The sequence below is a fragment of the Gobius niger genome (genome assembly GCF_951799975.1).
Source record: "Gobius niger genome assembly, chromosome: 3".
In the NCBI taxonomy this organism is placed as follows: Eukaryota; Metazoa; Chordata; class Actinopteri; order Gobiiformes; family Gobiidae; genus Gobius; species Gobius niger.
Window position 1 is genome coordinate 97,501 of NC_136854.1, and position 72,089 is coordinate 169,589.

At 43.8% G+C, this 72,089-nt stretch overlaps 1 pseudogene across 1 annotated transcript; it reads left to right on the forward strand.

The window, feature by feature from the left end:
• Positions 1-4,471: 4,471 nt before the first annotated feature.
• Positions 4,472-35,322, forward strand: LOC306960540 (annotated as a pseudogene). The gene is made up of 16 exons (XR_013794318.1): positions 4,472-4,573; positions 5,797-5,895; positions 6,509-6,592; positions 6,665-6,728; positions 6,831-7,011; positions 7,079-9,093; positions 9,164-9,337; positions 10,189-10,235; positions 25,620-25,725; positions 27,932-28,015; positions 28,091-28,154; positions 28,257-28,443; positions 28,511-30,287; positions 30,352-30,519; positions 30,590-30,755; positions 35,086-35,322. The product of XR_013794318.1 is annotated as an uncharacterized misc_RNA (transcript).
• The last annotated feature ends 36,767 nt before the right edge of the window (positions 35,323-72,089 follow it).

The following is a 72,089-nucleotide window of genomic DNA, read 5'->3' on the forward strand; positions in this document are numbered from 1 at the left end:
GGGTGTTTTTATTGACATCTTAAATCCGAGTTAATATGTCAGGAAACTGAGTTAAAATTGTCACTGTGGTCCCACCCATCCTTAATTTGAACCCTTTTTTACCCCTGAAAAAGTGGTGTGACACGATGGTCCATTCAGTTTATCTTTAGCTGGATGCCCAAACGATTGCTCCTTTACCATGATCGGTTCGTGTTTCGCCCTGCGACGGCGGCAATTAGTCATTGGCCTAAAAATGGCTATTCCTCACGGTCCTTCCCGGGTCTGTGGGTGAGTTTGATGCACTTCAGAGACCTCTTCGGGGGGGAGGTCTCTGGGGCTGGAGTTGTGTGCTCAAAGCTTGACCCTGGAGTCACTGAGGGCGATGCCTATTCACTCAGAGACTACAGGGTCAAAGGCAGTGCACCCCGTGTCGTTGGAACCATCATGTGCTGAATGTACGAAAACCATATTTTTTGTAATTGACAAATCGGAACAGTCATTTCTCCATTCTGTGGGTGCAAAATGTCAATTTTTAAATTAGGGAAATTCCCTTGGTCAAAAATCTGACACACCAGTTACCAATATATGGAGATGTCAGTGCACCTTGGAGTCAATGATGCTAAAACTTGTTTATTGACATCGATTAATGTAAATATCAAGTTTATAATCAAAACAGATCATAAACAAATTGATGAACTCCCTGGGCATTGCTTTGACCTAAAACAACGCTATATTTAAGGTTGTCTAGTCCATACACGTGCAGTATGAGAGCCTTCCATATCTAGTGGTCCACCCATCGTCTAGTGGTCATGGCTGGGGGCTTTGGTACGGGAGGTCCTGAGTTCAAGTCCCACAATAAAATCATTCTCAACACTGGCCCAAAGAAAAGTTATTACATTACATTGGTCGTTTAAATCCAACATTCTGAAGGTACACACTGAAAGCTTTAAACAGAGCAAATATTTACCCATGAATCTGTCCATGGTACTTCATTTAGTGACCATTTCTGTGTAGAATATGAGGAATATATTTGTTTTGCCATCGACAAATGTCACACTTAGAAAATATCCCTCTCCGGGAGTTTGTTTGTTTGTTTGTTTGTAAACTTTTTTGTCCTCGTAGGGAAATTAGTAAAGAAAACACTGTGCTGTCATATGGTACGTAGATTTTTGACACTGTTGACCCCAATTAACCCGATCGACTACAGTTGACCTCAGTTAACCTCTTTTGACCATCAACTGTAATTGACCTAAGTCTTCCTATTTCGACCTCAATTTCCCTCATATTACCTTTTTCGACCTCAGTCAACCTCAATCGACCGTAATCTCAGTTGTCCTCTGACCTCGTTTGACTTCTATTTGCCTCAGTTGACCTCATTTGAGTTCAGTTGACCTCAGTTGACTTCATTTGACCTCAATCTACCGAAATTCACATCATTTTCATTTAGTGACACGATCAGACTTAGAGTCAAGAGTCCCAGGGTCAGAGTCCCATGGTCAGAGTCCCATGGTCAGAGTCCCAGGGTCAGAGTCCCAGGGTCACTGACACCAAGGACACTTACTGACACTGTTGCACCTAAATAATTGACTTAGATTCAAGCTGTCAAAAATGTACCAAGGTGTTGGAGTCCCATGTTGAGAGTTCCCGGGTCAGAGTATCAGGGTCACTGAAACTGAGGACACTTGCTGACACTGTTGCACTTAAAAAATGTACTAAAATTAAAGTTAAAAAATAAATAAAACAGGTGTCAAGAGTACCAGGGTCAGAGTACCAGGGTCACTGACACTTAGGACACTTACTGACACTGTCACACTTAGACAATTTAATCAGATTTAAGAGTTCCAGGGTCAGAGCATCAGGGTCACTGGCAGGAAGGACACTGTTACACTTAGAAAATTAAGATTTCCGCTGTCAAAAATATACCCAGGCATTGGAGTCCCATGGTCAGAGTACCAGGGTCAGATTATCAGGGTCACTGACACTGAGGAAACTTATTGACACCGTCACACTTGGAAAATTTGATAAGATTTAAGTTGTCAACAATATACCCAGGTGTTGGAGTCCCAGGGTCAGAGTACCAGGGTCACTGACACTGTCACACTTAGAAAATTTACTCAGATTTATTTTGTCAAAAAAAAAAACACCCCCACAAGAGTTCCAGGGTCAGAGTATCAGGAACACTGACACTGAGGACACTTACTGACACTGTTGCACTTAAAAAATGTACTAAAATTTAAGTTGTCAGAGTATTGTCAGAGTATCAGGGTCAGAGTATCAGGGTCACTGACACTTAGGACACTGTTACACATAGAAAATTAACTAAGATTTCCATCCATCCATCCATCCATTTTCTTCCACTTGTCCGTTGCCGGGTCGTGGGGGCAGCTGTTGGAGCTGCCCAAATCACATTGCACCAGCCCCAACTAAGATTTCAGCTGTCAAAAATATACCCAGGCGTTGGAGTCCCATGGTCAGACTACCAGGGTCACTGACACCAAGGACACTTACTGACACAGTTGCACTTAAAAAAATGACTTAGATTCAAGCTGTCAAAAATTAACCAAGGTGTTAGAGTCCCATGTTGAGTTCCAGGGTCAGAGTAGCAGGGTCACTGAAACTGAGGACACTTACTGACACTGTTGCACTGAAAAATGTACTAAAATTAAACTTGTAAAAAAAACAGGTGTCAAGTGTACTAGGGTCAATGACATTAAGGACACTTACTGACACTGCCATACTTAGACAATTTGATCAGATTTACGAGTCCCATGGTCAGAGTATCATGGTCACTGGCAGGAAGGACGCTGTTACACTTAGAAAATTAACTAAGATTTCAGCTGTCAAAAATATACCCAGGCATTGGAGTCCCATGGTCAGATTAACAGGGTCACTGACACTGAGGACACTAAGTGGCACTGTTACACATAGAAACTGTAGTAAGTTTTAAGCGGTCAAAAAACACCCAGGTGCCAAGAGTCCCAGGGTCAGAGTATCAATGTCAGAGTATCAGGGTCAGAATTTCAGGGTCAGAGTATCAGGGTCAGAGTATCAGGGTCACTGACACTTAGGACACTGTTACACTTAGAAAATTAACTAAGATTTCAGCTGTCAAAAATATACCCAGGCATTGGAGTCCCATGGTCAGAGTAACAGGTTCACTCACACTGAGGACACTTAGTGGCACAGTGACACTTTGACAATTTGATGAGATTTAAGAGTCCCATGGTCAGAGTATCAGTGTCACTGGCAGAAAGGACACTGTTACACTTAGAAAATTGACTAAGATTTCAGCTGTCAAAAATATACCAAGGTGTCGGAGTTCCATGTTGAGAGTTCCAGGGTCAGAGTCCAAGGGTCAGAGTACCAGTTTCAGAGTGCCAGGGTCAGAGTACCAGGGTCACTGACACTAAGGACACTAATTGACACTGTCACACAGACAATTTGATAAGATTTAAGAGTCCCATGGTCAGAGTATCAGGGTCACTGGCAGAAAGGACACTGTTACACTTAGAAAATTGACTAAGATTTCAGCTGTCAAAAATATACCAAGGTGTCGGAGTTCCATGTTGAGAGTTCCAGGGTCAGAGTCCAAGGGTCAGAGTACCAGTTTCAGAGTGCCAGGGTCAGAGTCCCAGGGTCAGAGTATCAGGGTCAGAGTGTCAGGGTCAGAGTGTCAGGGTCAGAGTATCAGGGTCAGAGTGTCAGGGTCAGAGTGTCAGGGTCAGAGTCCCAGGGTCAGAGTATCAGGGTCAGAGTGTCAGGGTCAGAGTTTCAGGGTCAGAGTACCAGGGTCAGAGTCCCAGGGTCACTGACACTAAGGACACTTTTAAATGAAAAACAACTTGGAAGATCGAGACTGAAGGAGTTTGTCTGTTTCCTCATGTTGTCTGTGGATCGACCAATCACAGAGTTTGCCTTCTCCAGCTCTTTCACGTGAGGTCACATTTCTGTCTCCGTCCCTTCAGCTCCTGCCAGCTCACTGATTGTACACCAGGACGACCATAAACCAGGCTTTAGTGTCTTTTGTTTGGAGCCGAGTGGAAACAGCACAGGTTTAGTGTCTCAAAGGTCGAGGGTCAAACTCAGTCAGCTGTGTCTGATTTTCTTCAGTAACTGTAGCAGTAAAGTCAAATACAAACAACACAAACTGTGCTTCAACTTCTATTCAAAATGTTGGGACTCGAACTCACAACGCTGATGATAGAGTAATATTGTGCATTATCCATGTAAACGTAGCCAGTGTTGATGGTGTTAGTTTTGGATGGACTTTGTGCCGATGAGCAGAACCTCGGTGTTTTCACAGTTGAGCTTGAGGACGTTGAGGGAGAACCAGGATTTGATTTTTTCTTCATTGATTTGTCTTTAGTCATTATTATGTTGTTCATAACATGTATCAATAGATGGTTTGGAGTATGGGCGTAAACTCTTATTATTCCCAGTTAGATTCGTCGTAGATACAACAAAGTGTGATGTTTATTTGTCTCTTAGATCTTTCTGAAGCTTCAGTCGTCTCAGCTGGACACATAATGGAGGAGACAGAGCAGAGAGAGGACGGAGCCCCTCACTCTAAAACCACTGACCCCAAAACTCAGAGGTGAGATCCACCACTGTCCAACACGTCACAGACTGACATCGTCTTACAACAATCGTAAAGTCCATTCATCCACCAGGAAACAGAAAAAACTTTCACCAAGTCCAGAGTCTCGTGTCTATGATCCATCATCACCTAAGGACTTCTGTGATGCTCTATATGGACAAAGTATTCAGACACCTCCACTCACATTCCACATCCCGTTCTTCATTCATAGGGTTTAATATGACGCTGGTCCACCCTGTGTAGCTAAAGCATCTTCAACTCTTCCCACCGTGATGTTGGACGAGAAGTCTCTGCTCTAATAAGGTCAGGACTCTGTGCAGGACAATCTAGTCCATCCATGTCTTTATGGACCTGGCTTTCTGCAGTGGGGAACAATCACGTTCAAACAGGAGGGACCATCCCCGAACTGTTCCACAAAGTTAGGAACATGGAACCGTCCAAAATCTCTGAAGTAGCGTTCCTTTAACTGGAACAACGAGGCCACCTGCTGAAGAACAACCCCACACCATAATCCCCTCCTCCAAACTCTACACTTAGCACAATGCAGTCAGTTCTCCTGGCAGTCTCCAAACCCAGATGGTCCATCAGAGCCAGGTGGAGAAGTGTGATTGGTCAGAGAACATCTCTGCTCTAGAGTCCACCACTGAGACAGAAGCTTTGCACTTGGTGATGAAAGGCTCTGATGCAGCTGCTCGGCCTGAAACCCCATGAAGCTCTACACACTGTTCTGAAGCTTCAGGAAGGTTGGAGGTCTGCTGCAAGTGAACGTTCATGTTGTTCCCAGTCGATTCCTCTTTGTTCTAATATCACAGACTTTGTAATATTTAGGAAGTTTCACGCCTGGTGTTGTTTCACAGGAGGCTTCAGTAGCACACTGGACTTCACTGAGCTCCTGACCTGGTTTTTCACAGATGTTTGTAGAAACAGTCTGCAATATCTGGGTTTGATCTTCTACAGCTGTGGTCATGACACTGATAAGAACCTGATTTACATGATGTGGAAGGGCGTCTCAGTACTTTGGCCAATATACTGTATGTTATACACAACCTGACCTCCAGATCCTCTCGTCCCACCTCTGCAGAGACGAACACTGGAACAGGTTTAATGATGACATCCCTCAGTGTGGACCTCAGTGGTCTTCACAGAGACAGAGCAGAATGATGTTTATCTGAGACCAGGACAGTTCCATGTGTTTCACTCAAGTGTAATCTGTGTCTCAGGATCCTCCAGAAACATCGTCCGTCTGAACCTGGTCCCAGCTTTGTCTCCCTCAGAAGCTTCTGGGCTATGGGAGAACCAATGGGGTTCAAGACAAAGATGTGAGTTTCAAGAACTGTTTTTTATGGAGTATAACTAAGTTCAAAAGCACTTTTTGATGGGAATTAAAGGAACTATACCTGATTTGTATCTACTAGTGGAATGATATTAGTTGTGTCCTCCTTTAGCAGATTGTAAACTCAGATATTATGAAAAACACTGTGTATCTAGTTAACACTGTATCAATGTCATGGATGTTCATGGCTGGTTTTGTGCATTTCTGTGACTTTGATCCTGAAAAGTGAAATCGGTGAAATGAGCCGAAAAACACGTCTCAGTGAAGAAATGAGATGCTACAGATATAATAGTAGAGTTACAAGTTCATAAATATAGTTTTTACCCAAAAAATCAGGTATAGTGCCTTTAATGTACAACTAGATTTCGAGTGAAACATTGCAAGCCGATATATTGGCCCGATATCATGGTGATGAAAGAGCTCAGTCAGAGTAAAATTCAAAGAAGGAGCAGCTTTTATTGTAACTCATGAACATATTCAGGATTTTGGGTAAACTGTAGGTTTTCATATGATTTTAGTGAATATAAATGTATGTGCAAGTTAATTCGAAATGATTATGTGATTTCAATGTGATTAAATTTGACCATAATCCATCACAGCCCAGAGTCTGACCCTGGTCCCGTCTGTGAGTCGCTCTGCAGTAACTGGTCGAAGCATCATCCCTTTAACTTTTCCTCAGAGCCGTGAGTTTCCCTGATGTTGTGGATGATAAAGTCATGGACAGATGTGAGTTCTCTGTTGTGTCTCTGTCACAGAGTAGAGCAGGCTCCAGAGCTCAGAGCTCAGCAACATCACACTCAGCTGGACTCCATATTTAAGGTGTGTCCTTCACTGAAGTTTGGAGATGTTCAGATGAATGGACTTGTTTCACACGGATCTGACACTGACTGCATTGGTGTTGTTTCTAATGTGTCTGTGCAGCTTCTGGAGGAGGACATCTTCACTTTTGTCCAGAAGGAGCTGAAGAAGCTCCACAAGGTTCTGAGCACAGATTACCCAGAATGCTTAGAGCCTGATGAGGATGGAGAGGCTTTTCTGAAGATCACTGTGAACTTCCTGAGGAGGAGGCAGCAGAAGGAGCTGGCTGAGCGTCTGTGGAGCAGTAGGTCCATTTCACTCAGTCATTTGATCTTCTCTGAGACTCAGGCTCTGTCTGTGTCTTCATTCAGGGAGATGTTCTGGAGTTCTTCAGCATAAACTGAAGCGTGACCTGCAGCAGAAGTATCAGTGTGTGTTTGAGGGCGTGGCTAAAGCAGGAAGCCCCGCCCTCCTGCAGCAGATCTACACAGAGCTCTACATCACAGAGGGAGGGGCCTCAGAGGTCAACCAGGAACATGAGGTCAGACACATGGAAACAGCCTCCAGGAAAGCAGGCGGAGCAGAGACAGCCATCACATGTGAAGACATGTTTAAAGGCCCCGCGGACACAGAGGCGCCCGTCAGAACAGTGCTGACAAAGGGAGTGGCTGGCATCGGGAAAACACTGCTCACTCAGAAGTTCAGTCTGGACTGGGCTGAAGGCAAAGCCCACCAGGACGTCCAGCTGCTGTTCCCCTTCACTTTCAGAGCACTCAATGTGCTGAAGGACAGGAGCTTCAGCCTGGTGCAGCTGCTCCATCACTTCTTTAGAGCAACAGAAGAAGTGAGCAGCTTTGAAGATCTGCAGCTGCTCTTCATCTTTGACGGTCTGGACGAGTGCAGACTTCCTCTGGACTTCACCCAAACCAAGGCCCTGACGGAGCCCACAGAGAGCGCCTCAGTGGAGGAGCTGCTGGTGAACCTCATCAGGGGGAGCCTGCTTCCCTCCGCTCGCCTCTGGATAACCACACGCCCCGCGGCGGCCAATCAGATCCCTGCTGAGTGCGTCTCCATGGTGACAGAGGTGCGAGGGTTCAGCGACCCACAGAAGGAGCTGTACTTCAGGAAAAGGTTCAGAGACGAGGCCCACACAATCATCTCCCACATCAAGACGTCCCGAAGCCTCCACATCATGTGCTTCATGCCAGTCTTCTGCTGGATCCTCTCCACAGTCCTGGAGCATGTGCTGAAGACCAGAGAGAGAGCAGAGCTGCCCAAGACCCTGACTCAGATGTACATCCACTTCCTGGTGGTTCAGGCCAAAGTCAAGAACATCAAGTATGAAGGAGGATCTGAGACAGACCCACACTGGAGTCCAGAGACCAGGAAGATGGTGCAGTCTCTGGGAAAACTGGCCTTTGAGCAGCTGCAGAAAGGAAACCTGATCTTCTACGAGAGTAACCTGAGCGAGTGTGGGCTGGACGCTGCAGCCGCCTCAGTGTACTCCGGAGTCTTCACACAGGTCTTTAGAGAGGAGCCAGGCCTGTACCAGGACAAGGTCTACTGCTTCATCCATCTGAGTGTGCAGGAGTTTCTGGCTGCTCTTCACGTCCATCAGACCTTCGTCCACACTGGAGTCAACCTGCTCTCCCCAAAAACACAGAAGTCCACTCTGCTCAGAGTCAAACCTAAACTGAAACATCTGCACCAGACGGCTGTGGACCAGGCCTTACAGAGTCCAAACGGACAGCTGGACTTGTTCCTGCGCTTCCTCCTGGGTCTTTCACTGCCAACCAATCAGAGCCTTCTCCAAGGTCTGCTGACACAGACAGGAAGTAGCTCCCAGACCAATCAGAAAACAGCTGAGTACATCAAGCAGAAGCTGAGTGAGGAAGTGTCTGCAGAGAGAAGCATCAACCTGCTCCACTGTCTGAATGAACTGAATGATGGTTCTCTGGTGGAGCAGGTCCAACAGTACCTGAGCTCAGGACGTCTGTCTGAAGGTGGACTGTCTCCTGCTCAGTGGTCAGCTCTGGCCTTCATCTTACTGTCATCAGAAGAAGCTCTGGAGCAGTTTGAGCTGAAGAAATACTGTGCTTCAGAGGAGGCTCTGCTGAGGCTGCTGCCAGTGGTCAAAGCCTCCAACAAAGCTCTGTGAGTGAGGTCTATGTAAGTATGAACCTTCTAAACTTCTCCTAAAACAGTGTCTTCTCTCCAGATTGAGCAGCTGTAACCTGTCAGAGAGCAGCTGTGAAGCTCTGTCCTCAGTCCTCAGCTCCTCTAGTCTGACAGTCCTGGACCTCAGCAACAACGACCTGAAGGACTCAGGGCTGAAGATGTTGTCTGTTGGACTGAAGAGTCCTCACTGTAAACTGGAGCAGCTCAGGTCAGAGGGTTTACTCTTCATCTCTGTGAGTTTGTCATTTCTCTGACTCTGTTTAACCCTGTGTGTTCAGACTGTCAGGGTGTCTGATCTCAGAGGAAGGCTGTGCTGCTCTGGCCTCAGCTCTGAGGTCCAACCCCTCCCATCTGACAGACCTGGACCTCAGCTTCAACCATCCAGGAGACACAGGAGTAAAGCTCCTGACTGCTCTACAGGAGGAGCCCCACTGCTCACTCTCCACTCTCAGGTGAGGACAGTCGTTACACTGTCGTTACACAGTCGTTACACAGTGGTCACACAGTTACTAAACATTTCTTACACAGTTATTACACAGTTATTACACAGTTATTACAGTCGACACAAACAAAGTGTGGATCAGACGATGATTCATTATAATTAGGACGTTATTTTTCTCGTTTTCACATTTTCATGTAATTGTGTTTTATTTGAGTCCATTCAGATTCATTGTGCATCAGTGACAACATTAGCTCATGTTTTGGTGTCGATCTTTAAATAAAACGGAGACGTAACATTCGATCCTCACGTATGTGACAGTTAGCAAGTCGGCTCGTCCAGGAGACTCTTCAGAGTCTGTTAGCATTAGCCTCAAACATCGCACATTCTGATCAATCAGAATGTTCATGTTAAACATTCTGATCAGATGTTTAACTGTCCACATTTAGGTTTCTGTCAACGCCTCTTTAGAAAACATTAATGAATGTCCAGAGCATTAAAGGTTTGACTTCAGATACAAATGAGTGAATAAAAGTGTCGTCTGAGCTAAATGCTAACTCAGATTCAGTTTCTTCTTTTTGTGGCTCAGATTCACATCCAGTGGCCTCGAAAAATCATCTAATTATATGTTAATGATAAAGAAACCACATAAAGGATATCAATGCCATGAAAAGGACAAACTGTACCTCACCATACTTTAGTTTTGTGCTGGGCTTCACTGTTTATTCTTACAGATGTAACGCTCAATTTAAAACAGGTCCCTGATTCCAGGGCGACACAATGACCCTGTAACTGTGAGGCTGTTTAGTTGTTCCTGTGTGACATCATCTGCATGCCCTGTTTAACTGAAGTGTGTTTCCTCAGACTGGATCCTGCTGGACTTGAGTGGTTAAAACCAGGAGTCAAGAAGTGTGAGTATAACGTTCACACAAAGCATTCTGGGTAATGGAGTCTTCATATAAACACTGTCTGCAGTGAGACCCGTTTCATCCCCAGAGAAGTGTCTCCTGCTCAACATGTTTTTACTGAGTTTCTGTTGAAACAACTTTGTCATGTTTTCATTTTCTCACAACGATCAGCAACTGGTTCATTTAAAATTGTATCGTCATGAACAGGTTATTGAGGACAAATGCTTTTCTTTTTTACATTATTTTATTAAGGGGGCTCTGCAATCGTTATACGGGAACTTCAAAAACAGCTTCATATTTTAAAGAATTTGTAACCCCCCAAAACAAAAGTCACATTTTATTTTTGTTTACTGAAAAGATTTGTGAAAAAGCCGAGTCCACACTGGTCAGTCTGCACCCACATGTTTGTTCCTCAGAGTTCACAGGTCGGGAGCATGGCCGTATCTACCATTGAGGTCCATTTTAGCTTCTTTTTTAGCACATTGATAATCCTTTGTAAACACGCGCTTATACAGACGTAAGAGCCTCTAATTCAGATGTGGATGAGCTGGTTCTGGACCTACATGTGTCCACTCTAAAACCCAACCTCATGGAACCTTTGGACCCGAGTGTAAACTGGGCGGAGGCGCGGCTGAGGCGGTGTCCACCCTCACTACAACAGCAGCGCCTTTAGCATGAACCGCACTAAAGTTTCTTTACTCTCTGCCATAAAGAGGGAGGAGCCTGTGCGTGGTCAGACTGACGTGACTTGGAGTTTTCCTCTCAGTCTGATCCGAGGAGTGAGAGGAAGTAGAAGCGTCTGTGGCCTCATCGTTCTCCTCCTCTGCCGCTGAACCCCTGGCTTTGTGTCTGTCTCATGCAGAGACTGTAATGTCCTGCTTAGAAATGATCTTGGCTTTAATGAGAGCTGAAACCAGTGGTTTGACAGTGAGGGCGCCGCAGAGGGGGCGGGGCCAGAGCACAGAGTCCAAACCAGAGTCTGATGTTCAGAATGAGCCGGTCACTGGGACAAAGCAAAACCCTCAGCTTTACCCGTTCACACAAACAGCCTCCAAACGTGTAGGAACCACTGGCCCAGGCTCTTTCTGTGACACAGTCTCTCTGGTCCTAACGTTTCCTCCTCACTGAAGCAGAGGAAGAGATGAAGAGGTTCAAGCAAAGCCAGTTAGTCTTCGGGGTCACAGGGGAAGGAGCTGCAGACGCCTCAGGTTCAGCAACAAAGAGACAGAGACTCATGAAGAAGACGGGAGAGAGAAAGTGCAGCATCCACGGCGTCACTGAAGCTTCTCTCAAAGTCTGACACACTGGGTTTATACATGAACCCGTCTAGTCTCACTCAGTCCAGGTCCAGTCCTTATAGTCCTGGTTTAGTCCTGTAGTCTCTCTCAGTCCAGTCCTTATAGTCCTGGTTTAGTCCTGTAGTCTCACTCAGTCCAGTCCTTATAGTCCTGGTTTAGTGCTGTAGTCTCTCTCAGTCCAGTCCTTATAGTCCTGGTTTAGTCCTGTAGTCTCTCTCAGTCCAGTCCTTATAGTCCTGGTTTAGTCCTGTAGTCTCTCTCAGTCCAGTCCTTATAGTCCTGGTTTAGTCCTGTAGTCTCTCTCAGTCCAGTCCTTATAGTCCTGGTTTAGTCCTGTAGTCTCTCTCAGTCCAGTCCTTATAGTCCTGGTTTAGTCCTGTAGTCTCTCTCAGTCCAGTCCTTATAGTCCTGGTTTAGTCTGTGAACCTGTTCAAGTCTTTAAATATTCTTAAATCAGTAATTTACAGGAACTAAACTAAAGTTACACCTTCATGAGTCTGAGACGTGTTTTGTTCCTGATAAAGCACTTTCTAAGAGTTTAAATGTAAATGTTCATTATGTTTCTTTATCTGCGACAGCGCGACACAAACAAGAATTCAAGTTTTAATATGAAAGAAAATGTTTGTTAAATGTGACTTCAGAACATTCCAGGTTATGTGTGGCTACGTCACAAGAGAAACTAAACTGAAACATAAATAAATGAGCTCAGCTTCACTCAGACGATCCTGTGAAGCCTTTGGAACAGAAGCATTTTTACAGAAACAATAATTAAAGCTCCTGTTTTATTCTATTGTCGGGGTGAAATGTTACAAACTGTGGCTTAAAAATGTGCAGTTTCTTCACTTTTATTTTTAGTGAAACAATAATTAAATCGATCATGTATTTATTGATATATTTATATTTGAATCTTTGATTCCATTTCAAATCAATATAAATGTCATTCTCCTCTAAAGAGTGAACAGGGACTAACTGCTGCTGTGTTTTCTCTCCGCCAGATTTCACTGAACTCTCTCTGGATCCAAACACAGCTCAGATAAAACTCAAATTGTCTGACAACAACAAGAAGGCCACATGTGTGAGAGAAGTTCAGCCGTATCCAGGTCATCAGGACAGATTTGAGTACTGGCCTCAGCTTCTGTGTGACTCTGGTCTGACTGGGCGCTGTTACTGGGAGGTCCAGTGGAGAGGATGGGTTTCTATATCAGTGTCTTACAGAGGAATCAGGAGGAAAGGAGGAGGTTTTGACAGTGGGTTTGGATACAATGATCAGTCCTGGAGTCTGTACTGCTCTGAAGATGGTTTCTCTGTTTGGCATGAAAACAATCAAACCCCCCTCCCTCAGCGCGGCTCCTCCTCTGGGACAGTAGGGGTGTATGTGGACTGTGCTGCTGGCTCTCTGTCCTTCTACACAGTCTCCTCTGAGGAACTGATCCACCTCCACACCTTCAACACCACCTTCACTCACACCCTGATCCCTGGGTTTAGGCTCTGGACTTACGGCTCCTCAGTGTCTCTGTCAGACTGAGGATCAGAGTCTCAATTATACAGATGAGTTTCAGTCACATGACCTTTTCCTGAGGACGTTTTGTTAAACTCATCAATAGGTTTAGCAGAATAAGTGAGACTTTGATTTTCCAGTTTGTTGAACAAAGTTGAACTGAAGACTCTGCCTCCAAGCGCATTTTAAAATAACTAAACCGTATGAAGGGAAACTCTCGGTCACGTGTTTGTCTTTTTCTGAATCCTTTTGTTCCAGAATCCTGAGTTCAACATCTTTCATTAAAACCACTCAATAAATGAATGAATAACATTGATTTAAATAAGTGATGAATGTAAAGTGGATTTATCATTAGCACTGATTATTTGCACATGTTAAAGTGCATGTTTAAAGCAGATGGAGACATTTTAAAGCAAACAATCAAACCTTGAAATGTTTACAGTATGTACAGCATGCCCACTGTCACACCCTCCCTGACCACCAGGGGGCGCCGTGGTTCTTCATGCATCACACCAGAGCTCTGACTGCACGAGTAGAAAGACGCAGAAAGACTGACTGACAATGTGGGGAAACAATTACAAATCCAATACTCATCCTGTTTTCCTACTCCAAAAAAAGTCAATAAGAATCATCACTAAAGCAGATTTCTATCACCAACTAACCCTGTCTTTGTAGAGCTAAACCTACTGAAAACCCATGCTCTTGTTGATCTAAATACATTAGTAATAGTTTACAAAGCACATAATAATCTTCTCACGTCCAGGAGCTTTTTGAACACAGGAAAAGTCAGAATAACAGTATAATAAAAGTGGATGTATTTCTGTGAGAGGTGTTAATCTGTGGAACGACCTGGAAGATCAGTTAAAACTGTCACAAACAGCCAAAGCTTTCAAAAAGTTGTTTAAATCTACTAAAATTCAAGAATATATAAGCTTAGGATGAATAAAGGAAGAAAAGAAAGTGAAAAGACTTCAATAGATCCATAACGGGTGAATATAGATGGAAATCACATGATTTAGTTTCAAATAAATGAACATAAAACAAAATGTATATTTACATTTATGTTGGAATATTGAAATGTCTGTTATTAACTCTAGATACATGTTTATTTCTCTTCTGTTTGACACTTGATATTGTTCATTATAAATGTGTATAAGTCTGTAAACTGAGTTCGGCACAATAAGTTTTCACTTCAGCCTAAACCCTTTCGGTCGTGTTGTTCACAAAGAACTGGAAATGTTTGTTTAATGTTTAAAGGAATGAAGTGACCGAATAAACTACTACTACTACTACTACTACTACTACTACTACTACTACTACTACTACTACTACTACAGCTACTACTGCTACCACTGCTACTACTGCTACTACTACTACTACTGCTGCTGCTACTACTATTACTACTACTAACACTACTACTACTACTCTAAACGGTTCCATCATTATGTTCATGATGTGTCAAAGTCAAAGCCAAACATTTATTTTCATTCAACATTATTCATCACCAAAATCAAGTCCAACCTTTAAACCGGGCCATGTACTTTTGTGTTCATTGTATTTTACATTTTAAAAACCATATGCAAAATAAAAATGGCGTTTTACATCTTGTGTCCTGTTGCAAAATAAACCAATACTGACTCTTATGTTTTTTCATTTGTCTATATCAGACATTCACTTGATAATACACACGGCCAACAAAGGAAATACAACAACCTTTATTGATTAGGATGAATCCTTTTCTGAGTCGAACACCCGGAAGTGAAAGTGTCTTGATGAGGAGAATGACGCTAATTAAACTTTAGTGGATCTGAGACTCTTAGAGAAAAGATCAATTGTAAACATTATTGATCAGTGATCAGCATCTGGCTTTCGCTCTGCTCACGTTTACAAACACTTTGTGCGCTCTGGCCACGTGACACACGATGATTCCAGGAGAACATCTGTACGTGTGCGCTCCTGCCAGATGTGCTCAGTGCGTTCTGTGGACACATCGCGGCTCAGACTCGGTGTGCGAGGACTAAACCAGACTGGCAGAAACAGGTGTGTAAAGATGGCCACGGTACAAGTGCCTGTGCCGACCTATTGCTCTACAAAGCCAGCAGGGGGGGCTGGAGTGTTCGCTCTGTATATACAGAGCCTCTCCAAAGTATTCACACACCCTGAACTTCTGCACATTTGTCATGTTTACCATAAACATAAAGATTTTATTTAGATTTTTTTAATGAACGTTCACACACAAGTAACAGACGCTGTGAAGGGAAAGCAAAATGAAACATGATTCTGTTATTTTTTCAGGAAAGTGAAAAGTGAGGCGTGCATAAGTATCATACAGATGAATGAATACTTTGTGAACCCCCTTTTGTCTTCTGGGGTCTGACTCTACAAGATTAGCACATGTAGAGACTGACATTTTAGCCCATTTCTCTTTACAAAACAACTCCAGCTCTGTCACATTAGAAGGAGAGCGTTTGTGAACAGCAGTTTTCACATTAATCCACAGATTTTCAATAGGATTTAGGTCAGGACTGTGACTGGGCCATTCTAACACATTAATATATTTGTATTGAACCATTCCATTGAAGATTTATCTTTGTGTTTAGGGTCATTGTCCTGCTGAAGGTGAATCTCCACCTCAGCCTCAGTTCTCTTGTGACTCCAGCAGGTTTTCCTCCAAAATGTCCCTGTATTTGGCTCTATCCATCCTCACAACTATTCTTACAATCTCCCCAGTCCCCGCTGAAGAAAAGCAGCCCCACAGCATGATGCTCCCCCCCATATCTGACACTGGGGATGGTGCACTTAGAACCATGAGCAGTGTTAGGTTTGCTTCATACATAACGTTTTGTCTCATCTGACCAAAGCTCCTTCTTCCACATGGAGCTGTGTCCTCCATATGACTTCTACAAACTTCAGACGGGATTTCTTATGGCCTCCTTTCAATAATGGCTTTCTTCTTCCACTCGTCCATGAAGGCCAGATTTGTGTAGATACGACTTATAGTTGTCCCATGTACAGATTCCCTTCTTGGCTGTCTGAGCTCCTTTAAACAGTGAGTTTTGTAGAATTATATGCTTCACATTATACACAAAATTACACACAAAGCTTCAAAAGACAAACCTTGTAGGTCTTCTTGAGGTTCTCCCACTTTTTAGCTGCTCTGTCAGGGCTGATCTGGCGGCTAAGCCCCATTTCCTTTACTATCACCATGAAGCAACAATACATAAAAATTAATGTAATACTAGTAGACGTTTTAACATACTGTAACTAATCTTTCATAATGGTCGTCCTACCATCCAGCCGCTGCAGCAGAACGGGCGGGCCGGAGGTGCTCACTGGATCTCCATCGTTTGTAGGACCGACCGGGTGCTATTCAGAAGAAGCAAATCAATGTGGAAAATAAAGTTTCAGAGGCACATCTATTTTTTTTACTGGTTGCCTGTGTATTAATATGCACCGTACCATTAAAAAAACGTATACATGCAATGAAATTATTGGGCGTGGTCATGACCAGGCCGCAACTGAGAGTCCATTTTCAGCAAATTTCAAAGCGTCTGCGTGAAGAGAACCCCGGCTTTGGGTCCGTTTGCCCGAATAAATCTGAGTTCTCGGCCCACGCCTAACTCGGATTACACTTACTACAATCTCAGGCTAGAAGTCCCTGCCGAGCTTCTTATTGTTTCTGGGGTTACCTTATTTAACGTCTTGGTGGTCGAATGGGGGACTCCCAGAACTGTAGTAAGGATTAGTAGTCTAACCTAAGACTCCTGGTACATTCACTAACCCACACTCAAGAATCCCACTCCCAGTAAAGAATAAGAACTTATATTGTCAACCACAACAGTAGGCATCACACGGGATCAGCTCCGTAGGCAAACCTTTAATTGAATCAGGCTCCAATCGTGTGCTCTGGAACTCTTTTCAGGTTGAGCCACCTCGCCCCAATCCGATAAACAAATCAGGAGAGTGATGGCCCCGAGATCAGGTATACCTGTGAGTCGTCAGCCAAGTAGAACTTGTTGAGACCGAATTGCAAGCGGACGGGTCAGCTGTATTTATCCAATTTCTGCCGCCAGTCAGGCTACGTCAGAAGCGAGGGACTTTCCAAACCACAACCACGTCCCTTATTCTGAGAATGCTGAACGCCCAAAGGTTTCCTGTAATTGTTTTTGTCTCTTAACCTCGAGCTGCGGGGCAGACTTTGTTTAGATTGTCCAATCATCACATAGAGGGCCATTTCTCCCCAGTAACACAAGTTATTTTTACACACACATCATGTACATCGCTTACAAAATGCTGATCTGAAAACCTGATCAGAAAAACAAGAGCAATTATAACCAACATAATCATTTTTATAGCACTGATTTCTTTGTTTTTATTATTTTTATAGCATCCTGGTCCTGCAAGGAACCTTGGCTAGGTATATTTATTTTTATTATTTTTTATATCAGAGTTTTTTCCATTTTACCATCATTTATAAACATTATTCCATATACCTGACATTTCATATTTGGGAACCTCAGTATTACTGCACCTTTGTGATACCAAGGTTCCATTCTATATACATTTTTACAAGCAGGATTCATCACTTGTTGGGAAATACATTTTCTAGAAACACCTTTAGAATTTAGGCCATAAGTCAAAATCAACCACTTAATAAGAGACTGTCACTTCTCTTCGATCTTTCCAAGCAAGCAAGCAAGCATCATTACAATAAAGCAAGTTAACCTGTAATAAACATTGAATGAGGATTGAAGCACTCTGGTAACCTTAGTAAACTTGGTACGCTTTTAACAGTAATCCATATGTTATATCTTGTATTGGTAAAAAGAAACAAATTCATATTCAACTCCATTAATCATATAAAAAGCCTTCACAACAAATACTCAAAGTCATGTTAAAATAAAGAAATCTTTCCTATTATAAATCTTCTTCTTATTATAAAAAGTCAATACAAAATAAAAACACTTTTCTTTTTCTTTTTGCAAAATGCTCATTTTTATAATCGCCCTTTTCATTTGGAACTTTTGTTGGAGCAAGCGAGGTTAGGGAACTAAACTACTAATTTTTTATACTCCTGGGTTTTCTGTGAGACCCTGTCGGCATCTCCTCCCCTTTTTTGTTTTGGCTGTCCATCCCTAACGGGAATTTAGCCTAATAGTCTGCCGAAGCAGCCTGAAACAGCAGCCCAGGAATTCTCTCGCATAGAGCACCCCCTCCGCTCAGCTTCTGCCCTTCAAACCACAGGCATGATTACTACATCATTAAATCCCGCTTGCGGACAGACTCTGGGCAGAGAGAGGGTGCAGCCAGAGGCCCTGGTATAAACTCCTCCACGCCAATCCTTCTACAGCGTCATATCTTTCACAGACTTTGATTGGAACGGACCCAATCTGGTACACGTGCACATTCCTAACATGGACCTAGTGGTGTGCACATGCAACCACTATCACCAAAAAATGCCTTTAAAATAGGCTTGTAAGTGGCCCGCCCATTCTCCGTGAAAATAGCCAGAGTTCTTTGCCTGGCAGCATGTTGGACTCAGTCAGAGTTTCTCCTGAAATTCGTAAATTTTCCAAATGTCCCCCTTTATTCACAAAAGCCACAGTTTTAGACTCGTAAGGACTTATACTAACCCTCTGTCACCGAAACATGTTTTAATTTGGACGTTTTTGCCAATTCAGCTTTTTCTGGACTGTACAATCACAGGAAGTTCAGTTAGGCACTTTCCTGTCCGACTCTCTGTATATTCCTCGTGCTATATGGGTATCACCAAAATATTGCTTCATGCATCGAGGGTACTTTGGGGCTTGAGCACCCTCTCAACCAATCTTTGGGCGGCCAGGGGAATTTACCCTAATTACAAAATGATTCAATATATTATTGCCCAACTGTAATTCTGTTTTCTGCAAATACACCAGTGCAGTCATTGATAAGATTAATGAGATGTGTCTCTCACAGCCTGTACAGCTCCGTTGGTAGAGTGCTGGGTTCTCATCCAAAAGATGACTGGATTGATTCCAACATTGACTTTTTTTTTTGGACTCGGCACTTATTGGGAAGAACATGAATCACCGCCTATGGTGGGGGGGACCAAATGTCTGGGAATTTAGAGAATCCTCGCTCTCATCAGGCCCATGTTTGTCTGGACTTTCAGCTCTCAGTGACAGCGTGGTCATCTCAGGTGAAAGCAGTTGCTAGTCCAAACACAGCCTTGACACCTTTGTAATGCTTTTTCGTTTTAGATGGGCCGCTGCACACTTCATCCGAGCCTGAAACACATGACCGTAGGGCATTTCATAAGATATTTGTTAGTTCGGCTGTCACATATCCTATACCTGTGTAGTATCATAGATAGAGCGTTGTTTTTTTTTTTTTTTTTTTTTTCCGTTTAACTTGGCGCCTACTCGGAAGAACATGCATCGGCAAACTATGGTCCCACCCTCATGAAAAACAGGGAACAAACGCTTTCACAATATGCAGAACTAAAGAGAAAGAAATGGGGAGATAGTAGGGAAACAATTGAACACTGGGGAATATATCGAAAACGAAAAAATGTATGAGGGCGACATTACCTGAAATGACCTCTCTCCTCCTGTGGCGTGCTGAGAAAGACATTTCTCCAAGGTAATTTAGAGAGCAGTAGCCCACATCAGGCCCACATTATTATGGAGTTACAGCTCAGGGAAAGTGCGCTGGTCTTTGGTGGAGGAGGTTGCCAGTTCAAATATGGCTTTGACCCTTTTATAATGCTTTCACTTTTCTTGCCAGCGCAAGAGAGAGGCCAGGTTGGGTGTGAGGCAGAGGCGAGGCTGGGCTAAATTAAACATGGACTAAAGCAAAACCAACAGATCATGAACTAAAGTTAGAAACAAATAAAGCAAATGTTTGTTAAGAAACCAAAATAAATATAGCATCTGTTGTAAAGGGCCGCCGTCCATGGTACTTGTTCACATTACCTGATAATATACACCAGATGTTTACATACACTATATGAAAAGACACATTTGTAGGCCGCCTTGTGTGCCTATGCCTTTTCCGCTCTGCCAATACGTTTAATCTGGACTGAGATCAGGACTTTGTGATGATCAAAACATGGACTTTGTTTTCCTGAAGCCGCTTTGTAACAGTTTGGCTTAGGGTCATTGTTCATTTTCAGACCCATCTGCCCCAAGCTTTAACTTCCTGCTCTGGAGATGTTGCTCCAATATTTCCACATAGAGTTCTTTCTTCATGATGTCGTCTATTTAGTGAAGTGCACCAGCCCCTCCCAAAGCAGAACAGCCCCACAGCATGACACAGCATTGATCTTCACATTTCAGACACAGCACGTTCATCTCTGGGACACAGAACCCGCCTTCTTTCTGACCGGTGTGATGATTGGACATTTATATCACTGTTTTAACCAATGAACCTGAACCTTCAAGAGTCTGGAAATCACACCCAAGGAGGAACCAGACCTGAGCTTCAGAGGTCATGACATCATCATCTGGGCTTTGAACTGTTTAAAGGTGTAGGAATCTCAATCTAATATTCTAATGCACCTAAAAAAGTTAAATATGTGTTTTTGCTTTAAATAAAAGAATATTATGAAGGTGTTGTAGGTAAAGAGATCTGATCTATTACTCATTGACTTTTCTCCTTTTATTGATGCAGCGTCACCTGAGGCGGAGCTGCTCTTTGCTCCTGGTCCGACAGGTTCAACACGTCTTTACAGATCCACGAACGGGACGGACCTAGAGGAGAGAGGAGCCCCACAGCTCCAGGCAAAGAGAGATGTCCACTTAATTATTCGGTAATCCCTTATGATTACTGTACTGGAGTCACTTTAAGAGGAATCATCAACTCTCCACATTCCACCGTGAGTACAGAGAAAACCTTTTATTCAGGTAGAATGTGTCACAGACAGTTACTTAGTGCTCAAGTGGTTTCTATATTTTAGACAAAGCCGCTTTAAATGTTTGCTTCTAGCTGTGGTTTATGTTTCCCATGACTTTGTTGATTTGAGATGCTTCACTGTGACCTCGTGCTGAGTCTCCAGTCTCTGCCGTTCCAACTGTCACCTCAGATAAACTTGAATAAAACCATAAACGTGTTTGTTATAAAGATATTGGACGGTGATCCTCCAGAGTGGATGAAGGGTCATTATTTATACACTACAGTTTAATGTTTGATACATTTACAACATAGAAGCAAAACAGCAGCAGCAGAAACAGGCCTGGACGACTGAGAGCCCATAGTTTAACACTGAGATGGAGCAGGTCAGAATGTGTCTTTGAACTTTTCTGAGCTGCTTTTGTTACTGGGCCGAGTTTTGAACTACATTTCCCATAAGCCCCGGGACAGATGACGCGGCCCCTTTCCCAGCGCTGTAGCCATGTTAATGCTGACAGGTAGGAGAAGGCTTCATTACAAAGGTATGAATGTTATCAATTTTATGGACAGGGAGGTGGTTTTGTGACAGTCTAAATCTGAGGACAGTTTCCAAGTGTGACAGTGTCAGTGACCCTGGTACTCTGACCCTGGTACTGTGACCCTGTTACTCTGACCATGGGACTCTGGCCCTGGGACTCTGGCCCTGGGACTCTGACCCTAGGACTCTGACCCTGATACTCTGACCCTGATACTCTGACCATGATACTCTGACCATGATACTCTGACCATCATACTCTTGACACCTGGGTGTTTTTTAAAGGTTAAATCTGAGTTAATTTGTCAGGGAATTGAGTTTAAATTGTCACATTTGGTCCCACCAAGTTCTCGAGTGTTACATTTACACCACATTTTCATCACTGTCCCACAGTAATTCACCCAACGAAACCTTCATAACCAGATTCTTAATTTGACACAATTTTTCAACCAAAAAAAGTGGTGTGAGACGATGGTCCATTCAGTTTATCATTAGCTGGATGCCCAAATGTACATTTTTGTTTAAAAACATCCAGGCTTCCCACCGGTCAACAGAGAGAGAGAGAAGGGATATGTCTTTTAACATGTATCTAATTCTATTTTTGAATCGCTTGCTGCCTCTTGGCCAGGACTCCCTTGAAAAAGAGGTTTTTAATCTTAGTGGGACGCTCCTGGTTAAGTAAAGGCAAAAAAAAAAAAAAGCCACATAAAGGCTGTCATTTCTAATGGCTTCCTGCTATTTACAAGGGAAATTGGCTTCTGATCGGCTCAGGATTTCATTAGGTCTTGCCCAATGGTGATCCGGAGTCGCCTGCCTCCGGGAATTTGCTTAAAAATGACTTTTATCCCAAACCGTCCCCGATTGCTCCTTTATCATGATCGGAGTGCTTCTCGGCTCACGTTTCGTTCTGCGCCGGCGGCAATTTTACCAAAAAAGTGTTGTTACTCTAAAAATGGTCAAGGGGCCTCGAGTGTCAAGCTATTCCTCACGGTCCTTCCTGGGTCTGTGGGTGAGTTTGATGCACTTCAGAGACATCTTTGGGGGGAGGTCTCTGGGGCTGGAGTTGTGTGCTCAAAGCTTGACCTTTGCCTATTCACTCAGAGACTAAAGGGTCATAGGCAGTGCACCCCGTGTCGAGGAAACATCATCTCCTGAATGTATGAAAACCATATTTTTTGTAATTGACAAATGGGAAATGTCAATTTTTAAATTTAGGGAAATTTCCTTGGTCAAAAATCGGACAAACCAGTTACCAATATATGGAGATTTCAGTGCACCCTGGAGTCAATGATGCTAAAAGTTGTTTATTGACTTAGATTAATGTAAATATCAGGTTTCTAATTAAAACAGATCATAAACAAATTGATGAACTCCCTGGGCATTGCTTTGACCTAAAACAACACTATATTTTAGGTTGTCTAGTCCATACACAGGCAGTATGAGAGCCTTCCTCATGGTCTAGTGGTCATGGCTGTGGGCCAAGACCACAAGCTGTGGGCTTTGGTACGGGATCTCAGTTGTCCTCTGACCTGGTTTGACTTCTATTTACCTCAGTTGACTTCATTTGACCTCAATCTACCGAAATTCACATCATTGTCATTTAGTGACACGATCATACTTCGAGTCAAGAGTCCCAGGGTCAGAGTCCCACGGTCAGAGTTCCAAGGTTACAGTCCCATGGTCAGAGTACCAGGGTCACTGACACCAAGGACACTTACTGACACTGTTGCACTTAAAAAATTGACTTAGATTCAAGCTGTCAAATATACACCAAGGTGTTGGAGTCCCATGTTGAGAGTTCCAAGGTCAGAGTATCAGAGTCACTGAAACTGAGGACACTTCTTGAGTGCTCGGTGTCAGTGACCCTGGTACTCTGACCATGGGACTCCAACGCCTGGGTATATTTTTGACAGCTGAAATCTTAGTTCATTTTCTAAGTGTAACAGTGTCCTTCCTGCCAGTGACCCTGATACACTGACCATGGGACTCTTAAATCTGATAAAATTGTCTAAGTTTGACAGTGTCTTAGTGGCACTGTTACACTTAGAAACTGTAGTAAGATTTAAGCTGTCAAAAAAACACCCAGGTGCCAAGAGTCCCATGGTTAGAGTACCAGGGTCAAAGATCAGGTTAAGAGTACCAAGGTCAGAGTATCAGGGTCACTGACACTGTCACACTTAGAAAATTTACTCAGATTTAATTTGTCAAAAAAAAAAACACCCAAGTGTCAAGAGTTCAAGGGTCAGAGTATCAGGGACACTGACACTGAGAACACTGATGACACTGTCACACTGAGAAAATGTACTAAAATTAAAGTTGTCAAAAAAACACCAAGGTGTCAAGAGTACCATGGTCAGACTATCAGGGTCACTGACACTAAGGACACTTACTGACACTGTCACACTTAGACAATTTGATCAGATTTAAGAGTCCCATGGTCAGAGTATCAAGGTGACTGGCAGTAAGGACACTGTTACACTTAGAAAATTAACTAAGATTTCAGCTGTCAAAAATATACCCAGGCGTTGGAGTCCCATGGTCAGAGTACCAGGGTCACTGTCACTGAGGACACTTAGTGGCACTGTTACACTTAGAAACTGTAGTAAGATTTAAGCGGTAAAAAAAAACCCATGCGCCAAGAGTCCCAGGGTCAGAGTATCAGGGTCAGACTATCAGGGTCACTGACACTAAGGACACTGTTACACATAGAAAATTAACTAACATTTCAGCCATCAAAAATATACCCAGTCATTGGGGTCCCATGGTCAGGGTCACACTTAAAAAATGTGCTAAAATTAAAGTTGGCAAAAAAAACACCCAAGTGTCAAGAGTTCCAGGGTCAGGGTATCAGGGACACTGACACTGAGGACACTGATGACACTGTCACACTTAGACAATTTGATCACATTTAAGAGTCCCATGGTCAGAGTACCAGGGTCACTGATACTGAGGACACTTACTGACACTGTTGCACATAAAAAATGTACTAAAATTAAAGTTGTCAGAAAAACACCCAGGTGTCAAGAGTACCATGGTCAGACTATCAGGGTCACTGACACTAAGCACACTTACTGACACTGTCACACAAATTACTTAGATTCAAGCTGTCAAAAATATATCAAGGTGTTGGAGTCCCATGTTGAGAGTAACAGGGTCAGAGTACCAGGGTCAATGACACTAAGGACACTTACTGACAGTCAGACTTTGACAAATTGATCAGATTTAAGGGTCACTGGCAGGAAGAACACTGTTACACTTAGAAAATGAACTAAGATTTCAGCTGTCAAAAATATACCCAGACTTTGGAGTCCCATGGTCAGAGTACCAGGGTCACTGACACTAAGGACACTTACTGACACTGTCACACTTAGAAAACTGACTTAGATTCAAGCTGTCAAAAATATACCAAGGTGTCGGAGTCCCATGTTGAGAGTTCCAGGGTCAGAGTCCCAGGTTCAGAGTCCCAGGGTCAGAGTCCCAGGGTCAGAGTACCAGGGTAAGAGTACCAGGGTCACTGACACTTAGGACACTGTTAAATGTAAAATAACTTGGAAGATCGAGACTGAAGAAGTTTGTCTGCTTCGTCATGTTTTGTGTGGATCGACCAATCACAGAGCTTGCCTTCTCCAGCTCTTTGACATGAGGTCACATTACTGTCTCCGCCCCTTCAGCTCCTGCCAGCTCACTGATTGGCTGCCAGGGCGACCATAATCTAGACTTTAGTGTCTTGTGTTTGGAGCCGAGTGGAAACAGCACAGGTTTAGTCTCTCAAAGGTCGAGGGTCAAACTCAGTCAGCTGTGTCTGATTTTCTTCAGTCACTGTAGCAGTAAAGTCAAATACAAACAACACAAACTGTGCTTCAACTTCTATTGAAAATGCTTGGACTCAAACTCACAACGCTGAGGATGGAGTAATATTGTGCATGTAAATGTAGCCAGTGTTGATGGTGTTAGTTTTGGATGGACTTTGTGCCGATGAGCAGAACCTCGGTGTTTTCACTGTTGAGCTTGAGGATGTTGAGGGAGAACCAGGATTTGATTTCTTCATTGATTTGTCTTTACTCATTGTTATGTTGTTCATAAAATGTATCAATAGATGGTTTGGAGGACGGGCGTAAACTCTTATTATTCCCAGTTAGATTAGTCGTAGATACAACAAAGTGTGATGTTTATTTGTCTCTTAGATCTTTCTGAAGCTTCAGTTGTCTCAGCTGGACACATAATGGAGGAGACAGAGCACAGAGAGGACGGAGCCCTTTCCTCTAAAACCACTGACCCCAAAGCTCAGAGGTGAGATCCACCACTGTCCAACACGTCACAGACTGACATCGTCTTACAACAATCGTAAAGTCAAGTAATCCAACAGGAAACAGAAAAAACTTTCACCAAGTCCAGAGTCTCATGTCTATGATCCATCATCACCAAAGGACTTCTGTGATGCTCTATATAGACAAAGTATTCATACGCCTCCACTCACATTTGAACTTTAGTGAGATCCCATTCTTCATTCATAGGGTTTGATATGATGCTGGTCCACCCTGTCCAGCTAAAGCACCTTCAACTCTTCCCACCGTGATGTTGGACGAGAAGTCTCTGCTCTAATAAGGTCAGGACTCTGTGCAGGACAATCTAGTCCATCCATGTCTTTATGGACCTGGCTTTCTGCAGTGGGGAACAATCACGTTCAAACAGGAGGGACCATCCCCGAACTGTTCCACAAAGTTAGGAACATGGAACCGTCCAAAATCTCTGAAGTAGCGTTCCTTTAACTGGAACAACGAGGCCACCTGCTGAAGAACAACCCCACACCATAATCCCCTCCTCCAAACTCTACACTTAGCACAATGCAGTCAGTTCTCCTGGCAGTCTCCAAACCCAGATGGTCCATCAGAGCCAGGTGGAGAAGTGTGATTGGTCAGAGAACATCTCCTCTGCTCTGGAGTCCACCACTGCATCAGAAGCTTTGCACTTGGTGAAGAAAGGCTCTGCAGCTGCTCGGCCTGAAACCCCATGAAGCTCCACACACTGTTCTGAAGCTTCAGGAAGGTTGGAGGTCTGCTGCAAGTGAACGTTTATGTTTTTCCCAATCGATTCCTCTTTGTCCTCTTTGTTCTCATATCACACACAGCTGACTTTGTAATAATTAGGAAGTTTCATGCCTGGTGTTGTTTCACAGGAGGCTTCAGTAGCACGCTGGACTTCACTGAGCTCCTGACCTGTTCTTTCACAGATGTTTGTAGAAACAGTCTGCAGCATCTGGGTGTGATCTTATACAGCTGTGGCCATGATACTGATCAGAACCTGATTTACATTATGTGGAAGAGCGTCCCAATACTTTAGCCAATATACTGTATGTTTTACACAACCTGACCTCCAGATCCTCTCGTCCCACCTCTGCAGAGACGAACACTGGAACAGGTTTAATGATGACATCCCTCAGTGTGGACCTCAGTGGTCTTCACAGAGACAGAGCAGAATGACGTTAATCTGAGACCAGGACAGTTCCATGTGTTTCACTCAAGTGTTTAATCTGTGTCTCAGGATCCTCCAGAAACATCGTCCGTCTGAACCTGGTCCCAGTTGTGTCTCCCTGAGGAGTGACCGGTCTAAACCAATGGGGTTCAAGACAAAGATGTGAGTTTCAAGAACTGTTTTTTATGGAATATAATGATTTAAGTTCAAAAGCAGTTTTTGATGGGAATTAAAGGAACTGTAACTGATTTGTATCTACTATTGGAATGATATTAGTTGTGTCCTCCTTTAGCAGATTGTGAACTCAGATATTTAAATGAAAAACACTGTAACTATTTAACACTGTATCAATGTCATGGATGTTCATGGCTGGTTTTGTGCATTTCTGTGACTTTGACACTGAAAAGTGAAATCGGTGAAATGAGCCGATAAACTCGTCTCAGTGAAGAAAATGATGCTACAAAAACATTAGAAAAGTCACGAGTGCGGAGTAATGTACAACTAGATTTCGAATTAAACATTGCAAGCTGATATATCGGCCCGATATCATGTTGATGAAAAAGCTCAGTCAGAGCCTTTAAATGAGCCACACCTTCCTCTAGTTCAGAAACATCACTGTGAAAATCAGTCACAAGTTTGTGCAGCTCAGAGGCTCGGAACCTATTGTATGTGTTTTATGTTGCAGACTTTTCCTTATACTTTTAGAGCCATAAGAGATAGGTGAGTTACTGATTTTAGTTTTAGAATCTGCAGATATTAGTCTTTAGTAAGAGCTTCCTATAAAGAACAAACTTAACAGTAGGGGGCGCTGTATGTCCCTCACACAGCGCTCTATAAGTAGATCTTTAAGAAAACCCAAAGGAGGAGCAGCTTTTATTGTAACTCACAACGGTGAAAACATTTCAGGATTTTAGGTAAACTGTAGGTTTTCATATGATTTTACTGAATATAAATATGTACAAGTTAATTCCAAATACTTCTGTGATTTATGTGATATTTTAAATTTGACCATAATCCATCACAGCCCAGAGTCTGACCCTGGTCCCTTCTGTGAGTCGCTCTGCAGTAACTGGTCGAAGCATCATCCCTTTAACTTTTCCTCAGAGCCGTAAGTTTCGTAAGTGATGTTGTGGATGATAAAGTCATGGACAGATGTGACTTCTCTGTTGTGTCTCTGTCACAGAGTGGAGCAGGCTCCAGAGCTCAGAGCTCAGCAACATCACACTCAGCTGGACTCCATATTTAAGGTGTGTCCTTCACTGAAGTTTGGAGATGTTCAGATGAATGGACTTGTTTCACACAGATCTGACACTGACTGCATTTGTGTTGTTTCTAATGTGTCTGTGCAGCTTCTGGAGGAGGACATCTTCACTTTTGTCCAGAAGGAGCTGAAGAAGCTCCACAAGGTTCTGAGCACAGATTACCCAGAATGCTTAGAGCCTGATGAGGATGAGGATGGAGAGGCTTTTCTGAAGATCACTGTGAACTTCCTGAGGAGGAGGCAGCAGAAGGAGCTGGCTGAGCGTCTGTGGAGCAGTAGGTCCATTTCACTCAGTCATTTGATCTTCTCTGAGACTCAGGCTCTGTCTGTGTCTTCATTCAGGGAGATGTTCTGGAGTTCTTCAGCGTAAACTGAAGCGTGACCTGCAGCAGAAGTGTCAGTGTGTGTTTGAGGGCGTGGCTAAAGCAGGAAGCCCCGCCCTCCTGCAGCAGATCTACACAGAGCTCTACATCACAGAGGGAGGGGCCTCAGAGGTCAACCAGGAACATGAGGTCAGACACATGGAAACAGCCTCCAGGAAAGCAGGCGGAGCAGAGACAGCCATCACATGTGAAGACATGTTTAAAGGCCCCGCGGACACAGAGGCGCCCGTCAGAACAGTGCTGACAAAGGGAGTGGCTGGCATCGGGAAAACACTGCTCACTCAGAAGTTCAGTCTGGACTGGGCTGAAGGCAAAGCCCACCAGGACGTCCAGCTGCTGTTCCCCTTCACTTTCAGAGCACTCAATGTGCTGAAGGACAGGAGCTTCAGCCTGGTGCAGCTGCTCCATCACTTCTTTAGAGCAACAGAAGAAGTGAGCAGCTTTGAAGATCTGCAGCTGCTCTTCATCTTGGACGGTCTGGACGAGTGCAGACTTCCTCTGGACTTCACCCAAACCAAGGCCCTGACGGAGCCCACAGAGAGTGCCTCAGTGGAGGAGCTGCTGGTGAACCTCATCAGGGGGAGCCTGCTTCCCTCCGCTCGCCTCTGGATAACCACACGCCCCGCGGCGGCCAATCAGATCCCTGCTTAGTGCGTCTCCATGGTGACAGAGGTGCGAGGGTTCAGCGACCCACAGAAGGAGCTGTACTTCAAGAACAGGTTCAGAGACGAGGCCCACACAATCATCTCCCACATCAAGACGTCCCGAAGCCTCCACATCATGTGCTTCATGCCAGTCTTCTGCTGGATCCTCTCCACAGTCCTGGAGCATGTGCTGAAGACCAGAGAGAGAGCAGAGCTGCCCAAGACCGTGACTCAGATGTACATCCACTTCCTGGTGGTTCAGGCCAAAGTCAAGAACATCAAGTATGAAGGAGGATCTGAGACAGACCCACACTGGAGTCCACAGACCAGGAAGATGGTGCAGTCTCTGGGAAAACTGGCCTTTGAGCAGCTGCAGAAAGGAAACCTGATCTTCTACGAGAGTGACCTGAGCGAGTGTGGGCTGGACGCTGCAGCCGCCTCAGTGTACTCCGGAGTCTTCAAACAGGTCTTTAGAGAGGAGCCAGGCCTGTACCAGGACAAGGTCTACTGCTTCATCCATCTGAGTGTGCTGGAGTTTCTGGCTGCTCTTCACGTCCATAAGACCTTCGTCGACACTGGAGTTAACCTGCTCTCCCCAAAAACACAGAAGTCCACTCTGCTCAGAGTCAAACCTAAACTGAAACATCAGACGGCTGTGGACCAGGCCTTACAGAGTCCAAACGGACACCTGGACTTGTTCCTGCGCTTCCTCCTGGGTCTTTCACTGCCGACCAATCAGAGCCTTCTCCAAGGTCTGCTGACACAGACAGGAAGTAGCTCTCAGACCAATCAGAAAACAGCTAAGTACATCAAGCAGAAGCTGAGTGAGGAAGTGTCTGCAGAGAGAAGCATCAACCTGCTCCACTGTCTGAATGAACTGAATGATGGTTCTCTGGTGGAGCAGGTCCAACAGTACCTGAGCTCAGGACGTCTGTCTGAAGGTGGACTGTCTCCTGCTCACTGGTCAGCTCTGGCCTTCATCTCACTGTCATCAGAAGAAGCTCTGGAGCAGTTTGAGCTGAAGAAATACTGTGCTTCAGAGGAGGCTCTGCTGAGGCTGCTGCCAGTGGTCAAAGCCTCCAACAAAGCTCTGTGAGTGAGGTCTATGTAAGTATGAACCTTCTAAACTTCTCCTAAAACAGTGTGTTCTCTCCAGACTGAGCAGCTGTAACCTGTCAGAGAGCAGCTGTGAAGCTCTGTCCTCAGTCCTCAGCTCCTCTAGTCTGACAGTCCTGGACCTCAGTAACAACGACCTGAAGGACTCAGGGCTGAAGATGTTGTCTGTTGGACTGAAGAGTCCTCACTGTAAACTGGAGCAGCTCAGGTCAGAGGGTTTACTCTTCACCTCTGTGAGTTTGTCATTTCTATGACTCTGTTTAACCCTGTGTGTTCAGACTGTCAGGGTGTCTGATCTCAGAGGAAGGCTGTGCTGCTCTGGCCTCAGCTCTGAGGTCCAACCCCTCCCATCTGACAGACCTGGACCTCAGCTTCAACCATCCAGGAGACACAGGAGTAAAGCTCCTGACTGCTCTACAGGAGGAGCCCCACTGCTCACTCTCCACTCTCAGGTGAGGACAGTTATTACACAGTTATTACACAGTTATTACACAGTTATTACACAGTTATTACACAGTTATTGCACAGTTATGAGACAGTTATGACAGTTATGACAGTTACTCAGATTTTACGCAGTTGTTACGCAGTTATTACGCAGTTATTACGCAGTTATTACGCAGTTATTACGCAGTTAAGGCCTCTTCATACTCCACAAGACGCAAGAACTTTGTTCTTGTTCATGAGGCAAAAAGAACAAGAACAAAGTTCGTCTGAGCTCTGACATTTCATACTCCACAAGACGTGTTTCTGCCGAACTGCCACGCCCCCTTTTTCCGCAGCCAAAACAAACAAGGAATGACCGAAATAAAACGAGCTATTTGACTTCAAACTATTAGAAAATGTATCAGTCACGATATTGCAAACATTTTGAAGATTGACTTCATGTTAGGCACATCTCCCGCTGGTTTATTATGTTAGAAAACGTTAGCGTTAACGTTAAAAGTTTACCTCCGTGTCACTCGGTAAAACCATGTTGTTTGACGTCTGTGTAGCTCAGTACAGGCGTTGTCCATCCAAGAACCTTCACTGAACATGTTGGTGACGTTTCCCGGTGTTTGATGAAAGGGTCTAAGATGTACAAGCCTGGTATTCCTCCGTCCACAAGCCTGAACCACTTTTTTCTTCATCACTCGCCTCTTTCACGCAGGTAGCGCCAGGCTCTTCTGCTTCCTCTTCGTCCCCGCCCAAAACGTCCGCCTGTTTCTCCCCAGGACTTTGTCTCATTTGCGGGTCCTTGTCCTTCAGCGAAGTATTTTACTGCCACGAGCGGTGGCGCAAAACTATCCATGTTGTCTCCGTTTTCCGCACCGGTGCTAGGACGTAAACATTGGATTCTCGCTTCCCGCTTCCGCCAAAATAACCCCGCCCACTAAAAATCCAGCCAATCACAGCCAGAGTTCTCGCAGCCCGGCCGAAATAGTTCTGCTGAGCCGAAGTGTCAGCCAGAGCTGCCGAACAGGAGCTGCGCGAACAAAATGACGTCATTTTGTTCTTCCGTCTTGTGGAGTATGAATAGGCCTTTATTACGCAGTTATTACGCAGTTGTCACGCAGTTGTCACGCAGTTATTACGCAGTTATGTCGCAGTTATGTCGCAGTTATGTCGCAGTTATGTCGCAGTTATGTTGCAGTTATGTCGCAGTTATGTCGCAGTTGTCACGCAGTTGTCAGTTATTAGTTATTACTCAGTTATTACACAGTTATTACACAGTTATTACACAGTTATTACAGTCGACACAAACTGTGGATCAGACGATGATTCATCATAATTAGGACGTTATTTTTCTCATTTTCACATTTTCATGTAATTGTGTTTTATTTGAGTCCATTCAGATTCTTTGTGCATCAGTGACAACATTAGCTCATGTTTTGGTGTCGATCTTTAAATAAAACGGAGACGTAACATTCAATCCTCACGTATGTGACAGTTAGCAAGTCGGCTCGTCCGGGAGACTCTTCAGAGTCTGTTAGCATAAGCCTCAAACATCGCACATTCTGATCAATCAGAATGTTCATGTTAAACATTCTGATCAGATGTTTAACTGTCCACATTTAGGTTTCTGTCAACGCCTCTTTAGAAAACATTAATGAATGTCCAGAGCATTAAAGGTTTGACTTCAGATACAAATGAGTGAATGAAAGTGTCGTCTGAGCTAAATGCTAACTCAGATTCAGTTTCTTCTTTTTGTGGCTCAGATTCACATCCAGTGGCCTCGAAAAATCATCTAATTATATGTTAATGATAAAGAAACCACATAAAGGATATCAATGCCATGAAAAGGACAAACTGTTCCTCACCATACTTTAGTTTTGTGCTGGGCTTCACTGTTTATTCTTACAGATGTAACGATCAATTTAAAACAGGTCCCTGATTCCAGGGCGACACAATGACCCTGTAACTGTGAGGCTGTTTAGTTGTTCCTGTGTGACATCATCTGCATGCCCTGTTTAACTGAAGTGTGTTTCCTCAGACTGGATCATGCTGGAGCTGAGAGGTTAAAACCAGGATTCAGGAAGTGTGAGTATAGCGTTCACACAAAGCATTCTGGGTAATGGAGTCTTCATATAAACACTGTCTGCAGTGAGACCCGTTTCATCCCCAGAGAAGTGTCTCCTGCTCAACATGTTTTTACTGAGTTTCTGTTGAAACAACTTTGTCATGTTTTGATTTTCTCACAACGATCAGCAACTGGTTCATTTAAAATTGTATCGTCATGAACAGGTTATTGAGGACAAATGCTTTTCTTTTTTACATTATTTTATTAAGGGGGCTCTGCAATCGTTATACGGGAGCTTCAAAAACAGCTTCATCTTTTAAAGAATTTGTAACCCCCCAAACAAAAGTCACATTTTATTTTTGTTTACTGAAAAGATTTGTGAAAAAGCCGAGTCCACACTGGTCAGTCTGCAGCCACATGTTTGTTCCTCAGAGTTCACAGGTCGGGAGCATGGCCGTATCTACCATTGAGGTCCATTTTAACTTCTTTTTTTAACACATTGATAATCCTTTGTAAACACGCGCTTATACAGACGGAAGAGCCTCTAATTCAGATGTGGATGAGCTGGTTCTGGACCTACATGTGTCCACTCTAAAACCCAACCTCATGGAACCTTTGGACCCGAGTGTAAACTGGGCGGAGGCGCGGCTGAGGCGGTGTCCGCCCTCACTACAACAGCAGCGCCTTTAGCATGAACCGCACTAAAGTTTCTTTACTCTCTGCCATAAAGAGGGAGGAGCCTGTGCGTGGTCAGACTGACGTGACTTGGAGTTTTCCTCTCAGTCTGATCCGAGGAGTGAGAGGAAGTAGAAGCGTCTGTGGCCTCATCGTTCTCCTCCTCTGCCGCTGAACCCCTGGCTTTGTGTCTGTCTCATGCAGAGACTGTAATGTCCTGCTTAGAAATGATCTTGGCTTTAATGAGAGCTGAAACCAGTGGTTTGACAGTGAGGGCGCCGCAGAGGGGGCGGGGCCAGAGCGCAGAGTCCAAACCAGAGTCTGATGTTCAGAATGAGCCGGTCACTGGGACAAAGCAAAACCCTCAGCTTTACCCGTTCACACAAACAGCCTCCAAATGTGTAGGAACCACTGGCCCAGGCTCTTTCTGTGACACAGTCTCTCTGGTCCTAACGTTTCCTCCTCACTGAAGCAGAGGAAGAGATGAAGAGGTTCAAGCAAAGCCAGTTAGTCTTCGGGGTCACAGGGGAAAGAGCTGCAGACGCCTCAGGTTCAGCAACAAAGAGACAGAGAATCATGAAGAAGACGGGAGAGAGAAAGTGCAGCATCCACGGCGTCACTGAAGCTTCTCTCAAAGTCTGACACACTGGGTTTATACATGAACCCGTCTAGTCTCACTCAGTCCAGGTCCAGTCCTTATAGTCCTGGTTTAGTCCTGTAGTCTCTCTCAGTCCAGTCCTTATAGTCCTGGTTTAGTCCTGTAGTCTCTCTCAGTCCAGTCCTTATAGTCCTGGTTTAGTCCTGTAGTCTCTCTCAGTCCAGTCTTTATAGTCCTGGTTTAATCCTGTAGTCTGTCTCAGTCCAGTCCTTATAGTCCTGGTTTAATCCTGTAGTCTGTCTCAGTCCAGTCCTTATAGTCCTGGTTTAGTCTGTGAACCTGTTCAAGTCTTTAAATATTCTTAAATCAGGAATTTACAGGAACTAAACTCAAGTTACACCTTCATGAGTCTGAGACGTGTTTTGTTCCTGATAAAGCACTTTCTAAGAGTTTAAATGTAAATGTTCATTATGTTTCTTTATCTGTGACAGCGCGACACAAACAAGAATTCAAGTGTTAATACGAAAGAAAATGTTTGTTAAATGTGATTTCAGAACATTCCAGGTTATGTGTGGCTACGTCACAAGAGAAACTAAACTGAAACATAAATAAATGAGCTCAGCTTCACTCAGACGATCCTGTGAAGCCTTTGGAACAGAAGCATTTTTACAGAAACAATCATTAAAGCTCCTGTTTTATTCTATTGTCGGGGTGAAATGTTACAAACTGTGGCTTAAAAATGTGCAGTTTCTTCATTTTTTTATTCTTAAGTGAATCAATAATTAAATCGATCATGTATTTATTGATATAATTATATTTTAATCTTTGAGTCCATTTCAAATCAATATAAATGTTGTTCTCCTCTAAAGAGTGAACAGGGACTAACTGCTGCTGTGTTTTCTCTCCGTCAGATTTCACTGAACTCTCTCTGGATCCAAACACAGCTCAGAGGAAACTCAAACTGTCTGACAACAACAAGAAGGCCACATGTGTTTAAAGATCAGCCGTATCCAGATCATCAGGACAGATTTGACTGGTGGCCTCAGCTTCTGTGTGACTCTGGTCTGACTGGGCGCTGTTACTGGGAGGTCCAGTGGAGAGGGAGGGTTTATATATCAGTGTCTTACAGAGGAATCAGGAGGAAAGTAGGACGTTTTGACAGTGGGTTTGGACACAATGATCTGTCCTGGAGTCTGTCCTGCTCTGAAGATGGTTTCTCTGTTTGGCATAAAAACTGTTGAGCTATGCTCTCATTTTGTTATGATTTGATATATATGTTTGTGTTTACAAAATTGTCAATGACACTGATGTGGCGAATTGTTGATGATTGCTGATGAGCAACACGTGTGTCAATAAATATGGTGTGCGCCCAGTGTGGGAGAGCACTACAAAGAGTAAAGACGTGTCTGCTGTGTTTTATGCCACGCTGTTTAAGTGACTCTGCTAACAGGTTATGGGCCCAGAGTCATAACGCACAGTTGGATTAAGTACCAGGTGAAAGTCGCGACGTTTGCAGCGTGCACCTGAGGGCCGAGTTTGGGTGATCCAACCATGAGTAGAAAGGACAGAGACGCGGTGCCAACTAGCCGCTGGGCGAGGCTCGTTTTCGACGGAGATGAGAAGAACTACGAGCTATGGGAGACAAAGTTTTTGGGCCACCTCTGTTTGCAAGGGTTAAAAGACACTATTCCTAATGAACCCGCTCCCGATAATGAGGAGGATGAGGAGAAGAACGCCGAGGCCTACGCGGAGCTCATTCAGTTTTTGGATGACAAGAGCCTGTCGCTGGTAATGCGCGAAGCGGGGGATAATGGACGCGAGGCGCTCAGGATTCTCCGGGAATATTACGCTGGTAGGGGAAAGCCCAGAGTAATAAACCTGTACACCGAGTTGACCTCACTGCAAAAGTCACCCATTGAGAATGTCACTGAATATGTCATCAGAGCGGAGACTGCGATTACTGCCTTGAGAAACGCAGGTGAGACGCTCAGTGACGGACTTTTAATAGCCATGGCGTTAAAAGGGCTACCAGAGACATTTAAGCCGTTTGCAATACATGTGTCTCAGACCGATGATAAAATGACTTTTGCCGAATTTAAGACAAAGCTCAGAAGTTATGAAGATGTTGAGAACATGCGAGCGACTGTGTCAGGGGATACGGTTATGAGGGCGAGAGCGCAGTTTGGCACAAGGCGCGCGTCGGACGGTGCAAAGAACAGTGAAAATATGGACATTGTGTGTTACAAATGCGGTGCAAAAGGCCACATTGCCAGGGTCTGTCCACGTAAACAATGGTGCAACCACTGCAAAAGCAACACGCACAACAGTGCAAGCTGCAGACGGAAAACGCAGCGCGATAACGCACGGATGGCGTCCGAGGAGTCGGGGAACAAGGAATACGCATTCCGGGTTTTCGACGCGGAGAAGCGGGTGCCAGATGTCAAGAGTAAAGGGCTGATGGTGGACGCGGGAGCAACATCGCACATCATCACAGACATCGCAAAGTTCAAGACTTTCGACGGGAGTTTCCAGGCCGGGACGCACTGCGTGGAGCTGGCGGACGGATCCAGGTGCCACGGAGTCGCCAAGCGCAGAGGTGACGCGGAGGTGCGGCTAATCGACAGCGAGGGGCGGAGTTTCCGAACAACGCTCAGGAGAGCCCTGTACATCCCAACTTATCCCCAGGATATCTTCTCTGTGAAAGCTGCTACCACCAGTGGAGCCACAGTGATCTTCAGTGAGAAGAACAGTGTCCTGCTGCATAAAGACGGTACCAAATTCCCAATACACGTACACAACAAGCTTTTCTATCTGCACACTTCAGACACTGACTGCAATGACCAGTGCAAGAAAAGCCTTGATTTGCAAAGTTGGCATGAAATCTTAGGCCATTGCAATTATGCAGATGTGTTGAAACTAAGGCATGTTGTAGATGGGATGGAAATTAAGACTGAAGTTGATAAACCTGTTCCATGTTGTGAAGTTTGCACTCGGGGGAAGTTTGTTCAAACTAGGAACAGAGGGCCAGATACAAGGGCCAAAGCACCTCTGGACATGGTGCACACAGACTTAGCTGGCTCCTATAGACCTAATGTCTAAAGATGGTCATAAATATGCACTATCCTTTACAGATGACTATTCCAGTGCAGTGTTTGTATACTTTTTGAAAAATAAAAGCCATACAGTGCAAGCTACTGAGAAGTTTATAGCCGACATGGCTCCTCATGGCAAAATAAAATGCATGAGATCTGACAATGGTACGGAGTACACAGGAAGGGAATACCAAGCTTTGATGTGCAGGAGTGGTATAAGGCATGAGACCTCAGCCCCATACTCTCCACACCAAAATGGTACTGCTGAACGCAACTGGAGAACTCTGTTTGAAATGGCCAGGTGCATGCTCACAGAGAGTGGGCTGCCAAAGATGTTGTGGACCTATGCTGTCCAGACAGCTGCTGTGGTGAGGAATAGGTGCTTTAACAACCGCACTAAACAGACTCCTTACTACATGTTAACAGGCAGACAGCCAAATGTTGCCAGAATGCAGAAGTTTGGACTGGTGTGTTATGCCTACAAACAGAACAAAGGAAAATTGGACTCTAGATGTGAGAGAGGCATTTTTGTTGGATACGACAAAAATAGTCCAGCCTATTTGGTGTACTATCCCAGCAACAGAAAAGTACAAAAACACAGACTTGTGGAGTTTGTATCTAGATCGAATCAGGAAGTACTGGATGCCGAAGATGATGATGCAGTGATTCAAAATGAAAGACAATCAGTGAAGACTCCTTCTTTTAGCCCACAAATAACTGAAAACCAAGAAGAGGAGCAAACAGAAAGCAAAACAGAGGAACAAGATACTGAAACAGTGAAAGCTGAAGAAGAAAAAGGAAGCAAACCCAAAGAGAGGCGCTATCCTGATAGAGAAAGAAAAAAGCCAGATTATTATGGTGATCATGCTTGTGGTTTTGAGGAGGACATAAATATTGACTACTGTTACAGACTCATGTGCAATGTGCCACAGACTTATAAAGAAGCTGTCACCTCAATGAACGCAAAAGACTGGACTGAAGCAATGGACGAGGAAGTTCAATCTCTGAAGGACAACTCAACGTTTACCCTGACCACTCTACCAGAGGGCAAGGATGTAGTGGGGGGTAAGTGGGTTTATGCATTGAAGAAAAACAATGACGGATCAGACAAATACAAGGCAAGATATGTTGCCAAAGGTTTCAGTCAGAAAAGGGGCGTGAACTATGACGAGACTTTCTCTCCTACAGCCAGTATGACCAGCATCAGGCTGTTAGCACAGAAAGCAGCACATGATGATTTGATTGTTCACCAGATGGATGTAAAAACGGCATATTTACATGCACCAATTGAGTGTGAAATCTATATTGAACAACCCGAGGGTTATGAAGTAAGATCTAATGGAGACAAACTAGTATGTAAACTGAAGAAATCCCTGTACGGACTAAAACAGTCAGGGCGCAACTGGAACAAAATGTTGCATGATTATTTGTGTGAAATACAGTTTGTACAAAATCCAGCTGATCATTGTGTCTACAGCAAAATTACTGACAATGAGAAAGTTCACATTATCATATGGGTTGATGATTTGATTATTGCCGCTAGTGATAATGATGTCATGAAATGTGTAAAGGAAAAGCTAAGTTCCAAGTTCAGGATGAAAGACTTGGGTAAACTGGCACATTTTCTAGGTATTGACTTTGACCAAAGTGCTGAATGTGTTAAGATGTCACAATGCAAGTATGTTCAAACTATACTGGAGAGATTTGACATGTTAAACTGTAAGCCTAGAGCTACGCCGTGTGAACAGAAACTTAACTACAGTGATGACGCTGAGTTAATGGATGATGTGAGGAAATACAGAGAGGCAGTTGGTAGCTTAATCTACCTGGCAACCTGTACAAGGCCAGACTTAAGCTTCGTAGTGAGCAAACTGTCCCAGTATTTCACCAAACCAACTACTGAACAATGGACAACTGTAAAGCATGTTTTAAGGTATTTGAAAGGTACCCAAAACAAAGAACTCTGTTTCCAAAAATACAAAGATGAGAACCTAATCCATGCTTACAGTGATGCTAATTGGGCAGCTGATATTGGTGATCGAAAAAGTACTACAGGTTACTGTATCAGTCTCAACAAGAATGGTCCAATAGTCTCATGGAAAACTAAACGACAGCCTACAGTCGCACTCTCTACCTGTGAGGCTGAGTACATGGCTTTAGCTGCGACCATACAAGAGTATTTGTATTTGAAACAGTTTTTGAACTGTCTTGATGGTCAAACATACAAATGTATTGTTTATGAGGACAATCAGGGCACTATTGCTTTAACAAAGAACCCTGTACATAGGCAACGGTGCAAACATGTGGATATTAAATACCACTTTATAAGGTCTACGTTGGATGACGACCACATAAGCCTATTGTATTGTCCAACTAATGAGATGGTTGCGGATGTACTGACCAAGCCTGCAACTAAACAAAAACTAATGAGATTTGAAATGTTTATGTTTGGTATGTAAACCAAGATGTGTTACGTTAAAATGGATTCTTCAAATGTGAGCAAGTGGGGGTGTTGAGCTATGCTCTCATTTTGTTATGATTTGATATATATGTTTGTGTTTACAAAATTGTCAATGACACTGATGTGGCGAATTGTTGATGATTGCTGATGAGCAACACGTGTGTCAATAAATATGGTGTGCGCCCAGTGTGGGAGAGCACTACAAAGAGTAAAGACGTGTCTGCTGTGTTTTATGCCACGCTGTTTAAGTGACTCTGCTAACAAAAACAATGAAACCCACCTCCCTCAGCCCTGCTCCTCCTCTGGGACAGTAGGGGTGTATGTGGACTGTGCTGCTGGCTCTCTGTCCTTCTACACAGTCTCCTCTGAGGAACTGATCCACCTCCACACCTTCAACACCACCTTCACTCACACCCTGATCCCTGGGTTTGGACTCTGGGGTAAAGGCTCCTCAGTGTCTCTGTCAGACTGAGGATCAGAGTCTCAATTATACAGATGAGTTTCAGTCACATGACCTTTTCCTGAGGCCGTTTTGTTAAACTCATCAATAGCTTCAGCAGAATAAGTGAAACTTTGATTTTCCAGTTTGTTGAACAAAGTCGAACTGAAGACTCTGCCTCCAAGCGCATTTTAAAATAACTAAACCGTATGAAGGGAAACTCTCGGTCACGTCTTTGTCTTTTTCTAAATCCTTAAAGTGTTACCTCTATTTAAAAACGGAAGTAAACACATATTTACAAATTACAGACCAGTCTCTCTTCTGCCGCAGTTCTCAAAAATATTGGAGAAAATGTTCAACAGCAGGTTGGATAAATTTATCACGAAGCACAAGCTAATTTAGACCCAAAAGATCGACCACTATGGCCATTATTGATGCTGTGGAAGAAATCACCAGTGCTTTAGACAACAAAAAACATGCTGTTGGAATCTTTATAGATCTTAAGAAAGCATTTGATACTATCAATCATTCTATCTTGGTACAAAAATTACAAAAATATGGTATTCGGGGAGTTGCTGTGAACTGGATTAAAAGCTATTTAGATGAGAGGCAACCATTTGTTAAGATGGAGGACACTGAATCAAAATGTATGAGCATTGTTTTTGGACTGCCTCAAGGGTCTATACTGGCACCTTTGCTATTCAATTTATATATCAACGATATATTTAAAGTGTCAGAGTTATTAAAAATTGTGTTATTTGCTGACGATACCAACATATTTTATTCAAACTATAACTATAATAGACTAATACAAGATGTAAATCAGGAACTAGCTAAGCTTAAGACATGGCTGGATCTAAACAAATTATCACTCAACCTGAACAAAACAAAAATGATCATGTTTGGCAGTTACAAGGAAAACCATGAATTATGGATAACTATAAATGGTACTAAAATGGAAAAAGTAACAGAAATGACATTTTTGGGAATCGCTATAGACACAAACTGAGCTGGAAACCACACATTGGACACATACAGAGAAAGATATCAAAAAAATATTGCGATAATAAACAAAGCCAAGTATGTTTTAAATCATAAGGCTCTGTATATATTGTATTCCAGTCTTATACTGTCATATTTAACTTATGGAATTGAGGTTTGGGGTAATAATTACAAAAGTTCACTCCATCCCCTTGAAATACTTCAAAAACGAGCAATCAGAACTATTCACAAAGTTGGTTACCTTGAACACACAAATAAATTGTTCTTACAAAGTAACATGCTCAAACTCATGGATCTAGTTGATTTTTATACAGCACAATTAGTGTATGAAGCCAACCGGGACTTATTACCACCAAATATTCAAAAACTGCTCACAAAAAGAGATGACTGTTACAATTTGAGGGGATGTTGTCAACCTAAAGCACCAGCTATTAGTTCCACGAGGAAACAAATGTGTGTGTCTGTGTCTGGTGTCCGTGTAACGGGTTGTCTCCCTTACTGCCACTTTAAGTTGGGTGTGATTTTCTTTTGTGGGTGTTTTTTATTTGCAGTGGGCCAATGGCCATGTCTTAAGTTAAGTGGGCAGTTAGTAGGGGCGGGACCTTAATCATAAAAACACCTGTGCACCTTTTGTTCTCCCTCATTGTTTTGTTTGGTCTTGTCCACCAGGTCAGTAGCCTCACTCATGCTTGTTTATAAATTAAAATGTATTAGTTGAATGTTTTATTTCTTAACATTGCCCTCATTGTTTTGTTTGGTCTTGTCCACCAGGGGTCCAGGCCAGTCTGAGGGCAAGTCGGCTGCTCCGCTGGGACGGCGTGTGGTTGCTGGGGTCATAGCACCTTACCAGCACAGAGACCAGGAGCCATGTTGCGGAGTATGCCGACCGTTCAGCCTGGACCCCTGGAAAAGAGACCTTCACTAAGCCCATCCAAGTTCCTTCCAACCATGTCCCCACCAAGCTCCTCCTACTCCTAAGGGCATCAGCTGAACACCATCTGCCTAACCTGCTCCTCGATTTTAAGTGATTTTATGAAATAAACGAACCTAAAACTTTCTCCTGGTCTTGGTCTCCTTGTACCCTGGTGATCGACCCAGAGGGGGTGTTACATCCGGCTCTGGAATAAACTGGGAGTCCAACTCAAGCAATGCTCATCCGTTTATCAATTCAAATCAAAGTATAAACAACTCATACTGTCTGCGTACAGGACGGAGGAATGTCCTTGAGTGTGGAAATGGAAACAACTGCAGTAAACTATCTATGTTGTAGTACTGTAACTGACAAACTAAAAATTGAAGTATCACTGTTTATCTGATCACACTGTGCTCTGTAGATTTGTAGAGGAGGGGGAAAAAAAAGAAAAAAAAAGATTGTATCCACTTATGTATATGTATGTATGTATGTAGTGTATATAATTGTTTGTTTTGTCTTATTCACATATCTCTGTTTTGTATCAGATATGTGAATCTGAATAATTATTGGTTAATAAATTAACCAATAATGATATAATAGCGCAAAATATAAAATAAATTACATTTATTAATAAATCATATAATGTGGTCGTAAACAACACAATCAATAATATTGTGTCCATTAAAAGCACTTAACTAAAAACAAAAACATCAAGGAACAAATGTTCAACTTAAGATTGGTGACTCGTTGTTATTGGCAGTGATGGGTATTTGTAATTATTGAGTTTTCTTTCCCTGTCTTGGAACCAGCAGAATGTTGTAACATAAATATTGATGATTGTATAGTCACTGGAATATGATACAATTACTATATGTCATATCTTCTTTGTGCATAGTTAATGAATGTATCTATTTCTTAATTACGAAAGGGGGTAGGCGCTAACAAGCTGAAGCTTCTGCCGACTCCTTTTGAGCATCATATCAACATTATTTATTTATCTATTTGGCTAATCACCTACGCATGTATCTTTCTTTTGCTTGATTACTGTGCTGAACTCTGTTCCTATGAAGAACCTTGTGGAGCTCAGATGCTCAAATAAAATAGATGAATTGAATTGAATTGACCTACTGCACGACTAAAGGTGAGTCTGTTCAAGCCCAACATCTACTGTACGAGTAAAGGTGAGTCTGATCAAGCCCAACACCTACTGCACGACTAAAGGTGAGTCTGATCAAGTCCAACATCTACTGCACGACTAAAGGTGAGTCTGATCAAGTCCAACATCTACTGCACGACTAAAGGTGAGTCTGATCAAGTCCAACATCTACTGCACGACTAAAGGTGAGTCTGATCGAGCCCAACACCTACTGCACGAGTAAAGGTTACTCTGATCGAGCCCAACATCTACTGCACGACTAAAGGTGAGTCTGATCAAGCCCAACATCTACTGCACGACTAAAGGTGAGTCTGATCAAGCCCAACATCTACTGCACGACTAAAGGTGAGTCTGATCAAGCCCAACATCTACTGCACGACTAAAGGTGAGTCTGATCAAGCCCAACACCTACTGTACGACTAAAGGTGAGTCTAAGCCCAACATCTACTGTACGACTAAAGGTGAGTCTGTTCGAGCCCAACACCTACTGTATGACTAAAGGTGAGTCTGATCAAGCCCAGCACCTACTGCACGACTAAAGGTGAGTCTAAGCCCAACACCTACTGCACGACTAAAGGTGAGTCTGATCAAGCCCAACATCTACTGCACGACTAAAGGTGAGTCTGTTCAAGCCCAAAACCTACTGCACGACTAAAGGTGAGTCTGATCAAGCCCAACATCTACTGCACGACTAAAGGTGAGTCTGTTCAAGCCCAACATCTACTGCACGACTAAAGGTGAGTCTTATCAAGCCCAACATCTACTGCACGACTAAAGGTGAGTCTAAGCCCAACACCTACTGCACGACTAAAGGTGAGTCTGATCAAGCCCAACATCTACTGCACGACTAAAGGTGAGTCTAAGCCCAACACCTACTGTACGACTAAAGGTGAGTCTGTTCAAGCCCAACACCTACTGCACGACTAAAGGTGAGTCTGATCGAGCCCAACACCTACTGCTGGATTAAAGTTGAGTCTGATAGAGCCCAACATCTACTGCACGAGTAAAGGTGAGTCTGATCAAGCCCAACATCTACTGTACGACTAAAGGTGAGTCTGATCGAGCCCAACACCTACTGTACGACTAAAGGTGAGTCTGATCGAGCCCAACACCTACTGTACGACTAAAGGTGAGTCTGATCGAGCCCAACACCTACTGTACGACTAAAGGTGAGTGTCTGATCAAGCCCAACATCTACTGCACGACTAAAGGTGAGTCTAAGCCCAGCATCTACTGCACGACTAAAGGTGAGTGTGATCAAGCCCAACACCTACTGCACGACTAAAGGTGAGTCTGATCAAGCCCAACACCTACTGCACGACTAAAGGTGAGTCTGTTCGAGCCCAACACCTACTGCACGACTAAAGGTGAGTCTGATCAAGCCCAACACCTACTGTACGACTAAAGGTGAGTCTAAGCCCAACATCTACTGCACGACTAAAGGTGAGTCTAAGCCCAACATCTACTGCACGAGTAAAGGTGAGTCTGATCAAGCCCAACACGTACTGCACGACTAAAGGTGAGTCTGAGCCCAACACCTACTGCACGAGTAAAGGTGAGTCTGATCAAGCCCAACACCTACTGCACGACTAAAGGTGAGTCTAAGCCCAACACCTACTGTACGACTAAAGGTGAGTCTGATCAAGCCCAACACCTACTGCACGACTAAAGGTGAGTCTGTCTAAGCCCAACACCTACTGCACGAGTAAAGGTGAGTCTGATCAAGCCCAACACCTACTGCACGACTAAAGGTGAGTCTAAGCCCAACACCTACTGCACGACTAAAGGTGAGTCTGATCAAGCCCAACACCTACTGCACGACTAAAGGTGAGTCTGATCAAGCCCAACACCTACTGCACGACTAAAGGTGAGTCTAAGCCCAACATCTACTGCACGACTAAATGTGAGTCTAAGCCCAACACCTACTGCACGACTAAAGGTGAGTCTGAGCCCAACACCTACTGCATGACTAAAGGTGAGTCTGATCAAGCCCAACATCTACTGCACGACTAAAGGTGAGTCTGATCGAGCCCAACACCTACTGCACAACTAAAGGTGAGTCTGATCGAGCCCAACATCTACTGCACGACTAAAGGTGAGTCTGATCAAGCCCAACACCTACTGCACGACTAAAGGTGAGTCTGATCGAGCCCAACACCTACTGTACGACTAAAAGTGAGTCTAAGCCCAACATCTACTGTACGACTAAAGGTGAGTCTAAGCCCAACACCTACTGTACGACTAAAGGTGAGTCTGATCAAGCCCAACACCTACTGTACGACTAAAGGTGAGTCTAAGCCCAACATCTACTGTACGACTAAAGGTGAGTCTAAGCCCAACATCTACTGTACGACTAAAGGTGAGTCTGATCAAGCCCAACATCTACTGCACGACTAAAGGTGAGTCTGATCGAGCCCAACATCTACTGCACGACTAAAGGTGAGTCTGATCAAGCCCAACACCTACTGCACGACTAAAGGTGAGTCTGTTCGAGCCCAACACCTACTGCACGACTAAAGGTGAGTCTGATCAAGCCCAACACCTACTGCACGACTAAAGGTGAGTCTGTTCAAGCCCAACATCTACTGCACGACTAAAGGTGAGTCTGTTCGAGCCCAACACCTACTGCACGAGTAAAGGTGAGTCTGATCAAGCCCAACATCTACTGCACGACTAAAGGTGAGTCTGATCGAGCCCAACATCTACTGCACGACTAAAGGTGAGTCTGATCGAGCCCAACACCTACTGCACGACTAAAGGTGATTCTGTTCAAGCCCAACATCTACTGCACGAGTAAAGGTGAGTCTTTTCAAGCCCAAAATCTACTGCACGACTAAAGGTGAGTCAGTTCGAGCCCAACACCTACTGCACGACTAAAGGTGAGTCTGATCAAGCCCAACATCTACTGCACGACTAAAGGTGAGTCTGATCGAGCCCAACACCTACTGTACGACTAAAGGTGAGTCTGATCAATCCCAACACCTACTGCACGACTAAAGGTGAGTCTGATCAAGCCCAACATCGACTGCACGACTAAAGGTGAGTCTGATCAATCCCAACACCTACTGCATGACTAAAGGTGAGTCTGATCAAGCCCAACATCTACTGCACGACTAAAGGTGAGTCTGTTTGAGCCCAACACCTACTGCACGACTAAAGGTGAGTCTGATCGAGCCCAACACCTACTGCATGACTAAAGATGAGTCTGATCAAGCCCAACACCTACTGCACGACTAAAGGTGAGTCTGATCGAGCCCAACACCTACTGCACGACTAAAGGTGAGTCTGATCAAGCCCAACACCTACTGCACGACTAAAGGTGAGTCTGGTCAAGCCCAACACCTACTGTACGACTAAAGGTGAGTCTGATCAAGCCCAACACCTACTGCACGAGTAAAGGTGAGTCTGATCGAGCCCAACACCTACTGCACGACTAAAGGTGAGTCTGATCAAGCCCAACACCTACTGCACGACTAAAGGTGAGTCTGATCAAGCCCAACACCTACTGCACGACTAAAGGTGAGTCTGATCAAGCCCAACATCTACTGTACGACTAAAGGTGAGTCTGATCAAGCCCAACACCTACTGCACGACTAAAGGTGAGTCTGATCAAGCCCAACACCTACTGCACGACTAAAGGTGAGTCTGATCAAGCCCAACACCTACTGCACGACTAAAGGTGAGTCTGAGCCCAACACCTACTGTACGACTAAAGGTGAGTCTAAGCCCAACACCTACTGCACGACTAAAGGTGAGTCTGATCAAGCCCAACATCTACTGCACGACTAAAGGTGAGTCTGATCAAGCCCAACACCTACTGCACGACTAAAGGTGAGTCTGATGAAGCCCAACACCTACTGCACGACTAAAGGTGAGTCTGAGCCCAACACCTACTGTACGACTAAAGGTGAGTCTGATGAAGCCCAACACCTACTGCACGACTAAAGGTGAGTCTGAGCCCAACACCTACTGTACGACTAAAGGTGAGTCTGATCAAGCCCAACATCTACTGCACGACTAAAGGTGAGTCTGAGCCCAACACCTACTGCACGACTAAAGGTGAGTCTGATCAAGCCCAACATCTACTGCACGACTAAAGGTGAGTCTAATCAAGCCCAACACCTACTGCACGACTAAAGGTGAGTCTAAGCCCAACACCTACTGTACGACTAAAGGTGAGTCTAAGCCCAACACCTACTGTACGACTAAAGGTGAGTCTGATCAAGCCCAACACCTACTGCACGACTAAAGGTGAGTCTGATGAAGCCCAACACCTACTGCACGACTAAAGGTGAGTCTGAGCCCAACACCTACTGTACGACTAAAGGTGAGTCTGATCAAGCCCAACATCTACTGCACGACTAAAGGTGAGTCTGAGCCCAACACCTACTGCACGACTAAAGGTGAGTCTGATCAAGCCCAACATCTACTGCACGACTAAAGGTGAGTCTAATCAAGCCCAACACCTACTGCACGACTAAAGGTGAGTGTGATCGAGCCCAACACCTACTGCACGAGTAAAGGTGAGTCTGATCAAGCCCAACACCTACTGTACGACTAAAGGTGAGTCTGATCAAGCCCAACACCTACTGCACGACTAAAGGTGAGTCTGATCAAGCCCAACACCTACTGCACGACTAAAGGTGAGTCTGATCGAGCCCATCACCTACTGTACGACTAAAGGTGAGTCTGATCGAGCCCAACACCTACTGTACGACTAAAGGTGAGTCTGATCAAGCCCAACACCTACTGCACGAGTAAAGGTGAGTCTGTTCAAGCCCAACATCTACTGCACGACTAAAGGTGAGTCTGATCAAGCCCAACACCTACTGCACGACTAAAGGTGAGTCTGATCAAGCCCAACACCTACTGCACGAGTAAAGGTGAGTCTGTTCAAGCCCAACATCTACTGCACGAGTAAAGGTGAGTCTGTTCAAGCCCAACATCTACTGCACGAGTAAAGGTGAGTCTGTTCAAGCCCAACATCTACTGCACGAGTAAAGGTGAGTCTGATCAAGCCCAACATCTACTGCACGAGTAAAGGTGAGTCTGTTCAAGCCCAACACCTACTGCACGACTAAAGGTGAGTCTAAGCCCATCACCTACTGCACGACTAAAGGTGAGTCTGTTCAAGCCCAACACCTACTGCACGACTAAAGGTGAGTCTAAGCCCATCACCTACTGCACGACTAAAGGTGAGTCTGATCAAACCCAACATCTACTGCACGACTAAAGGTGAGTCTGATCAAGCCCATCACCTACTGCACGACTAAAGGTGAGTCTGATCAAGCCCAACATCTACTGTACGACTAAAGGTGAGTCTGATCAAGCCCAACATCTACTGCACGACTAAAGGTGAGTCTGATCGAGCCCAACACCTACTGTACGACTAAAGGTGAGTCTGATCGAGCCCAACACCTACTGCACGACTAAAGGTGAGTCTGATCGAGCCCAACATCTACTGCACGACTAAAGGTGAGTCTGATCAAGCCCAACACCTACTGCACGACTAACCCTCACGGTGCCATGCGTGGGTACATTTAGCGTTAGCGTGTTGTGTTGAAAGTCAAAATAAAAATGAAAAAAAAAAAGCCAGAGGAGAGGCAGAACTCGGGAGAGCTGTAAAGGAGGGGCGCGCGCGGGGAGGAGGAGGGAGACATGGAGAGCTTTCTTTTTTTTTACACAAGGCCTCCGATTCTACAATGCCCTTCCTTTACTTGTCCACCAGATGTCGCCAGAAATGTATATGGTTCCGGAGCGTGTGTTTCAGAAAAGAAAAAAAAAACAATTAAAAAAAGCCAGAGGAGAGAAAGGAGCCAGAGACAGCTGTAAGGGAGAAGGTTTTGTCTGCCTCACTCACAGTCTATCATCCGCCCCACACTCTCTCGTTACGCTACACGCCTGATAGGGACACCGGGCTTTTGCACAAGGCCTCCCGGTCCACCCCACGCGCTCCCGTTCGCACCACACCGAGAGGGGAGAGCAGGCTTTTGCACCAGTTCACCCAGGAAAATATATCAACCTTGCGGTGTCATTCCGGGGTGGAATTGACCGGAGCCCTTTTTTTTTGTGTGTGTTTGGAAAAAATTGTGAAAAAAAAGACCATAGGAGACAAAAGTAATCGGGAGAGCGGGCTTTGGTTAGGCTTTACAGTACGAAATGAAAAAGAGCATGGGTGACTATTTGCACCCATACTGTCTTTTTTTTCTCCTCTTCCGCAACACTCCCGGGTCACAGATACAAAAAAAAACCATCAATCGCATGCTGAGATGTATTTTTTTATTTGTTATTTCTTTTAGTATTTTTCCCCTGCCCTGAGTCCTCTGGGGTTTGTTTCTATACATGTTCTTTTTTTTTATAAATAATTTCACGTTAATCTTTCATTTGTGAAGAGAGCCATAGTTTGTACCATGGTGTAATTTGGTATTAAATATGAAACAAATCGAACAAAAGAAAAGCTAGAGACGAGATTGTATAATTATATTTCTTAATTTCATTATTTTTGAAGCAATGCCTGTCCGTGTCACCGTAAAACAAGTTTTAGAACAAATTTACTCAAATGACAGGGAAAGGGATTCCGAGTTGGAATTAGACGAGTACGATAACGAAGATAATGATGATGATGATGATGATGATGACGATGATGATGATGACGATGATTATGATGATGATGATGAGAACGGGGATGAAAAAGTTAAAGTAAAAGGAGGATTGCAAACGGGAAATAATCAACCCAGAGTGCTACTTAAAAAACGTAAATATACGCCCCATGAAGAAGAAGAAAGAAGGACCGATGGGCGCGCGAGACATACAATCGGCCTTTAAGATGTTCTTCACCCCGCGGATCGAAAACGTAATATGCCGAGAGACGAGGCCCGACGCAAACACGGAGACCGATGGAAGGAATTGGACGCGGTCGAACTGCGCGCTCACGTGGGCCTGCTCGTTTTGGCCGGAGTGTTCCGCTCGCGCGACGAGGCCACAGCCAGCCTGTGGCACCCGGAAAACGGCCGAGCGATTTTCCACGCGACCATGACACAGAGAAGGTTTCACAAGCTCTCCAAGCTCGTGAGGTTCGACGATCGGGACACGAAAGCCGAGAGGCGCGCCTCGGACAAATTTGCTCTCATAAGAGAGGTGTGGGACATGTGGTCTGAGGAGCTCCCGTTGCTCTACAACCCCGGTGCCCAAATTACCGTGGACGAACAGCTTGTCCCGTTTAAGGGCAAGATTTCTTTTTTTTAATTTTATTTAATTTTTTTTTTTTTTTGCTTTTTGTGTCTTTGCTTTTTGTTTCTTTTAAAAATGTTTTTGTTATTTTTTTTCTCTATTTTCTCGGTTGACCTCCTATAACCAGGTCGCTGTTTGTTCAGGCAATACATGCAGCAGCAGCACCAGCAGCAGCAGCAGCACCAGCGGCAGCAGCGGCAGCAGAACCAGCAGCAGAACCAGCGGCAGCAGCGGGACAGGGGCCTGTCCACTCGGGTCGTCCTGGACGTGACCGAGGGGTTGAGCGGACGCAACGTCATCTGCGACAACTTCTTCACATCCTACGAACTGGGCTAGCGGCTCCTGGCGAGGAACAACACCCTGGAGGGCACGATTCGAAGGAATAAACCTGAGCTGCCCCGGGAGCTGCTCTCCGGCACCCGCGCCAGGAAAGTGTTTTCGTCCACGTTCGCCTTCGCTCCCGACGCCACCCTGGTTTCCTACCTGGCCAAGAGAAAGAAAAACGTGCTGCTGCTGAGCACGGCTCACGCGGAGGGACGCGTGGCAGCCGAGAGCGCCGACAAGAAGCCCCAAATCATCCTGGACTACAATCGCAACAAAGGCGGCGTGGACAACCTGGACAAGGTGATCGCGGCCTACAACTGCAGGAGGATGACAGCGCGCTGGCCGACGGCCGTGTTCCACAACATGATCAACGTGTCCTCCTACAACTCTTTCGTGCTGTGGCGGGAGCTGAACCCCGACTGGATGCCCGAGAGGAGAAACAAACGGAGGGTGTTTCTGGAGCGGCTGGGCAAAGATCTCGTCAGGGAGCACGTGGAAAGGAGGTCCGTGCTCCCCCGCACCCGAGGAGATCGTGAGAGTGTACCGCGCTGAGCGGTTTCTCAGGGGGAGGAGGACAAGGAGGACGAGGAAGAAGAGGATCAGGAGGAAAAAGAGGATGAGGAAAATCGCCTGAGGCAGCAGCAGCAGCAGCAGCAGCCCGGAGGAGAAGGGAGAGCCGGAGCCCGAGACGGCACGTACGGACGGACCGATCCGGACAAGAGGAAGAGGTGTTAAGTTTGTCCCTCGAAGAAGGACCGCAAAACGTCCACCAGATGCTTTCGCTGCGGCACGTACATTTGCCGAGGGTGCAGCCGAGCGCACTGCGCGTACTGCTCTCGCTCTGACCGAGGGCGCCCCGACCCGGAGGAGCACCAAGAGTTAAACAAAAATAATAAAAAAAATAAAAGTAAAAATACAAGCACAGGCACACAAAAGGAGAGGCTCTACTCTTCTTTCACGTAGCCGAACAACAAACTAATAAAGAAATGTGCTCCAAGAAAAAAAATGAAATGTGTGTCTGTTGTATTTGTGTTGTTATGTATGTTATACGTGGAAAATCAAAAGAAATAAAAACAAGAGACAAAAGATTTTCTTTTTTTTCACATCATGACATTTATTTCGATGACATTTCTTTCATTTCCATTTCTAGGATTTCCTTTATTCCTATGACATTTTTCCTACATTCCAATGACATTTCATGACACTCGCAAGCGTTACAGAATACAGCTTTTTCTTTATCCATTTCGAACGCTGTTATTTTATTTTTATTTTTATTTATTTTTTTAACTCATTACAGCATCAGTTGCCTCAAGGTAAAATGATTTCAGTTTCCAAACGTTTGTGAAGCTCGTCGAGCATCTCCTCGCAGCGTGGGTCGTGCCCATAGCCGAGTTCGTACCCGCAGAACATGCAGCAGAAGCCGAGATGGTCGGCCTCGAGTGCGTTATCCTCGGTATGTCGCGGGCAGGACAACGCGTAAGTATCAGGGAAAGCTAGGAATCCCTTTCGAAAGCGCTCCTGGGCAACGATGAGGGCCAGCTTAAAATCTTTCCCCGCAAATCTTTCCTCCAGGTAGGGGCAGCGAATGCCCTTGTGGTAGGAGTGATAGACGTGCTCGCCTAGCAAGGTGTCGTTCTTCACGAAAGCGCCCACTGTACGCGATTTGTACCCACTGCGCAAAGACACGTTGAAACAACGGTTTTTTTTTTCGGTCATTTTTGGACGTCCAATTTCGGTCCCCTGAAGGTGCAGACTGTTACTCCAGATGACGTCTTTTTTCTGACGTCTTTTGGACGTGCAACGTTAACGTTCCCAGGACCTCCGAATGAGGGCCAATACTAGTCGAAATTAGGTCGTTGTCGACGTCATTTCTACGTATAATATTTACTAATTTTATTACTAATTTCACTTTTATAGACCTTACAAAATACAAAATACTTCCAATGTCTGGACAATTAATTCCATGACCAGTAGGAGCAATGTGCTTTACTAATCACAAATAAAGCCCGGTTCAATTCTTTTTCTCTTTTTATTGAAGACAGGGGTACAGGTACAGGTCCAACAGGTCCAACAGGTCCAACAGGTCCAACAGGTCCAACATGGCTTAATAAAGTGCATTATTTTTTATTAAACTGTGTCCCGATTCCCACCTCCCCGTCTTTGTGGCGCATGTTTCAAATGCTCTGCGGCATACAGCCTTATGGAGGCTTCTTTTGCAGTTTCATCAAATTTCATTACTCCATCTGCACAAGTAGAACAGAACGAGATATGAAGGCAATGTGCTGTCATACAGAATCCCCATGTCTGAACCCCAAAATAGGTTGCTTATACATCCACTACCATAGTCGATTAGCAATGTTACAGACAGCTATGTTTAACAGTTGGTATTGCATTTTCTACAACAGGAGATTAAATGTTTTGTCCAATTAAAAGGAATAGGCCACCGTTTATACATACTGAGATATGTTCTTACCTAACCTTAGACCAGTTAATATATCCCTGTCTGGTCTTTGTCCGTGCGCTCTGTCACGCAAACGGAGCACATACGCAGCCTCTCCCACATGTTTATTTACACAGAAATGTAGTAAATATACTTCGCTTGAAAACACTTCACATAACTTCATTTAAATAGGGAACACGTGGAAGAACTTTGTAGCTTCTATCGTGAGCTTTTTCGGAGCTACGTGACATGTGGGAGAGGCTGCGTATGTGTGAGCGCACGGACAAAGACCAGACGGGGATATATTAACTCGACTAAGGTTAGGTAAGAACATATCTCATGTAAAAACGGTGGCCTATTCCTTTAAGTTAATTACTTCCAAATTGGAAGGGGACCACTTTCTTTCCCTTTTCAACATATGTGCATACCTTGCATCGCTTTATAAAGAAGGGTCTTCTCCAAAGGCTTCTTTTCCTTTTTCCCTTTTCCCTTCATATTAAAGTTGGCCATCAAGCCATTGGTGAAGAGCCTAAATAAGAATGATATTGTAAATCAATGTCAATGATATATTTAGAAACAAACAGGTCATCAAGCCTATACTAAAATCGAAAGTGTAGTCAAGGTTGCAGAAGAGCTGGTCTTCACAACTAAAATGTTGGATGAACTTGTCCAAATACAAAATTATACAAAAAAAAAAAGATATTCAGACATAGCTTCATGCCAACAAGTTGAGAAGGATCAGAAAATTATGCTATAATGCAAAAAATGTCTGACAAAAAATGGAATGCTTTCTTCTATATGCCTCCAATTATATATCAAACATTAACATTTTCATAGAAAATTAAAATAGATAAAATGTGTGCCATGAGCTACATAACGATAAAGCTAGGGGAAAAAATGAATGCAAGCAGGCCACACCAACTGTTCACACAGAGCACCCCATCAAGCACACAAACTTCATAGTCTATGTAGAAAACATACCTGTCGAGGACTTTGTGGACACAGTCCTTTGTGTCCTTTCCCCCAATTCTAGAAAGGCGGAGCACCTGTTGAAATAAGTCCAAGATAAAAATTAGTGTAGAGTAGTGTAACAGTTTGTGAAAGCACTGTATTTTGTCATGCTACACTATCCATATAATTTTAGACTTGCAAAACTTACCAGGGCATCAAACGCTTTCTTGTCACAGAGGCCTTGCTCCTGCCTCTCGAAATCCTCCATAGTCTCCATCCTCTTAATGTGGATGGCTGAAGACTGATGTTGCGATTGCTTGAATTGGCTCTTAAGGTCCACCAGCGTGGTCAACACCTTTTTCTGATACACTGAAATAAAGTTGATTTCCATGATTAACTAAATGGCAAGGCTAGTTTGATGGTTTGCAATTAGAGTAATCAGCACTGTAGATAGTATTAAAAAAAGATAGAAACCCCCTCCTTACCATTAATGGTAGAAAAAAAAAGATAAGTAGATAAAGTTCTGGAATTTGATGGTATAGATTCCCCCCCCCCCCCCCCACAGGATATTCCTGCAGGGCTACTAGCTCATACAACATACATTTGCACAATTGTAGCATCAGGTGGAATATAAAAAAAGATGAAAGTTGCACTCTTGCACTCAGTGACCTGTCGTCTTGCACTACCAATACATCAATACTTACCATCCCAAGGCAATGGAAATGCCCATTTTCCATTGGTCACTGCATCTGCAGAAAGTTAGATTTAGAAATTAACTAAACAGATTTGGGCAGCATGAGCAAGAAAAATTAACCACACATCAGTACAAAAACAATGGAAGACAAAGTACTTTGCAATTCGACAACTCACCACATCTTGGCCTGTCATAGGGGGGGCTGTGGCGTGACCCGTCAGGCCTGGGGCTCAAAACATTTTGGTGTTGTGAGCTGGACCTGCTGGTGAACCTAGAGCCCCCCACTGTGCCGAGGTCTGGAGCTGGATCTGCTCCGGCGACTTGAGCCTCCACTGTGCCGAGGTTTGGAGCTGGATCTGCTCTGGCGACTTGAGCCTCCACTGTGCCGAGGTCTGGATCTGCTCCGGCGACTTGAGCCTCCACTGTGCCGAGGTCTGGAGCTGGATCTGCTCCGGCGACTTGAGCCTCCACTGTGCCGAGGTCTGGAGCTGGATCTGCTCCGGTGACTTGAGCCTCCACTGTGCCGTGAGCTGGATCTGCTATTGTGCCTTGCACCTCCACTGTGCCCTGACCTGGACCTGTAACTGGACACATTGCCATTTCTGAACGCGATGCTGGATCCACTGCTGAACCAAGTACCAATACAATAATTTAAAAATCACCTGGATAAACAACATGTCATACCTTACTGGCTGGCCAACAAGAAGTGCTGGTGACTAACTGATAGAAGCCAGCCACTACTGATGCTGTGCTTTATCCTGTCAATTTACCTTGAGCGAGAGCCATTCCTTGAGGTACCTCTTGTCGCATCATGTCGAGATCCTGAAAAACACACACAAAAATGTCTTACAAATACTGAATCCCATTTCTACCACTTAGCTCTCTTTTCAGCCTCCTCATTTTTTTGGCACATTCACAAGGAGAGGGGTTGACCCAAAGTAGTGTGATGTGCCAGAAAGCCAAGTGTTGCTTTAAAGGAATAGGCCACTGTGTTTCCCACACTGACACATGTTCTTACCTGAGCTTAGAAAGACCAGACAGGTACGCATCAACTCGTCTGTGTGGGCACAGCAACGCAAAAAGACCAAAGATGTTAGCATTTAGCCTTTCCCCTCTCCAAATGGGGGTGAAGTTAGAAGTGACCAAGCTCTTCCACGTTTCCCTATTTTAATAGTTACACGATCCAAGCCTACTTACAGAAGAAAAAAAAAAGGTACTATATTGTAAAGTGTTGCAATACCGTAGGAGCACTTCCGGGCAGTAAAGTGAAGACTGCGCGGATGTCAAAGTGCTCCTAAGCCTTACAACAGTTCCCCTTTTTAACCGCTTAGAAAATCAACATGTTTAATTTGTGTGACTATGTTCGCTTCTAACGTCACCCCCGTCGGGATAGAGGAGAGGCTAAATGCAAACAGAAGCTTTGTTCTTTGTGCATGACTGAGCACGCACAAAGATCAACTCGTCTAAGCTCAGGTAAGAACATATCTCAGCATGTAAAAACATGCATGTTCCTTTAAAAAGGAAAAGTAGTCAATCATCTCATATCCCTGTACTTTATGCCTGCCAAGTGCCATCGGTAGGTATCAAAACGACAGCATTTGGCACATCATAGACAGAATTTGCGCACTGGCAGCTAATGCTGCCCGATGCAGATGAGGGCATATGAAAACTTATTTTTCATGCCCTCATCTATTTATTTGTTCGTTCATTTCATGCCATCATCAGTTAGTGTTGGCTGCCGTTTCGCCATTTTGTCTTAGTTTCACAAAATGATGTCATTCTCAAATCAACAGCACTTTGCACGAAACTTAAGGAAGATGAGTTGATTCACAAAAAGATATTTCCTTTAAGTTTGAGCAGTAGGAACTAGAAATTAATTCTCACGTGGAGTAGTGTTGTACTTGTCCCGAGATTTGTCACCAGGCTTCAATGGGTGACACGAGGCTCGATTCCCAAGTGGAGTAACGTTGTCCTTGTCCCGAGATTTGGCACCAGGCTTCAACGGGTGACATGAGGCTCGATTCCCAAGTGGAGTAACGTTGTCCTTGTCCCGAGATTTGGCACCAGGCTTCAACAGGTGACATGAGGCTCGATTCCCAAGTGGAGTAACGTTGTCCTTGTCCCGAGATTTGGCACCAGGCTTCAACGGGTGACAGGAGGCTCGATTCCTAGAGTCTGAAACATCAAACAGCCAACAACTATGATGGTAACTAATGCTTAAAGAGGGGGTATTATGCTTTTTTCAGCCACATAGCACCAGTCTATATCACACTACAATAATGACGAAACCTTCTGTTGGTCTGTCAATGCAGTAAATTAGAATAACTGCCTTGTATAAAATTGCTCTTTCAAAATGGCCGTAGCAAATGACTTGAAATAGGCCCCTGTCTCTTTAAGACGCTCCCTGGCCCTTTCCGACACGCCCCCTCCACACGCTGTCTGTGGCATCACATCACAACACTCCGCTCGTTGTCTCCACAGTATTGAAACTACGATCGGTGCCTTTTAATTTTTATTGTTGGAAAGGAGCTACTGTTTATCACTTTGTGAACAATGGCCACACAGGATATTATTTGGAGACGAACCTTCCACACCGGACGCTTGGAAGGGGCTCTTGCCTGAAAAATAACTGCTGTTTGGAGGCTATCTCTTTGCTATCTCTTTGCAACTGCCATGCCCTATGGATCGCAGAACCAGCCACTGAAATAAGCGTTATTGTCACCGGTTTTAATCCTGGGTGTTTCGGTAACAGAAACACTGATGTGTGCAAATACTCACGAGTGGACATTTTGCCATCCTGAGATCTGGCCATACTCTCCACTGTAACAGTCATGGCTTCATTTTCAGAAGCTGCAACACAAAATAGCTTGTAACTATCCTCCTGTGTATACACCAGACATTTCCATGTTTCACTAGTTGTCATCAGCACCCACAAGCAGAGTCATTCATGTTGAGGTCTTGAATGGCCAGCTTTTCCGGTACCTCCGGGTAGCTGGGCGGTTTTCCACCTACACAAAAGCAAATAGAGAAAAAAAATAAAAAAAAAACAAATCATCCATCTACAAGCAAAGATGGCACAATCTTAATAATGTCAATAGTGAAAATCACCTGTGATGCCCTCTTCTGAATCTGTTGAGTCTGCAATTTTTAAAAATAAACATTAGTCAAAAAATTTGAGGCCCAATGTGTCAATAGGTTACAAATGTAGTCATCTATAAATGCAAGAAACATCTCACTATTCATGTGAGTACCATGCATATCTCTCAATTATTCTGATTGAGCTAGATAGTACAATGGTAGGCATCTTTTTTTCTAGAGTGTGAGAAACATACCATTTACAAAACCCTCTGGAAGTCCTTTTTTGGTGCGGTCCCTCTTCTTTGATCTAATCGGCACATCCTCCTCATCCTCCTCCTCCTCCTCCACCTGGCTTGTAAAGTTGTAGATAGCGCATTCACGCCGCTTAGCTAAAATTCAGAATTAAAATATATATATATTGACTTGCTTATGTTATTACACACACACTAATACTTGCCTGATGGCATTTTTGTCTTAATTAGAGGGAAAGTCATCCAGTCCTCCTGGGGATTTATCCTGTCCCTTTTCGCTTTTTCCGTTTTTGTGGCGCTCAGGTCATGTGGCCATCTGACAGTTTTTTGGTGCCTGTCAATCCAGTCTTCTGGAACAACACCCTCCTCCTCTTTGTCACCCTCCTTCCACACAGCCCTTGTATACATATCTGGAAAAGACAGCATACAAGTTAATTGCAGTTAGCATTTTTATTTAGCTCATGCATTGACTACAACAATGGTTCCCAAACTTTTAATTTGAAAGACTCATGACTCTGAATGTACCACTGGAACAAAATGAACCTTTACAGTTTCATTATATTACATCTATACAGACCTATTCACCTTATTCCGCCCCGCCCACTTTTGCATTGTCTTGGCACTTCCGGTCGAGCACGAAGCCCATTCATTTAAATGAAGAACGAGGGAAAATATTCTCTGCTCAAATCTGATGTTTAGTAGATTGATTTATGTAAAATGTCCAATGTTCATTTGCACCAACAAGTCAACACTGCACCGTTTCTCTGTGTGGCCGAAAAACGCCTTTGTTTTCGTGTAGTGTAGTTTTATTTGGACTTCTCCAGTCCCATGTTAACTGATAGGAGAAAAGGGGCCAGCACTTTTCATGGTGGCGCCCACGCAAACGTCCGGAATAAGGTGAATAAGCGACCACTATAGAACCAAATGAAGGAATCCCTTAAACCCATTTTTAGAACCACTGTGGCAGACATAGTTGTACAAAGCAAATTATAGTGCAATGTTATTGAAAAGGACACACAGCCCATTTAACAAATCACCAATTGTGAGGTTAGAGGGCACAACATGCAATGATTTTCATCAATAGCAGCAAGATCATTAGACAGTCAGCCTGTGTGACGTTAGTGGATAAAGTGACAGGTGTGGTCAAGACTGTTTCATCATGTGCAGAGGAGGGATGAGGGGTTACTTTGGGAAAAGCATTTTGTGGCAGGAGGTGAGAGAGTTTAATTGTGGCAAGAAAGAACATGCAGAAAAAGACAAACAACAACAAAGGGAAACAGGTGATTAGCCGTGATCCCTGCGGGGTTATAGTTATAGAAAATTTCACCTTTAACATTTGGGGTCCACACCATGGCGAAGGGGTATAAGGACAGAACCACCCATTTCTTGAGGGAGGCAGGCCACCTTCCGTAAAAGATCACTTTGGCACAGTACTTTGTTTTTCATCCTGACTTGACCACTTCCTATGCACACTATATTCAGAAGTCCAGAGCTACATGGTTTGTGAAATAATGGGGAAGTGTGACGCTGGTGCAGGATTTCACAAGCAATGGTACCATCTGCATTTTTTTGTCGAATGAAAGCAAATTTGTCGTCTCTTAAGAGAAAACAACAGTCCCTTTCTTTAACAGAAGCAAACACTTCATGGTTGACTTTGCTTCTGCCCTTTTGTGAATGTTCAATTTCAGACAAACGCCTGGTGACTTGTTCCAGGGGACTTCTACCACTCCTCACATGTTTCTTAATTTGTTGCAGGTAGTTTTCAAAGGGAAAACAGGACAGGTCATTTAAGGAACAGTTGAAGTGGCTTACATCTTCGTGGAGATGAATTAGTCCATGTACGCTGTACACAGCAAAGGTCTTGCCATAAAGGTCAGCACAGCACATGACAAAGTGTTTCATTAGTTCCTGAGCATAATGGAGATAGGCATTGCGAATCCTATCATCTGACTCCAGCATTATTGACATGGCCACTGTCAAGGACAAGAAATGTGTGTATCTCTCTGGGGACAACACAGTTTTCAACACCACAGGTCCTGTGTATAGCAAAAACTGCCGTAATTCAGTTGCTTTCCACCTGTCTAGTTCATGTAAAGACCGTGGCTGCCGTGCAAACTCACTTGGCATCTTCCCTCTCAGTGCTATTAGTTTTTGAGAAATTGCATCTTTTTGCCTTGGAGATAGACGGCAGATTTTCGGGCCTCGTGTCATGTAAATCAACAGGCGCCTCACTACTCCCAAGCACACCATATGCATGTAGTCCAAGACAAATGAGCTAACACAAGGAATTCCTGCAGCTATCAAGGGGCTAGCATCATTTTGGTGGTTCTTGTATTCCACTCTGGAGAAACTGTCATTTGTCCGAGAAGTGCATTCCTGCCCACTGAAAACTATTCTTCCCTCAACACGAGTACCTCTTACAACACATCTTTCACAACTCTCATAGGAAGTGTGGCCCTTAATACATTTTAGATATGCCCTTGCTGGCGCATCGCAGATCATAGCATCAATATTGACCGAGTAAGTCTGGCCTTCTTGAATAATACCATCATCTTTGAGATGTTTGTACTCTGTCAGGAAGTCTTTCAGATAGTCCTCGATTGGACTTGGCTTCTTTTGGCCACTAAACATCGCAGCAATAAATGGATCAAAATGGCCACACTTCACCAGTATTGGCCAGAATTGCACACCACTACTTTTGAAAAGTGGTATGCCATCAATGTTTACACTAAGGTGCACATCATTACTCTCCATCTGGCTTAAATAACAGCGGATCCCTTTTTCCAAGCCATAGTACGTGTACTGTCCGCCACATTTAGGCTCCGTTGTATTAGACTGCGGTGTAGCAAGCAGTGTCCGGCAATCGACAGGCAATAAGTGCCCTTGTTTCCTTAATATGGGCAATAAACCATTAAGTGCTCTGTGTGTCAATTTGTGCTCCAAAGCCCACTGTCTCAGGTCATCCTCCAAACTGCTAGTTTCCTCAGAGTCACTTGGCTCCATTTCTGAGTCATTAGACCAAGATTCCACATCGGTGTCCAAATGAAAAGTATCAGATGTACAAGGGATACTGTCACTGACAGAACTACTGACAGAACTACTTTGACTCCTTGTCTCAGTCTCGTTCAAATTTTCAAAGTCCTGTTCATCGTCTGAACACTGGAGAAGTTGATCAAGTTCTCTTTTGCGTTTCCGCCATTTTCTCATTTTCAAAGCCATCTGTAAATGCAGACGCAAGTCCGAGTTATTTTAGTTTTACTTTCTATTTCGCTGGAACATTTGTAAGGGGTATACGGAGGTCACAACACTTACTTTGTTTTGGGTTGGTTCCACCCAGTCCAAATACACAGTCCTGTACACCACCTAAAAGAAAGACAGGCCCAATTTAGAAACACAAAACTAAAGCTTTCCAACAATTACTCCAATGCATAAAAGCATTGTTCATCAAAAAGCAGAGATATTCTCTTGCACTAGCGATATCAAGCTCTGACCCTGCGGTGAGGGCAGGCTGTGTTTGCACTCGCAGATGCATAAAATTATAAAATTTGAACTACTTTATAAAAATATATTACTCATAAAATACACAAAATGGCAAAAATTTCTGGTAACTGCTAACAAACTAACTGCTTTCAAATGGTGCTGATCATTAAATTTTGGAGGATGCTGACTTTGGAACAGTAGCAAGCAGCCCTTAACCTTTAAGGTCAGCACACACTACACGACTTTTATGCCCGATTTTGCTCTAATTCTCAGTCGTGCTGAGTCTTCTCGAGTCGCGTCTAGTCAAAGTCAGTCACACAGAGTCGGGTCGTGTAGCGTGGGGGGGTCGTGTTGTGTGGGTGGTAGAAAGACGCGACTAGGCGTTTGATTTTTAAGCCTGATTTTGGACGCACGGGAGAAACGTGGGTGATTTTACCGACACAAATGTGAATGACAGAGTGATATAAAGACAGAAAAACACCGCTGCGCCTCCTTTTTTCACTTCTCTGTTAAACCAGCGGCACAAACAACTCATTTCATGGCCACAGTCCCACACACCAAACAGCACAACTTTATATCACCAAAAGTTCACGACAACCACCTTTTCCAGCTACATTTCAACCACAAACAGAGTTTAGCGGCACTTACTGAGTTTGGAGACGAACTGTTTAGCTTCACCTCGCTGCTAACGCCGGCTAGCCTCCCCGCTTTCTCCGCTCGACTCTCTCCGCTTTCTCCTCCGTCTCCTCCGCTATCTCCTCCCTCCTTAGAATGACGCCCGTCTCCTTTTCTTATTAAATCCACTGAAATACGTCCCGCTTCTTCCTGTCGCCAACTTTTATCTCCATTTGAAAGAACTATAGCCCAGTTGAAGGCTTCGTAGTAGCCGTAGCCTAGCACTGCGGTGTTATGACACTGTTGACACCGTTGACCAATCGGGACCCGCACACGTTATCCCGCGCTCACAAACACAGGCCTATCTTTGTGGATTTGGAGTCAGTTTTGGAAGCCGTACAGAGGACAGACGCGCTGTGTTATAAAACATCCGCTGTTTTTCAGAATCGTGTAGTGTGTTCGCTCTTACGATTCTCAGTCCAGTCGTGTAGTGTGGATCCCCCATTGTATATAAAATCGTTTACGACTAGAAAAGTCGTGTAGTGTGTGTGCTGAATCAAGCATAACTTTGACAAACAACTAACTAAAATACGAATGAACTTTGCTTCAAATAATATTTTAGTCCTAAAATAAACTCCAACCTCCCTACAGCTGGTTACAGCCATGTCCCGAACAGGAATGTGTAATTCAAGCACTGGGGGTGCTTGATATAAAAACTTATCACCTCGGCAGGCCACGACGCAAAGCTAGCCTAGCGCTAGCTTAGCGAGTTAGCCTAAGAGAGTGAACTATCAGCGTTGTTGACTATAAACCTATAGCCGTGACTAGTGCAGCGACTTCGTGGCTAAATAATCAATGGTTGTGGGCATTAATGCTCGAGTTAAATGTGAACATTTTAGGAACTCTGGTCGTTTTCAGACATTCCAAATTAAGTATAGATCGTAAGCTAATCACGGCTAATGCCAATAGCAGCAGCTACAAAGCTAAAACAGCAAGACCACATGCATAAATGAACATACAATGAAAAACTAACCCAACAAAACTTACCTTATATTCACTAAAGACGACGTGCGTAGGCGAAGCGATGAAAGAAAATGACCGTCTTTGAGAAGAGGAAATCGTTTAGGTTGGGTGATATTTCATCCAATCAGAGTGCTGTTGACTGGTTTAACTCGGCCCAAGTATAACGGTTGCTATATGTGACGTCACGACCGGTCCCAGCAGACCGGCAAATAAATGCGAAAAAATAACATTTAAAAAGATCTTATAAACAACAAGCAATATTTTTGAAACTCACCGTAGAGTTACTAAACCTATTTATTTCTCAGACTCATTAGCCAAAAATGCTGCATCTACTGCTAAAAAAATAATATTTATCGGTGCTTCCGGGGTTAGCGTTTCGCTGCTGCTAAACCAGGATGTGGCGATTTTTGCTTCTGTAGCAGTACATTCGTGGCTAATGGGCCTGATAAGACTGTTGACTTTCAGACATTTTTATTGTGGTATTGAAGAGATTTTTTTTCTTGCACATCTGCCTGTCTAAGCCGGAATTAGAACTGTGACGACACTACTTAACATATTGCATTTCCAAATAATTATAAATAAAAACCTATATTAGTAGAACATATCACATACTGAAATAAATGATTAGTAACACATTTTTAATCATAGTTAAAAAAAAAAATAGAAAAAATAAAACGTGTCCTTTTCCTGCATATTGACGTCCAAATTCAGTCATAATTAGACGTCCAAATTGTGGACATAATATACACGTCATTTAGACGTTCAGAATTGGTCTTGGACCGACGGACGCAATATAGACATGATTTGCACGTCCATACGACGTCTAATGTTTAGTGGGTAAGTTCTGTTTTTTTTGTCGTCCCATAAGTTCCGAGCGCTCCGCGCAGTGGACAAACGGGTCTTATTGGACTCCCGGACTCCGCGGCATCTAAGTTCTTTTTTGTTGTTGTATGCTCCCAGCGCTCCGCGTGGGGCACAAGGGTCCGGCTGACCCTCCGCTCGGTGATGAACCGGTCCGAGAAATGGACAACACGGGAAAAAAAATAAAATCGCTCGGGCGAATGGGGGGTGAAGGGTCCCAGCATTGAAAAGATTGAAAAGAGCTCAAAACGTAGAAGACTGTATAAAAACAACCCCCTGGAAAAAAAATATACTCATGCAGGAACCCACTGCAACACGAGGGCTAAGTGTAACAGTGTCCTTCCTGCCATTGACCCCCATACTCTGACCATTGGACTCTTAAATCTGATCAAATTGTCTAAGTGTGACAGTGTCAGTAAGTGTCCTTAGTGTCACTGACCCTGGTACTCTGACCCTGGTACTCTTAACACCAGTTTTTTTTTTACCACTTTAATTTTAGTACATTTTTTAAGTGCAACAGTGTCAGTAAGTGTCCTCAGTGTCAGTGACCCTGATACTCTGACCTTGGTACTCTAACCATGGGACTCTGACCCTGATACTCTGACCCTGGTACTCTAACCATGGGACCGCTTAAATCTTACGACAGTTTCTAAGTGTAACAGTGCCACTAAGTGTCCTCAGTGTCAGTGACCCTGGTACTCTGACCATAGTACTCAAACGCCTGGGTATATTTTTGACAGCTGAAATCTTAGTTAATTTTCTATGTGTAACAGTGTCCTTAGTGTCAGTGACCCTGAAACTCTGACCCTGATACTCTGACCCTGATACTCTGACCCTGATTCTCTGACTCTGATACTCCAACCATGGGACTCTTGACACTTGGGTGTGTTTTTTTTGACAAATTAAATCTGAGTAAATTTTCTAAGTGTGACAGTGTCATTGACCCTGGTACTCTGACCCTGGTACTTTGACCATGGAACTCCAACACCTGGGTATATAATGGCGACTTAAATCTTATCAAATTTTCTAAGTGTGACAGTGTCAGTAAGTTTCCTCAGTGTCAGTGACCCTGATACTCTGACCCTGGTACTCTGACCTTAGGAATCCAACGCCTGGGTATATTTTTGACAGCTGAAATCTTAGTTAATTTTCTACGTGTGTAACAGTGTCCTTCCTGCCACCTTCCTGCCAGTGAGCCTGATACTCCAACCATGGAACTCTGGGTGTTTTTTTGACAACTTTAATTTTAGTACATTTTCTAAGTGTGACAGTGTCAGTTAGTGTCCTCAGTGTCAGTGACCCTGATACTCTGACCCTGGTACTCTAACCATGGGACTCTGACCCTGGTACTCTGACCCTGGTACTCTGACCCTGGTACTCTGACCCTGGTACTCTGACCCTGGTACTCTGACCATGGGACTCCAATGCCTGGGTATATTTTTGACAGCTGAAATCTTAGTTAATTTTCTATATGTAACAGTGTCCTTAGTGTCAGTGACCCTGATACTCTGACCCTGGAACTCTTGACACTTGGGTGTTTTCTTTTTGACAAATTAAATCTGAGTAAATTTTCTAAGTGTGACAGTGTCAGAGACCCTGGTACTCTGACCATGGCACTCCGACGCCTGGGTATATTTTTGACGGCTGAAATCTTAGTTAATTTTCTATATGTAACAGTGTCCTTAGTGTCAGTGACCCTGAAACTCTGACCCTGATACTCTGACTCTGATACTCCAACCATGGGACTCTTGACACTTGGGTGTGTTTTTTTTTGACAAATTAAATCTGAGTAAATTTTCTAAGTGTGACAGTGTCAGTGACCCTGGTACTCTCACCCTGGTACTCTGACCATTGGACTCCAACGCCTGGGTATATTTTTGACGGCTGAAATCTTAGTTAATTTTCTATGTGTAACAGTGTACTTAGTGTCAGTGACCCTGAAACTCTGACACTGATACTCTGACTCTGATACTCCAACCATGGGACTCTTGACACTTGGGTGTGTTTTTTTTGACACATTAAATCTGAGTAAATTTTCTAAGTGTGACAGTGTCAGTGACCCTGGTACTCTGACCCTGGTACTCTGACCATGGTACTCCAACGTCTGGGTATATTTTTGACGGCTGAAATGTTACTTAATTGTCAATGTGAACAGTGTCCTTCGTGTCATTGACCCGGATACTCTGACCCTGGTACTCTGACCATGGGACTCCAACACCTGGGTATATTATGGCGACTTAAATCTTATCAAATGTTCTAAGTGTGACAGCGTCATTAAGTGTCCTCAGTGTCAGTGACCCTGATTACAGTGTCAGTGACCCCTGGTACTCTAACCATGGGACTCTGACCCTGGTACTCTGACCCTGGTACTCTGACCCTGATACTCTGACCATGGGACTCTTGACACCTGGGTGTTTTTTGACCACTTAAATCTTACTACAGTTTCTAAGTGTAACAGTGCCACTAAGTGTCCTCAGTGTCAGGGACCCTGATACTCTGACCATGGGACTCTTAAATCTGATCAAGTTGTCTAAGTGTGACAGTGTCAGTAAGTGTCCTTAGTGTCAGTGACCCTGATACTCTGACCCTGGTTCTCTTGACACCTGTTTTTTTTGACAACTTTAATTTTAGTACATTTTTTAAGTGCAACAGTGTCAGTAAGTGTCCTCAGTGTCAATGACCCTGATACTCTGATCCTGGAACTCTTGACACTTGGGTGTTGTCTTTTTGACAAATTAAATCTCCAACACCTGGGTATATTATGGTGACTTAAATCTTATCAAATTTTCTAAGTGTGACAGCGTCAGTAAGTGTCCTCAGTGTCAATGACCCTGGTACTCTGACCCTGGTACTCTGACCAAGGGACTCCAACGCCTGGGTATATTTTTGACGGCTGAAATGTTAGTTAATTTTCTACGTGTAACAGTGTCCTTAGTGTCAGTGACCCTGATACTCTGACCTTGATGCTCTGACCCTCAAACTCTAACTCTGATACTCTGACCCTGGGACTCTTGGCACCTGGGTGTTTTTTTGACCGGTTAAATCTTGCTACAGTTTCTAAGTGTAACAGTGTAACAATTTTTGTAGATTGAGGTCAAATGAAGTCAAATAGAAGTCAGAGGACAACTGAGATTACAGTCAATTGAGGTTGATTGAGGTTGACTGAGGTCGAAAAAGGCAAAATGAGGGAAATTGAGGTCGAAATAGGAAGACTGAGGTCAATTACAGTTAATTGAGATTGACTGAGTTTAAAAGAGGTTAACTGAGGTCAACTGTAGTCGATTGGGTTGATTGGGGTCAACAGTGTCAAAAAGCTACATACCATATGACAGTACAGTGTGTTCTTTACTAATTTCCCTACGAGGACAATAAAGTTTACAAACAAACAAACTCCCTGAGAGGGACATTTTCATCTTTTGGTGACAGAGGGTTAGTATAAATATGTACGAGTCTAAAACTGTGGATTTTGTGTATAAAGGGGGAAATTTGGAAAATTGAAGAATTTCAGGAGAAACTCTGACTGAGTCCAACATGCTGCCAGGTAAAAAACTCTGGCTATTTTCACGGAGGATGGGCGGGCCACTTACAAGCCACTTAAAAGACAATTTAAAAGCATTTTTGGTAATAGTGGCTGCGTGTGCACACCATTAGGTCCAGTTCGGGAATGTGCACGTGTACCGGATTGGGTCCGTTCCAATCAGACAAAGTCTGTGAAAGATATGAGGCTTTGAAATTTGCTGAAAATGGCCTCTCAGTTGCGGCCTTGTCATGACCACGCCCAATAATGTCATTGCATGTATGAGTTTTTGTAACGGTACGGTGCATATTAATACACAGGCAACTAGTAAAAAAATAGGTGTGCCTCTGAAACTTTATTTTTCCACATTGATTTCCTTCTTCTGAAGAGCACCTGGTCCTACAAACGATGTAGATCCAGTGAGCACCTCAGGCCCGCCCGTTCTGCTGCAGCGACTGGATGGGAGGACGACCATTATGAAAGATTAGCTGTGTTAAAACATCTACTTGTATTACATTACTTTTTATGTATCATTACTTTATGGCAAGTGGGAGAACCTCAAGAAGACCTACAAGGTTTGTTTTTTGAAGCTTTGTGTGTATTGTGTGCATAATGTGAAGCATATAGTTCTACAAAACTCACTGTTTAAAGGAGCTCAGACAGCCAAGAAGGGAATCTGTACACGGGACAACTATAAGTCGTATCTACACAGATCTGGCCTTCATGGACGAGTGGAAGAAGAAAGACATTTTTGAAAGGAGGCCATAAGAAATCCTGTTTGAAGTTTGTAGAAGTCATATGGAGGACACAGCTTTATGTGGAAGAAGGTGCTTTGGTCAGATGAGAAAAAAGTTATGTATGGAGCAAACCTAACACTGCTCATAGCCCTGAGTGCACCATCCCCAGTGTCAAATATACAGGGGGGGGCATCATGCTGTGGGGCTGCTTTTCCTCAGCGTGGACTGGGGAGATTGTAAGAATAGTTGTGAAGATGGATGGAGCCAAATACAGGGACATTTTGGAGGAAAACCTGAGTCACAAGAGAACTGAGGCTGGGGCGGAGATTCACCTTCAGCAGGACAATCACACTAAACAAAATAATAAATCTACAAAAACAAACATATTAATGTGTTAGAATGGCCCAGTCACAGTCCTGACCTAAATCCTATTGAAAATCTGTGGAAAGATCTGAAAACTGCTGTTCACAAACGGTCTCCTTCTAATGTGACAGAGCTGGAGTTGTTTTGTAAAGATGAATGGGCTAAAATGTCACTCTCTACATGTGCTATTCTTGTAGAGTCAAAGCCCAGAAGACAAAAGAGGTTCACAAAGTATTCATTCATCTGTATGATACTTATGCACGCCCCACTGTCACTTTTCTGAAAAATAACAGAATCATGTATCATTTTGCTTTCCCTTCACAGTCGTCTGGTACTTGTGTGTGAACGTTCAGTAAAAACATCTAAATAAAATCTTTATGTTTATGGTACACATGACAAATGTGCAGAAGTTCAGGGTGTGTGAATACTTTGGAGAGGCTCTGTATATACAGAGCGAACACTCCAGCCCCCCCTGCTGGCTTTGGAGAGCAATAGGTCGGCGCGGGCACTTGTACCGTGGCCATCTTTACGCACCTGTTTCTGCCAGTCTGGTTTTGTCCTCGCACACCGAGTCTGAGCTGTGCTGTGTCCACAGAACGCACTGAGCACATCTGGCAGGAGCACACACGTACAGATGTTCTCCTGGAATCACCGTGTGTCATGTGGCCAGAGCGCACAAAGCGTTTGTGAACGTGAGCAAAGCGAAAGCCAGATGCTGATCACTGATCAATAATGTTTACAATTGATCTTTTCTCCAAGAGTCTCAGATCCACTAAAGTTTAATTAGCGTTATTCTCCTCATCAAGACACTTTCACTTCCGGGTGTTCGAGTCGACGCAGAAAAGGATTCATCGTAATCAATAAAGGTTCATTGTTGTATTTCCTTTGTTGGCCGTGTGTATTATCAAGTGAATGTCTGATATAGACAAATGAAAAAAACAAGAGTCAGTATTGGTTTATATTTCAACAGGACACAATATTTAAAACTCCATTTTTATTTTGCATATTGTTTTTAAAATGTAAAACACAATGAACACAAAAGTACATGGCCCGGTTTAAAGGTTGGACTTCATTTTGGTGATGAATAATGTTGAATAAAAATAAATGTTTGGCTTCGACTTTGACACATCATGAACATAATGATGGAGCCGTTTAGAGTAGTAGTAGTAGTAGTAGTAGTAGCAGTAGTAGTGGTAGTAGTAGTAGTTGTAGTAGTAGTGGCAGTAGTAGTAGTAGTAGTAGCAGTAGTAAGTGTAGTAGTAGTAGTAGCAGTAGTAACAGTAGTAGTAGTAGTAGCAGCAGTAGTAACAGTAGTAGTAGTAGTAGTAGTAGCAGTAGTAACAGTAGTAGTAGTAGTAGCAGTAGTAGTAGCAGTAGCAGTAGTAGTAGTAGTAGCAGTAGTAACAGTAGTAGCAGTAGTAGCAGTAGTAGCAGTGGTAGCAGTAGTAGCTGTAGTAGTAGTAGTAGTAGTAGTAGTAGTAGTAGTAGTAGTAGTAGTAGTAGTAGTAGTAGTAGTAGTAGTAGTAGTTTATTTGGTCACTTCATTCCTTTAAACATTAAACAAACATTTCCAGTTCTTTGTGAACAACACGACCGAAAGGGTTTAGGCTGAAGTGAAAACTTATTGTGCCAAACTCAGTTTACAGACTTATACACATTTATAATGAACAATATCAAGTGTCAAGCAAAAGAGAAATAAACATTTATCTAGAGTTAATAACTGACATTTCAATATTCCCACATAAATGCAAATATACATTTTGTTTTATGTTAATTTATTTGAAACTAAATCATGTCATTTCAATCTATATTCGCCCGTTATGGATCTATTAAAGTCTTTTCACTTTCTTTTCTTATATATTGTTGAATTTTAGTAGATTTATACAACTTTTTGAAAGCTTTGGCTGTTTGGGACAGTTTTAACTGATCTTCCAGGTCGTTCCACAGATTAACACCTCTCACAGGAATACATCCACTTTTATTATACTGTTATTCTGACTTTTCCTGTGTTCAAAAAGCTCCTGGACGTGAGAAGATTATTATGTGCTTTGTAAACTATTACTAATGTATTTTTTGTAATTTATTTGTATAGGTATATATCTGAGCTATGCTGAGTGTGGCCCAGTTGAAACAAAAAAAACAACAAAACACCAACAACAACATGTTTAACGGGAAGCTTTTGTGATTGATTTGCATAAACTGTTTAATGTGCAGTGAATGTAATGGTTGGAGTGGAGTTCTGACGATGGTTGGGGAAAAACCCACCATATTGCCCCCCCTTCATTAAATTATATTTTCACTTCTATTTTTATTTTCACCACAGTCTCTCTTTCATTATAACATTCAACAAGTGAGTATAGTGATTATATGCACCAAAGTACTTCAACAACAAGCCTATTATAAGTTTCTAAAATACAAAACTTCTCAATAACCAATGATTAAACCTTTTATTAAAACCTTTTATCATCACTATGTCATAACATATATTGTTGCTCACATCGTTATTTGTTTCTTGAATATGCACAGCTCATTTTTATAACACACTGATCCAGGTCTGTGATGTTAAAGAGCCGTTCTAAAGAGCTGGTCATGAACGCCACATCCTGAGTGGTTAAAAACAGCGACACCAGAGCCTCACATGGGGAACAGCAGGTGACCACTGAATGTGCTGTGGTGATTTTGATTATCAAAGATTATATGGTTCTGCCACAGACGCAGAAACACCACGTCTCCGGCCTCCAGGAGCAGAGTGACTCCATTGGACGTGGTGCCGTATCCACCTGACTGTTGTTCACCTGCAATAAAAACATGTTCTCCGTTCTTCACTAACACGGCCGCTGAATAGTGTGAACCTCCATGAGCCATGATGTAGAACTCAAAGTGGTAGGCTCCTCTCACCGGGGCGATGAATAACCCTGTAGGAGAGATACAGTCAGGACATCCACTCAATTCTTATGTTTTTGGCTCTATAATCACCACAATAGATTTAAAACAGCAAAGATGTGCCTGAACTGCAGACTTTCAGCTTTAATTTACATCCAACTCAGATGAACTGTGTAGGAATTGTAGGTTTGTGTGTGACTGAAAGTATTGGGACAAAGTGGCTGCTCAGCTGTTCCCTCATTATCACATTGATGAGGAGCAGATGAGACGTCCACAGTTCATTTCAGTGAGATTTGCATTCTGGATATTGTTGCAACATCCACCTCCTCAGTGAAACATGGTGGTGCAGCATCATGGCATGTATTTACTGATGTGACTGTGGACAAAAGCAGCAGGATGAATTCTGAAGTGTTTGGGCTAATATTATGAGCTTATATTCAGCCAAATGCTTCACAGTGCAGATGGACAATAACCCAAAACTACAGCCAAAGCCAAAGC